The 72,089-nt window shown below is 40.2% G+C and overlaps 1 protein-coding gene across 1 annotated transcript; it reads left to right on the plus strand.

The window, feature by feature from the left end:
• Nucleotides 1–3,430: 3,430 nt before the first annotated feature.
• Spmap2l (sperm microtubule associated protein 2 like) lies at nt 3,431–59,488 on the plus strand. The gene is made up of 11 exons (XM_078020717.1): nt 3,431–4,231; nt 14,937–15,056; nt 15,490–15,527; nt 19,609–19,824; nt 31,366–31,431; nt 34,534–34,662; nt 40,428–40,565; nt 45,575–45,689; nt 55,646–55,777; nt 58,051–58,226; nt 59,143–59,488. The coding sequence occupies exons 1-11, from the start codon at nt 3,482–3,484 to the stop codon at nt 59,255–59,257; spliced, it is 1,995 nt and encodes a 664-aa protein (XP_077876843.1). The 5' UTR covers nt 3,431–3,481; the 3' UTR covers nt 59,258–59,488.
• Nucleotides 59,489–72,089: the final 12,601 nt, after the last annotated feature.

Consider the following 72,089-nt stretch of genomic DNA (forward strand, 5'->3'; position numbering starts at 1 on the left):
AACAGCCACTACAATGTTTATAATAGCACAATTCACACATAGCCAAATTATGGAATCAACCCAGATGCTTGTCAATAGATGAATGGTTCAAGAAAATTTGGCATATATTCACAATGGAGTTTTACTCAGCCATAAAGAACAACAAAATAATAGCATTTGCAGGTAAATGGATAGAAATGAAGAAAATCATGCTAAGTGAAATAAATCAGACTCAGAAAATTAAGGGTGGAATGTTTTTCGTGTGTAGGCTAGAACAAAATAAGGGGAGAAAGGCAGTGGGGGGAGGGGATTGGATATCAAGATAAAGGGAAAATCAATGGAGGAGAAAGAGGAGAATGAGAGGGACAGAGGGAGGACAGAAACAGAAATATGGGATGAATTTATTTAATTGTATTAAATTATGCTATATACACATATAAATTTACCAGAGGGAATTTCATCCTTATGTATATATAGAAAACCTCAATCAAAAATAAAGGAGTTGGGCTGGGGAGGTAGCTCAAGCGGTAGCGCGCTCGCCTGGCATGCGTGCGGTCTGGGTTCGATCCTCTGCACCACATACACGAAAAGATGTTGTGTCCGCCAAAAATTAAATAATAAACATTAAAAATTCTCTCTCTCTTAAAAAAAATAAAAAATAAATAAAAATAAAATTGTTAAAAAAAATAAATAAAGGAGTTAGGGGCTGGAGTTGTGGTTCAGCGGTAGAGCGCTAGCCTACCATGTGCGAGGTACTGGGTTCCATCCTCAGCACCACATAAAAATAAATAAATAAAATAAAGGTCTTGTGTCCAACTGCAATAAAAAAAAAATGAAATCGAAGATCAGTAGAGGAGGGAGAAAAGGGGGAGGAATGAAGGGAGAAGAAAGGGGGATGGGGATTGAAATAAAATTTCTGCTATGTATAATTTTGTCAGAGTGAACCCAAATACTACATATAATTATAATACTCCAATAAAAATCGATAATAATTAAATTTTACTCTTTAAAATCCAAGCAGCTGAATTCTGTGCTATTGAAAATATTTTATTATGTTCACTAATAAAATTGTACATATATACAAAAAATTAATAAGAGCTGGAAAGACTCTTTGAGTGGGTAGTATTTAAGCTGAGAGTTACAGCATAGAAAACAGCCAGTATGGGAAGAGTGGTGAGAAGTGAACTCCAGACAGCAGAACAGGTGTAGGAAAAGGCAGAAATGGAAAAAAGTTTGACAAACTAGAGAAGAACAGGGAGACTAGAATGTACAGAGCAAGGGTGTAATGACCCGAAGTGGACTAGAGAGAAAAAGGACTAGATTGTGGGACCACTTATAGTACAAGTGTGTCCTCTCTAATGTTTGGAATGTTATGATTGGAGCTGGGCAATGGTAGAAATCAGAAGGCGAACTGGGTGGGGTGGACTAGGTCAGTGACTGGACGTGGAGAGAAAGGGATGCGTGGAAGACATGTATTTTCAGAGTTAACTGGAGTTGCTTATGTATTGGATATGGGGAGAAGGTGATAGAAAAGGAGAATAAAGATTGATTCCTAAATCAATCTCAGGAAAGACATTAGTCAGATTCATGTGGTTGGTGTATAAAACCAGAGCGTCAATATATATCTGTGAAGTGGACCAGATTTCTTTCTGTGTGATCATTTCTAATCTCTCCCAGTAAACAGACTCCCTGGGAAGCTGGGTCATGCCAGAAAGTTGTCTTGGGAGCATGGATCTTTTGAAGTAAAGTGGTGCCAGATCACACATCCATCTCAAGAGGACCTAAAGAACAGGATGTAACAGTTGCTTTCTGTTGGCTTAGGTCCTTTCCCCTCTGCATTTTTCCTGGGGAGGGAGTTGTTGGAGGAGGTGCTGGGGATCCAACCTAGGTCCTCCACATAAACAAGCCCTCTGCTACTAAGCTACACCCCAGGCCCCAACCTCTGCAGTTTTTGATAGGTGCAGTCTCTTTGACTCCCATACATCCATTTTTAGTTGAAACCCCCTTTTCAAAATATTTCTGATATGCTCTTTGGCTATTTAAAGACATTTCTTTTAGTGGTGGGCAGCTTTTTCTGATTTAGGGGCCATCCTGCTTTTTAAGGTGAGTTTATGTAATTCTTTCCTGATTGTTTATAGGTTGAGTTATAAAACTCCCTGAAGATAGCTATTGAATCTCAGTACAATATTGCACTATATCAAAATGTGTCTGAAGGTGTAGATTTTCTGATTTACATATGCATATGTCAGACTAGAAAGAATCTCCTAGTTTCATTCTAGATAACATTCATAATCCAAAATGTGAATATAGTTGTTTCACATCTATAAGACAAAGTATATCTAAGGATTATCTAGTAATATGCAAAAGGGGTCCTTAGTTTACTATATATTTTGACAGATGATTTGTTCCTTAACACCTCTAGTCCCCTCCCTTGAAAATAAACACATTATTGAAACACCACCATTTCTTTCCCACACCATCATGGTCTTAAAGGCTAAATGCAGTTCTCAAAAATTATGAAAAGCCCAGGCCACTTTCATTTTTAAAATATCTTGGCATATTCGTTTAAAAAAGAAGGGTGAGGGCAGTGCCAAAACCAAGATTACAAAAATTGTGGTATGCTGGGTTTAAAAGACATCACACTTGCTGGGCACGGTGGCACACACCTGTAATCTCAACAGCTTCAAAGGCTGAGGCAGGAGGATAGCAAGTTCAAAGCCAGCCTCAGCAATTTAGTGAGGCCCTAAGCAGCATATGGAGACCCTCTCAAAGATTTTAAAAAAGGTTAGAGGTGTGGCTCAGTGGTTAAGTGCCCCTGGGTTCAATCCCTGGTGTGTGTGTGTGTGTGTGTTGTGTGTGTGTGTGTGACAACAAATTAATGTGCACACAGAGGATACAATTGTGTTCTTCACAAGATAAAGTAATGATTTGTAGCAAACTTCAATGGATCATATATCCTGAGATGGGACACAAGTTGTAGGATTTTAAAACCTATCAGTGTTTCCTTGTGACAGCTTGTAGAAATCCAGGTGGAGATAAAATGGAAAAATCTTTCTGAAATGTTAAACAAACATCACACTGCTGCCGCCCTCTCCCCACAGTCCTTATTCGGTTGATGTGCATTTACTAGAAACTGTCTTAGTGATTGAGGATCTAAATTTTCTGCATCTGCTCCCAGCCTTTATATGGAGGAAACTCTGAAATCTAACCGATCTGCCTCTGCTGAGTTGTAAAGCAACTAGATGGAAGCTGACAGGTTCTGCCCCAGGGCTGTGCAGAGAGCTGCAGTTCGGGGATCTTGCCTGGTCCCTGCAGACAATTGCTCTGGATGCTCTGGCTGCCGGCCCAAGGTCCCCATGACAACGGGACAACGCGAAGGGAGGGGGGAGGGGCGGGGCCAAGTCGGCCTCGGGGCGGGGCGTGGGCTGCCCCCACGCAGTTCAGTCTCCTGAAGACCTTGAACTTGGCTTGGGCCACCCTCCCCGAGAGGGTTTCTGACACAATGGCGGGCCAAGGGTTTTCAGGTTCATCCGAGTTGTCCGAGGTGACGCAGACAGAAACGTCCTCTAACTCCGAAGCCTTCCAGAAACCCTTAGTGCTCAGGATTCTCGATTTGCAGGACGCTCTGAAGCAGGAGGCTAAGCGGCGAGACCAGCAAGATGGGGATGAGGGGGACGACGAGGATGACGGGGACGACGGGGACGACGAGGACGACAAGGACGACGAGGACGACGAGGACGACGAAGAGGACGACGAGGACGATGAAGACGACGAGGATGACGAGGACGACGAGGACGACGAGGATGAGGATGAGGAGGATGAGGAGGTCGACAGGTATAAGGAGTCCGAAGAAACCTCTGAGCCCATGGAATCCACCAAATCCTCTGAGTCCGGCCAAACTTCTGGACCCCACAAACTCTATAAGGAGCGCACAACACCCAGGGCCCAGGTACACTACGCATCCTCTGAGACCCTTGAGTCAGGTGCACCTCACAAGCTCCTTAGGCCATGTGAACAGCGCAAGCTCCGCAAGGCCCGTGAACCCCTCCATCCCTGTGAACCCCTGCACCCCCAGGAGCGCAGCCAGCCCTGCAAGCCACACGAGGCCAAGGAGTTAAGGCTGTTTAACAACACTGCGGTGATGTTCTCCCCATCTCTGATCACCAGATGCCCGACACGGTATCGGGGGTCATCCCAGAATGGTAGGTGTTGCTCCCCACACCCCTGCGATCTTGCACATCTAGAACTGGAAGTCTAGGGTCAAGTTGTGCATGCAAGAATTTGCAGTGTTTTGTGTCATCTACCCACTGCTCTGCAGTCACTCTCTGCACTTCAAGGGACTCTGATGGGATATTGACACCTTGGCGATGACAAACTCTCTTCTTCCTCCACTATCACCTGATGACCCCTTAGCTCTCCTTGAAGACCTGCTGTTACCTTATTGAAGCCCTTCTTAATTCTCCTCTGCAGCTAGTCACTGCATCCCTGTGGTTTGTCCTTCCATCATTCCCCTTTATTGCACTTAAGACTTAAGATTACATCATTTCTGTTACTGTCCAACTAATGGTAGGGACCTTGGAAGACAGGATATTTTTGTCAGTGTTTGGCACATGCTGCCAGTGAGGAGGCATTCTTGGAGCAAATATTCCCAGAGTGCACCTAAGTGCCCACTATCTTTTCATTCTTCCCCAAGTTCAAATGGTATTGGAGCTGATGGGACTTGGGATAAACATCCTTGATCAGGAGCTGGCTTTGGTTGTGCATGCTTATAATCCCAGCATCTCAGAGGGCTGAGGCAGGATGATGGCATATTGGAAGCCAGCCTCAGCAACAGTGAGATTCTGTTTAAAATAAAATAAAAAGGGCTGGGGATGTGATTCTATGATAGAGGGCCTCTGGATTCAATCCCCAGTACTGATCCCCCACCCCATCCTTGCTCTGACTACATCAGTTCACTCATGACCTTTCACTAATGATCCAACCCCAAATAATTTTCTTATCCATATGGGACCTCCAGTCCCTTGACTGACCAATTTTTTTTTGTTGTTATTGTTTGTTTGTTTGTTTGCTGGGGTTGGTCAGGGAGACACTGGGGATTTAACCCAGGGACAATTTACCACTGAGCTATATCCCCAGCCCTTTTTATTTGCATGCAAGAGGTGCAAATAAATATTTTTAGACAGAGTCTCATGAAGTTGCTTAGAATCTTCCTAAATTGCTAAGGCTTCCTTGAACTTGTGATCCTTCTGGTTCAGCCTGTCAAGCCATTGGGATTGCGGGTGTGAACCCTCATGCCCAGCTGACTAACCAGTTTTTATCCCCTGTTCTCACTGATTCCTCCTTACCCAGCCTCAATTCCATGGTCCATCATTGCGGTTGCTCTTGCAACTCTTCCGCCACTCCATTGGCTCTCCTGCTAACTGCCATTTTTCTGCCCCAAATCTCAACCCTGGTTAAACCTAGCCATCCATCTACTTTCTTCCTACACCTAGCAGTTACTCTTGCTATACAAATTGTACAATTAGGCTGATGGTTTTATTTTAATTGCATCACCACAAATCACAACTGGTAATGTGGTACTTCCTAGCAAACTCAATTTGCCTAGTAGGTTAGTTTTCCCAGTCTCTGAGATGATGACTAAATACCTTCTTTATCTCCTCTGACCTTCACACCTTTGACCCTCATCCAGCTACAGACTTTGCCTCAAATTTTATCAAGAAAATAGAAGCAATCAATCATGACCTTATTTTCTTATCATTAATCTATTGCCTTAACCCACATCTGATTCGTGGATTCTGTTTTTTCTTTTCTTTCTTTTTTTTTTTTTTGCTGGGAAGATGTATACCTTTTGTTTGTTGTTTGTTTTGGTGCTAGGGATTGAACCCAAGTGTGCTTTACCACTGAGCAACATCTCAGTCCTTTTTCTTGTATTTATTTATTTATTTATTTTGAGACAGTGTCTCCCTAAATTGCTGAGGCTGACCTCAAACTAGTGATCCTCCTGTCTTGGCCTCCTGAGCTGCTGAGATTACAGGCATGTGCCACCACATCAGCTTTGTGCCTTGTTTTATGAAAAACAAAATCCTTTATTTGTGCTTTAGATTCCACTATTGTCTCCTGAAGAACTTTGTTCCTACTGTTATCCCCTCTCCCTGCAGAACTACTTTGTCCCTTTCTAATGAATCTGTCCTATGAACATACACAAGTACTGTAGAATCTCTTATCTTGAAATAACTCTTGATCCTATGACTTCCTCAGACCTTTTCTCCCCCACCGTCACCACCATTTTTCTGTTCTTCACTGCAGAACTTGTCAAAAAGAGTTGTCTGTGCTCAATGACTCCATTTCCTCACCTCTCATTCTCTCCTCAGCTGTCACCTGGTTGGGCCTCTTTCTCCTCTACTTCACTGAAACTGCTCTGGTTTACTGCCACCCCTGCCATTGCACCTGGAGATTCAGTAACCCCATGGATGATCCACTTGGCTCCTCCCAAAATCTCAACATCCCTTGACATCCTCACGTGGAATGATCTGGTTTCTCTCCCCATCTCAGACACCCCCCACTCTATCCCTTGTCAATTGCTGTTCCATTTCCTGAATCTCTATCATGAGCACTCTGATCTCTAACCATGTCCTATCTTTCCTGCTCAGTGGTTGGAGGTCTGACCCATTGATGGTTGGAGGTATGACCCATTGATTCTAATAATCCATTTTTTTTTAGTACTGGGGATTGAACTCAGGGGCACTCGACCACTGAGGCATATCCCCAGCCCTATTTTTTCTTTTATTTAGAGATGGTGCTTCACTGTGTTGCTTAGTGTCTTGCGGTTGCTGAGGCTGGCTTTGAACTTGCGATCCTCCTGCCTCAGCCTCCGGAGCCTCTGGGATTACAGGCATGTGCGGTGCCCAGCTGATTCTACTAATCTTTATCACTACCTTGCATTCTTTTGTCTCTCCTTACTCATCTTCTGTGGTTTGGCAACTCAGTCACCCACTTGTAGGTGTCCTTAACTCCCTCAACTGTCTCTCATCTGTCATTTGTGCCTGGTTAAATTTAACTCTTGCCTATACTTATAAAGCAGACCAAGACAAGAGAAAGGCAAATAGTATGTGGACTGATCTTTAAATTCATGACCTTGAACTTCAAATGGGCTTTCAGTTGTTGTTGTTTTACCCATTGAGAACAGGAGAAATCACCATATCTTTTCACCTTGCAATCTACTAAACTACCAGCACCTATACACATAATCTACCTTTTCTCCTGTTAATCATGGATGAATTGTCCTCTCATCTATTAAAGGCCATTCCCTCATTCCATATGTTGGATCTTGTCCTATTTAACTTCTTTAGGTTCTTTGCTTCTAAAATTAGCCCCTTTCTATCCTGCATCACTATATTCTCTTTTTTTCCATCAGCACAATAACTATTAAAAGAAAGAAAAGAAACAGGAACTGGCGATATAGCTTAGTGGTTAAGCACTTGCCTAGCAGATACCTAGTGCTGGGTTTGATCCCCAACATGGAAGAAAACCAAATAAAAGGTAAACACACACACACACACACACACACACACACACAAAGACACACACCCCTTCCACGTACCCACTCCAGGTACCACTCTATTTCTTTACAGGAAAAAAAATTACTCAAAATAATTGCCTGTAGTTATTATCTCCACATCCTCTTTTTCCATTTCCTTGAGGGCCACTTAAATTAAACTTTCTAAATTCTATTATTTTTCCCCAGTCCTGGGGGTTGAATTCAAGGGCACTTTACCAGTGAGCTATATCCCTGCCCTTTTTATTTTTTCTTTTGAGGCAAGGTCTCCCTAAGTTGCTGAGGCTGGCTTTGAACCTGCCTTAGCCTCCCAAGTCAGTGGGACTACAGTTGTGTGCCTCTGTGCCCAGCTTAAATTAAGCTTTCATCCCCTCTGCTTCCTAAAGTTACTTTTAATGAAGTCACAATGACCTCTGCCTGGCCAGAGCCAAAGACTTCTTCTTCATCCTCACCAGCCTCGTTTGGCACTTGCCTTGCCTTAGAACTCTTTCTGATTCTCTCCTGGGATACCAGCACCACCATTCTCCTACCTCATGGATTGTTCCTGACTCAGTTTTTTTTACTGAATTCCCAGTCTTTGGGCTGATGACTGATGACTAACTCCACTCAGATTCTTCTAGAACTTTCCTTATTCTCTGGGTGATGTCATTAGTTCCATAACCTTAATTATGTTCTGGTAACTTCACAGATTATCTCTAGCCTCAGTTTCTCCTCTGAAATCCAGAGTTTTCTAACCAATTATCTATTCAGTATTCCTGCTTTTGAATATCTATTAGGCACACAAAATTTAATGTTTCTAAAACTTTGACCCACTTTTTTTCTTATCCCCTGCCTCCAAACCGTTAGCAAATCCTAACTTTGAGTTATATTCTGATTCTATTTCTTTTTCTTTTTTTGTCCTGGGGATTGAATCCAAGGTGCTTAACCATCAAGCCAAGTCCCAAGTCCTTTTTATTTTTATTTTTTTATTTAGAGACAGGGTCTCTCTAGGTTGTTTAGGGCCTTGACAAATTGCTGAGGCTGGCTTTGAACTTTTGATCCTCCTGCCTCAGCCTCCTGAGCCGCTGGGGCTCTGTTTCTTAACATCTAAAATGTCATCATCGCTTGCCAAACCCACTGTAGCTGGACTCTTGCTTCCACTCCTGCTCACCCTCCAATTCACTGTACTTACATTGGTCTCAGGAGTTCCTTAGAAAGGTGGATTACATGCAGCTGTGTTGCTCTCAACCCTCCAGAGGGGGTTCCTATATCATAAAGTATGTAATCAGAAGTCTTTAGCAAGGCCCCACGTGATCTGGCCCCTGCCATTCACTTGACCTTGCACTTGATCAGACATGCCCGACTTCATGTCTGACCACTCTGTATATATAGTGCTTTCCAGCCACATTTCTTTTCTCTTACCTCGGGATCCTTTCACTTTCTTTGTCTTCTACCAGGACACTTTTCCCCTCTGAAAGGAAAGTGACCACAACATTCGGAGTGACCAAGAGATCTTTATTGCAGCAGTGCAAAAGAGGAGAAAAATAGAGTGGGGGAGGGGGAGAGAGAGAGAGAGAGAAGCCAGAGAAGAAAGAGAGAGCAACAGCAAGAGCAAGAGAGGGAGACAGAGAGAGCAAGAGCAAGAGAGAGGGGCCTGGCAGGAGGGAGTTTTTATAGCTCAAATCTAATGGGGTCTCTGGGTCTGCAAGCTGCCTTGTTGGCGTACAGTGATTGGATCATACATTGGTGTCATCTTCTGCCTTCAGGCAGATGAGGCAGGGGCTAGATGTGGGTTTCCGTTGCACCAGATAGGTGGGGGTCGAGTGTTCAGACTTGACGCAAACAGGTGATAAAGGACAGTCAGAGGAGGGTTTGAGTGCATGGGTTATCCTGCAGCTAACATGTGTTCAGCCTGCCCTGCAGACAACTTGGTTCAGCCTGTCCTGCACCTAACACCCTCAAGTATTTGTCACTTCCTTATGCCAAAAAAGAACACTGTGGCCTGCTGATTTTCTTATCTGATTGTATTATGTATCTCCTTGTTTAGGAGTTTATATTAAGCTCTCAATTACTGTTGAATGAAAAGTCTTTTTCATTTGAACTCTGTGTCACCAAGTCCAGTGGTTCTTTCTCTATCCTGAGGGTTGTTAAGAAGATTCAAAGAGTTCATTCATGTAAGGCATTTAGAACAGCTTTTGGTACATGGAGAGAACTCAGAAGGTGTCAGCTGATGCTAGCAGGTGTTTTCCTATTTGACTCTTGGCAGCACAATCAGCTTGTCGCAAAATTGCCCACTTCTTGAAATATATATCTTCTTCTCACAGCGTCTATGACACCACAGTCTTCAGTTTATCACATGCCTGACTGATGGCTCTTTCTCCGGCTTGCTTACTGAGCCCTCCTGTACTCCTGAATTCTAATGGGCTCTGTTTCTACCCTTTTTTCTTTTTATTTACATTGTTTTATTTATATTCTTTTATTACATCCTTAGGTGGTCATATTCACATCATGACTTTAAATAGCATTTTTATGCTGCTAAAATAATTATTTTCCCTGATAATGGGGATTGAACCTAGAAGTGCTCTACCACTGAGGTATATCCCCAGACCTTTTTAGTTTTTATTTTGAGATAGGGCCTTGCTAAATTGCTAAGACTCGTCCCAAATTTGCAATCTTCGTGCCTCAGCTTCCCAAGTTGCTGGGCTTACAGGTGTGCACCACTGCATGCGGTTTGCCTCCTAAAGATTTTTACCTACAAGACTGAGATGGAGACTGTTTAATCTCAAGTATACCTAACCTAGAGTGTTTAATCTGGATTCATAAGCAATTGGGGAAATGAGTTGAAAGAAAAAAATCTTAGGTAAGAAAAGAAATCAAACTGAGTTTTTTTTTTAATTTAAAACTTTTTAAAATTTGTAAGACATTCACAGTGTTCAAATGCTAAAACAACATAAAAAGACATGCAATGAAATGTCTCACCCCTGCCCTGTGCCCTCTGAAGTCCTTTCTTGCCTTTTACAGTGTTTATTTTTTCAGCCATTTATTTATTTTTTATTTATAGTTTGTGTTCAATGCAAATCAATTCCATAATAAGAGTTATTATGAATCAAAGCATAAATACACAAACACAATATAAAATCCAAATAGATGCATGGCATTCAGGTATGAAGCAAAGGGGTGTGTTCATTCACACACACAGTAGCTTTAGATCTATTTGATTTGGTTGTTCCTGAGTAGGTTTCTAAAGATGAGAAAAAATGAGTTGGGTTATCAAGATTACTGTGGCCCTATTAGATACCAGACCATGTAAGCATCAGTATGTGACCATGTGAACAAAAGATTTCAGGGAGTATCTATTTTTTAAAAAATGTTTCTGTGTATCAAGGCAGTTGTAAAAGATTTATAGGATCAAGACCACTTTTAGGCTTAGGATCAGGTTCTAACTACCTAAAAATATTGACTGATAACAGAAAGTGTCCCAACTGTGGCTACTCTGATCCATAGTTTTAAAAAGAAGTATTTACAGAAAAAGTATAAAGGTTTTTGTGAATTTAATATGCAAGCTAGCTTCCAGTCTTCACTTCCCAAATGCTTGATTTATAAATTTGTCTTCTTCACATAGTTGCCATTCTAATTTCCAGATTACCTTCAAAACTGATCATTTTAAATTGTTAAAAGTATTCAACAAATGCAGAAATAAAAGGCATTTTGAAATTAGTTGAGGCCAATGTAATTCTACTCTTTGGAATCAGTTTTGCTAAAGGAATCTGGCACTCTTGTTGAATGAAAACAGGACATGGGAGATGCCTACCATTTGACTTTGAGAGGATAAGCAAGATTGACTCAAGATGCCTGGATTTGGGATGGATTCCAATCTATCATTGCCCTGGCACATGTCAGTTAGCATATGAAAGTTCAAACATATTGTCAAATCCAAAACTACAGAGGAAAGAGTTCATTTCCCAAGGGAACAGAAATAGCTTAACAATGTGAAACTTTATCTAGAATATATCAGCACTGAATTAATACTGCTGATAAAATACATTGAGGATTTACAGTAACAACTGGAAGTTCCTTCTAATGTACATATAAATTGCATCATGGAAGCTTCTTATATTACCTGTTTTATGGCCTTATAGATTTCATGAACCAAATGAAAACTGAAATCTCCATTCCACCTTCCATCCTTTACCTCTAGATAAAATCTATTCTGGTTTTCAAGGTAGAGTTTGAAGTGTCCATATTTCTTATGCCTCATTCAAGGAGATCGTGTCTCAATTTTAGAGGTTTTCTTTTTATCTTGTATGTGAAACTCCAGCAGATTTAATATTGGCATTCATCACCTGCAAAACCCTTCATGTGTCCTTCAAACCAATCAATTTGGAATTCTCCACTTTTTCTGTATCAATAAAATCAGGTGTGGAATTGGTAGATTTCATGCAGACCTGCTTCTTCCTTGACACAATGGACTTCGAGTCGCCCTTTGGGTTGGGTTTAGAAGGTGGGGAGCAGAGACGTTTCTTGGCCTGAGTCTCTAACAGTAGAGATGTAGAATAGAGAGTGGGATCACAAGAAGACTGGCTGGCTGTTGACTGCAGGGCACTGCCACCTGCCTTGGGTGTAGCACTAGTTGGACTGGGGGCAGCAGAGGTACTCTGTGAGGAGTTATTTGAAAGTGTCACAACAGCTGTTTAGTTTGGATCAATCTGCATGGGTAGGCAGCAGCCCCAGCCTCCGCCCGCCTGGCCACTGTCGCTCTGCCTATGTCCACTCTGTCGCTCTGTCGCTCTGTGGGTGGATTCTAGATGCGAGGAGACAGGATGGCTGCGGCAGCCAATAGGCAAGGTCTGTGTGTTTCTTTATATAAATGCAAGAAAATAACTGTACGAGCGCGGGTGCTTTGCCCTTTTCTCACCGTGGGAGCGTTGCTGTTCTTCACTCTTCCTCTGGACAACATGTCTTTACACTCGAGCACATACATGGTTTCCTCCTTTGTTCAAAACCACAGCTGCATCATGTTCCATTATTAACCTCCTCTTGGTTGCTTCTAGGACCTTATTATTATAAACAATGTCAATAGAGAAACCTGTGCATGTCACTTAGTGCACACGCAGGTGTATCTGTAGAATTCCCAGAAGTGGGCGCTGGAGGGTAAATTTTGCAATTTTGGTTTAGGGAAATTGCCCTCCGTGGGAATTGATTCTCGTTGTATGCTGAACAGCAAATGGAAGTGTCTTTATCCCTGTAGTCTCACCATTGTAGAATGTGGTTAAACTTTTGACTTTTTGAAGGTTTAATAGATAAAAATCTATTTTGTCAATTAAGTTGTAATTTGCATTTATCTTATAGGAGTAATATTGGACATTTTTTTTTTAGTTGAACATGGACACAGTCCTTTTTTTTTACTTATTTATTTATTTATTTAATGTGGTGCTGATGATCAAACCCAGTGTCTCACATGTGCAAGGCAAACTCTCTACCACTGAGCCACAACCTTATCCCCTGGGTATCTTTTTTTGATATATATTTTCATGTCCTTTGCCTATTTTTCTTTTGGCTTAATAGTTTTTTTAAAAAATATTATTTTTAGGGAGATTAGCTCTTTGGGAAATGTGTGACAAAGTTTTTCACTTTGTTGATATTCTTTTTGTCTTTGGTTATGTTTATTTTGTTTCACTATAAAAATATTTTGTTGTAAATTTTTTCAATCATATCTTTTATGTTTTCTGCACTGAATCATAATTAGGCTTTTTTCCTACTTCTAGATTATAAAGGACTTGATCCATGTGTTTTCTTTTCAAATATTTTTTAAATTGTAGATGGGCACAATACCTTTAATTTATTTATTTTTATGTGGTGCTGAGAATAGAACCCAGTGCTTCACACGTGCTAGGGAAGTACTCTACCACTGAGCCACAACCCCAGCCCCAATTCATGTGTTTTATTTTGTAATATTAAAAAATATTATTTAAATCTTTGGTCCATTTGGAGTGTATGCAGTGTATGGTGTAAATTATAAATTCAGGGTTCTCAGAGCTGTCCAGTGGCCTGCACCATCTTCCTATGGATGAACCAAATGAAAATGAACATGAAAAATAGATTTGAAGTTAAAGGGACAAAAAGTGACATCTTTGGAAAGTTAGGGATGTGAGAGGAGGCATAATTTATCCTTTTTTTCAATAGGTAGTGTGGCAATATGGTGTTTCTGAGCACTAGTTGGAACAGAAGCCTCAGCCTTTTGGCTTAACTATATGAAAGGACTCATCCTCTTTCTCCCTCTGCAGTCTTACCCTTCTCCCATGCTCTCTCTTGTCTCTCTCCCAAATGACCCTGAGCTAAGGTTCTAAGGCAGCAGTACCAGGTAGGGAGGTGTGCCTAGGAGAGGAGCAAGAAAGAGTGGACTGTAGTAACAGACCCTGCCCTAGTATTTCAAAGAGAGTCCCAATGTTGTTTGTATGGTGATACCCATTATATAACAGGACTGCATAACAGTGCACCTAGAACAAGCAGGAATCTTACTTTAAAGAGCTTTTAAGGGGGGGCTGGGGATATGGCTCAAGCGGTAGCGTGCTGGACTGGCATGCGTGGGGCCCGGGTTCGATCCTCAAGGGCTGTGGCTCAGTAGGTAGTGCACTTGTCTGGTATGTGAGATGCACTGGGTTCAATCCTCAGCACCACATAAAAGTAAATAAATAAAATCAAGGTATTGTGTTCAATTACAATTTTTTTAAAAAAAGACTTGAGAGAGAGAGAGAGAGAGAGAGAGAGAGAGAGAGAGAGAGAGAGAGAGAGAGAGAGAGAGCCTTTAAAAACCAGGCCCTGCGCCTGCTGGTAATCCCCAGTATCTCAGAAGACTTAAGCAGGAGGGTCATAAGTTCAAAGCCCAGCCTCAGCAATTTAGTGAGGTCCTAAGCAACTTAATGAGATCCAACTTAATGAGATCCGGCTCAAAAAATAAATAAATAAAAAGGGTTGGGGATGTAGCTCACTGGTTAAGCACACCTGGATTCAATCCTGAGTACCAAAAAAAAAAAAAAAAAAAAAAAAAAAAAAAGAAAAGAAAAGCAATGTAGGTCTTATTGACGTATCTTCAAGGGAACTAATTCCAACACAGAACAGAACCTGCTAAAATCTTGAGACATTTCACTTCCCAAGTGTCTCATCATCATGACAGCTAATCCCCTCAAATACCTGCAGCCTGCCTCTTCCCAGGCTCTTCTGCCTCCTGGCCCAGATCTGTTGTCGTCTTTTAGAGGCCCTCCTGCCTTTTCTCTGTGGGCCAGCCGTGTCCCATTAGGTACTCAAACACAGCCTTCTTAGGGGCAGGGAGGGTTAAAGGGTTTGCTCTGCATGTAGCAGGGCCCGGTGCGAGCGCCCGGTCCCTTTCCGGGAACGACGGCTTTTGAATCCTGCTTTCGCCCAGCAGATGGCAGCCTTCTCCACAGGTGACGCGGAGCCCGGGGTGCGGAGCCTGCTGGGAGCCGCAGCAGGGGCTTGCGTGGTGCAGAATAAAATTGAAACACCGAAAAGGAATAAGACAGCCGTAATGTCGTGGTGGTCTCCTGTAGGGCGATGCTCTTAATCATCTTGCTCCACATCCTTCAGCGACTTCTGTCTCTTGTCCCCTAAAATAAACAGGGAACTCTTCCAGGTTTCCGGGTGATCTAACCACAAATCCTGCCGCCCTTACCCTCCTGCCACCCCTTTGCGGCCTGTGCCTCCCACTTGGTTCCCTGTTGGGGCTGCTTCCGCCCTCTGAATGTTCTTCCTTTTGCAGTGTTTCTTCTTCTCTCAGATCATCAAATATCTGACACCTCCATTTCTTTCCATAATTCAAGTGTTATTTGTTTCAAGAAGCCTTTCTCCATACAGTAAGGCATCCCTGCTTTCTACCTCACACTAATTAATTTCCTTCCTATCACTCATCACTGCCTGAATCGGTTTACTTTCTTCCTGTCTCTCCTTCTTCCTAAAAGTTAAAACTGTGTGAGGGCAGGACAGAGCCTCCGGCCAGGTACTGGGGATTTCAGAAGCTGGATGCTGTTGGAAAGAGCACTGAGCTAGGAGGAGGAAACTTGGAATTTACTTTTGGTTTTGTAAAGACAGGTGAGCCTTGGCAATTTGGTGAGAACTTGTCTCAAAATAAAGAAGGGCTGGGGATGTAGCTCAGTGGTAGAGTACCTGAGTTCAAGCCCTAGTATATATTTAAAAAAAAAGACAGCCCACTGAGGTAAGTACTATATGTGTCCTCATTTTACAGATGAAGAACCTGAGGCACAGAGGAGTTAAATGACTTGCCAAAGCTCATACACACAGAAACAGAGCAGAGATGGAACCCAGGCAGACAGACCCCATACCCTTGCCTTCTTCACTAGCACACTGTTCTCCCCCTTTTGCACAGAGAAGCCTGTTCTAGGTGATAGAGAAGTAAAGGCAATGAAGATAAATAGCTCAGCACAGTGCTTGGCCCACTCTAAGTGCTCAACAAACATTACAGTAAGTGTTGGTATAGGAATTAGTATTCCTAAACAATGAGAGAAATAAGACATCTATGCATCTATGTACATCACATGGTTCAAGGAACGCAAAATCAAGCAGAGCACATTGACAATCTAAGAGAAATCATGCAGACATAAATATATCAAAATTTAACAGGGTCCAGTTGAGTGATGTGAACATTCAGCTGAACCGTAACAATTATCTCTCAGTCTTGTCCCACCTTGGAAAGTATTTTGGTCCCTGATTTACCAACGAGGAACCTGAGACTCAGTACTTTATCTAAAGGTAGAGAGTGGGGGGGCCAGCAACCAAAGCTGTATCAGTTGATGCACAGCCTATGAAATACTGCAGTGACTTAATGGGCAGAGGCCAGACTGGTCTTTAGTGGGAGAAAGAAGAACAGCAGTTATTGTCCTTTTTTTTTTTTTTTTTTGGTTACTAGGGATTGAGATCAGGGGCACTCCGCCACTTAGCCCCAACCCCAGTCCTATTTTGTATTTTATTTAAAGGCAGGGCCTCACTTTTGCTGAGGCTGGCTTTGAACTTGTGATCTTCCTGTCTCAGCCTCCAGAGTTTCTGGGATTACAGGCATATACCATCGCACCTGGCAGTTATTGTCTACAGAAGAAGGATCTGGGGAATATTTCAGGGCCAGGAGGTGACAATGGAGTTGTGCTATAGGAAAATCAGCCAGGGAGAACCAGTTAGATGTGTGAATTCCTCCTTGCTGCCCCCAGAGAAATCTGAATGCTTGTACACTGCTGTGCCTGAGTCATGATTCCGGCCAGGTACTGGGGATTTCAGAAGCTGGATGCTGTTGGAAAGAGCACTGAGCTAGGAGGCAGAAACTTGGAATTTACTTTTGGTTTTGTCATAAATGAGTGTTTCCTTTCTAGCCGATCCCTCTGGATACCTTTAGTTCTAACAGTCTGTATGAAGATACGACTACTTACTTTGACATTACAAGATGTTGCTGAAGTGTGATTACTGTATATTTTTGAGTATAAGATTTTTTTTTTGCCAATTTATATATAACTTATAGTTTGGACATGAGGTGTTTCCCATAGATTCCTTTGTTCATGCAGGAATATTCAGAGATGAAATGATTAGATTATGAGAACTGTCACCTAATTAGTCCATCCTAGTTTGAATGAACTGAGTGGTCACTGTAGGCAGGTGGGCATGGCTGGAGGAGGTGGTCCCTGTATGCTTGGAAGGATTGTCCTGCCTCACAGGCCCTTCCCCCCACCCCTTTTCTGGCCATCAGGAGGTAAGCAGAGCTCCTCATGACTGGCCCTTTCACCATGATGTTCTGAAATCATAAGCCAAAATTAACTTTTCCTCCTCTAAATTGTTCTTATAGGGTATTTCAGTCACAGCTAAGAAAAGCTGTCTAACACAAATATATAAACGCTTAGGAATAAAGGCCAAATAAGCAAATGTATATTTATAGTTGCATTAATCTAGTTATACATATAAAATTAAGATGGTATGTTAAAAGGTTAAATATGGAAGTATTTTTTTATTTCTAATGTCATTTCATGAAAAAGTTTTTTACCTCATGTTTGATATCATTAATGCCACTATTTTATTTAACATATTTTTCAGGGCATATAATTTTTATTTCTAAGTGATTTTAGATAGAAAACTTGAAAGTCTTTTTTATTATGGAAAATGTCAAACATGCAAAGTTGAGACTGTCATAACAAACATCTGTGTACTCATCACCTAGTTTCATTAAGTATTAACATTTCTTGAATTTTGTTTCATCTTTAGTGGGAGAAAAAACAGCAGAGTTATTTTCTTTTTTTTTTTTTTTTTGGTTACTGGGGATTGAGCTCAGGGGCACTCGATTCTTCCAGACTTTGAGGACAATCCTATAGTATAAATTTATTTAAAGAAAATAATAACCACTGGGCACAGTAGCACACACCTGTAATCCCAGCAGCTTGGGAGTCTGAGGCAGGAGGATCACAAGTTCAAAGTCAGCCTCAGCAAAAGTTAGGTGCTAAGTAACTCAGTGAGACCCTGTCTCTAAATAAAATACAAAATAGGGCTCAGTGGTTGAGTGCCTCTGAGTTCAATCCCCAGTACTCCCCCAAAAAAGATAATAATAGACACTATGTCATTTCACCGACAAATGCCTCAGTGTGCATCTCTGATTGCTAAATATTTAAGAAAAATAATTACTATGACATTATTACACTGAAAAAAATTTACAAATTTTCTCTAAAACCAGGTAATATTTACTAAATACTTAAGCTTCCCTAATAATCTCAAAATGTATTACAGCTGATTTGTTTGAGGAGCACTCAAACAAGGGCCACACAGTGTACTTGAGAGTTACAGTGTCTTCAGTCTGTTATTCTTTATCACTCTCCCTTACATTTTCTTTTTGAAGTGCTATCTGTCAGAAAAATTGGATAAATTATCCTATATTCTGAATTTGTTTTATTATTTGTGATGTCTTAAATTCCCCAATTTCTTGCCATGGTTATAGATTAAGAGTCTCGCTGAGATTCAGAGTAAATTATTTTTGGCAAGAATTATTGGTGGTTGGTGCTGTGAGCTTCTTCCAGCCTTACCCTTAGAGCCAGGTATGTGAAGTCTGGCTCTCCCTCTCCTGATGAATTCAAGACGAAGAGTGGATTCAGGTGAGGTCAGTTGATCCCACCATCTACCTTTCCCTGATAGTTGTAGCAGTGGATATTGCCAAGATACTGCTATTTTCTTAGGGGTAATCCGGGGCACTTTTGAACCTGTGCTTGATGTTCTCGCTGGAAATCGTGCCATAAGTCATCAGAACCCATTCATGCAATGCCACAGCCGGAGCTTAAAGAAATTGCCCTGGAGGTGCCCTGGAGTAAAGGTTTACCATGTACAATCATCTGATCTTGATCGTCGTGTTTTGTGTTCACATTTTGCTTTTTAAAATAATGTTTAAAGCTTATTTAGAGCAGCACCCAACACCATTGTAAGACAAGATCTCCAAGAATAATTGCAAAATCTATTTTAAAACTTTCACCTCTTCCCCTCCACTTTAATTTTTTTTTACTTTTTAATCGTGTTTTATTTTTCCCCTGCTGGTTTTGACAGGGGGAACTCTGTAATGATCCCATTCTTGCATTTATTGAGGTTGCTTCAGGCTAATATATTTCCCTTGACCAGTTTTTACTGGAAAAATAAAAAATTGAGAAAGTGCCTCATAGATGGGTTCTTATTAGAACTTGCATTTAAGGTAACCTCCATTTTTCTGAAGAATAATTGTTTGGAGGGAAATCTTGCCTTATTTTCAGTCATTTTCAATAAGTTAGTGGGAATGTTCTTGTTTTAACTTGGGTTTCATGGAACACACATACCAAGAGCAAACTTTGAAATAGGAAACAAAGAAACCTCTGTTTTCCTTTCCTTGATCGAGTCTTATAATTTATTTTATGCCTTGTGTAACATCTGTAAGACCTCACAGAAGAAATTTCTATAAGATTTCAATATCTGATGCAGTGCACGGCTCTGGCCTTGGGCAGGGTGCAGCCACCCACGCAGCCCTCCTGGCCTTCCGGGGGGGCCCCCTCACCTATCTGAACCTGCTCTCGCAGAGCCGCCCCAGGCGCCAGGGGTTGGGGACCTCCACCACCGCCAGATGCTGGTGGAGATTGTGATGCATCTGCACACCCCCCGACTCCCCCGCACCTGCACAGCCACATCTCCACCTGCAACAGGGCTCAGATGTTCAGCTCACAAGCAGCACCTGTGTGTCTCCTAGATGATGTCCTCAAGTTGGTGGCCAACACAACTGAGGTCCAAGGCCTTTCGTGAGCGCACTTCAGAAAAAGGTGGAGGACTGTGGAGGTGTCCATATAGACCAACCCCCCCGCCGTAGGCAAATCGTACAGTCTGCGAGTCTTCTGGGCTCACATTTGCAAAAGGTCGGATAATCCACGAGAGACAAAAACCAAGAAATAAACGGTGATAAAGCCCCCGCTCCCTCTTCTCGCTCCAAACCTCCACGTTTCTATACAGTGGTTCCCTTTTATCCAGGGGGATACTTTCCAAGATGGTCCCCAGATGCCTGAAACCATTCATTGTACTGAACCCTATGTACACTGTTTTTTTTCCCTATGTGTTAATATCTATTATAAAGTTTTTTAAATATACTAGGCACAGTAAAAGATTATGAAAAACAGTTGAATAACAATAAAATAGTCTTAATTGTCATATTGATCAATTATAACAATATACTAATAAAAATTATTTCAAACTTATAATTTGTTATTTCCAGATTTTCCATTTAATAGTTTTTGGGCTTTTATTGACCAGACCCCCTGAAAAACAGAACCAGAGGTGGGGGCTACTGAAGTAAGAGAAGTTTCAATGGTTGAATGTGTTCAGATCAACAGTGCTGGATTTTTTTTTCTTTCTTTCTTTTTTTATTTTTTTTAGAGAGAGACAGAGAGAGAAGTTCTTTTGTGTAGATGGACACAACACAATGCCTTTATTTTTATGTGGTGCTGAGAATTGAACCCAGGTCCCACCCGTGCTAGGTGAGCGCTCTCTGCTGAGCCACAATCCCAGCCCCAGTGCTGGATTTTATTACAGATTTCTCATTTTATTTTATTTTCCATTCCCTTTTGCTTTTCTGCCTCTGTCCTGGAATTTTTCATCTTAAAGTAGATATACCCTACTGTAGTATAATTGTGTGTGTTTATGTAAGCAATCTCAAATAAGGGCCGGTATAGACAAAGAACCCAGTGAAGACACATAAGTGCTGTAGAGAGCAGGCTGGGATGTGTAGACAGTAGGCCTCAGGCTCTGCCTAGCCCTGAGCTACTCCATTTTATAAAGCAGAAGTTTCCCATGAGTTTCTCCATTTTGAGAACAAGTACGGAGTTCAAATGACTCTACCCCTGGTTTGTACCAGCAAATGATCACCGTCTGAATAGCACAGCCATAAAGCACAAACTGATAAATTAAGAATGCTAACGAAAAGGGCCCCCTGTGAACTTACTGTGAACTAATCAGAAGCACATGGATGCATGGATGTATCAATCTCATATCTGAAATAACCAGACCTATCTGCTTATCAAACACACTGGACCTCCAAAAAAGGTAACCGTCTCATCCAAGGCCCTTAAAAGGAGAAGTACCCTGAGACCCGGGCATGGTGGCACTCTGACCCTGTCACCTGGTCACTCACTCTCCCAGGAAAATCACCTCAATGACAACCTTCCGAATCTCTGTCCTCTTGCTTCAGCAGAGCATGGTTTCTCCTGCCTGTAATGACCACGCAAGGCGCAAGGCCCACGCCAAGCTGACATCTCAGGTTGATACTCTGAAACTGCCTTCCAGAGCTGGGCCTAGAATAAATTCCTGTTTTTTGGTTCCTGATCTTATCTGACCACCTACAGTGACTCCTCACATGGTATCTGTTCTTTGACTTTGAACCCCTGGGGCTACCTTAAACCTCTTAGCCTTTCTGTAACCTGTGTATGTAATTGTGTGTGTAATTGATGTGCAGCTAGAGTGTTATAGACATTAGTAGTTACTCTTGGAATAAGAGAAACTTGTGTTTGCCTGGCTTATGACGACAGGGTGACCTACGAATATTCAGTGAACTGCTGCCACTGAAAGTGATGCAACCTGTGGATTCATTTTTATTCAATAAAGTCTGTCATCGCAAACATGCTTGGTGTATGTTAGTGGCATAGCTCTCTCAGACAAGTACATGTTCATAAATGGTTTTATACTTCAATAATATTTATTTTTGGAACCCTTAGGGAAAATGCTTCCTAAACAACTACTTTACAATCAATTTAAATGTGTTTTTCTTTAAATTTATTTTTTAGTTGTAGTTGGACACAATACCTTTATTTTATTTATTTTTATGTGTTGCTGAGGATGGAACCCAGGGCCTTGTATGGGCTAGGTGAGTGCTCTACCGCTGAGCCACAGCCCCAGCCCTAAATGTGTGGTGTGTGTGTGTGCGTGTGTGTGTGTGTGTGTGTGTGTGTGTGTGTGTGTTTAATGTGAAGAAGTTTAGAAAGAATCTCCTAATTTTTAGAATTAATAATAGCTACCCTTTATTGTGTATTTATCATGATTGGGGCAGTATGAAGAGTGCTTTACATTTATTATCTAACTTATTATTTTCACATAACAACCTTGTGAAAGCAAGAACTACTTTGTATGTGAATTACAGAGAGTAGAAGCAAATTTGCTCAGGATGAGAGGTTAGAGCTAGGATTTGGTTCTAGGCAGTTGGATCTCACAGACAGTGATCTAGCCATTAAGTAATGGTTGGTCCCCAGACCTGTCTGCTTCAAAAAATGCAGGTGCCTGTGTCCCACCTCCAGTCATTGCAATTTAACTGGTCTTGGGTGTGGCCTGGGACCTTTGTAATATTTATTTTTTAGTTTATTTTAATCCTCAGGTGATTTTAATTCACAGATAAGTTTGGAGATGAATATAACATGGCTTTGCTTAGGACATTTAGCTAACATTGGCCATCTGAGAGCTATTCAATCCTACCAGTTAATGAGACAACACCAGAAAAATCTTTTTGAAAGAGTGAAAGCTATGGAGGAGACATTCTGGCAAGAGAGGTCAATAGGAAGAAGTGTTATTCATTCATATTTTCAGGGTTTTTTTTTTTTAAATAATAGGGGTTGAACCCAGGGATGCTTTACCTCTGAGCTAGATCCCTACCCTTTTAATTTATGTTGAGACAGGGTCTTGCTAAATTGCTGAGGCTGGCCTCTAATTTACAATCCTCCTGCCTCAGCCTCCTGAGTCGCTGGGATTACAGGCATATGCCACCACGTCCAGCTGTTACTGTCAGTATTTAGAGATGGTCATTATTATACTGTGTATATAATGCTGAAAACCAAAGTTAATATATCCATGAAAAATCCATGGAACAAATGTAACTGTCATGGATGTCAGCATAAGAACATAAACTATTCCCTTCTTTTCCATAGCTTTCAGTCAGTGTAGACTTAAAAAGTAGAGGGATAGAAAATACTTGAGTTTAAAAGTTCTGTTTAGTGGGCTAAGGAACTGAACAGACAGAAGAAATAAAATTGATCAACAAACATATGAAAAAATGTTCAACATCTCTAGCAATTAGAGAAATGCAAATCAAAACTAAAATTTCATCTCACTCGAGTCAGAATGGCAATTATCAAGAATACAAGCAATAAGTGTAGGTAAGGATGTCGGGAAAAAGGTACTCATACATTGCTGGTGGGACTGCAATTTGGTGCAACTACTCTGGAAAACAGTATGGAGATTCCTCAGAACATTTGGAATGGAACCATCATACCCAGGATCCCATTCCTCAGTTTATACCCAAAGGACTTAAAATCAGCATACCACAGTGATGCCCCACATCAATATTTATAGGAGCTCATTTCACAATAGCTAAACTATGGAACCAACCTAGATGCCCTTTAACAGATGAATGGATAAGGAAACTGTGGTACATATATGCAATGGAATATTACTTAGCCTGAAAGAGAATGAAATTATGGCACTTGCAGGTGAATGGATGAAGTTAGAGAATATCATGCTTATCATGAAATAAGCCAGTCCCAAAAAGCCAGAGGCTAAATGTTTTCTCTGACAAGCTGATGCTGATCCATAGTGGGAGAGGGAGTAGGGAAGAATGAAGGAACTTTGGATTGGGCAGAGGGAAGTGGGGTGGGGTGGGGTTATGGGGATGGGAAGGATGGTCGAGTGAGACAGACATTTATTACCATATATACATGTATGATAATACTACAGGTGTGACTCTGTACCATGTACCACCATAGGACTGAGAAGGTATGCTTCATTTGTGTACAGTGTGTCAAAATGCATTCTACCGTCATGTATAACTAATTAGAACAAATTTTTAAAAAAATTTTAAAAGTTCCATTTACTTTTTTTCCCAAGTTTTTCACCTGTCTCCTGTAGATTGCAAACTCCTTGAGAAGACAGGCATGTTTTATTCATTCATCTCCTCTCCACACTCACTCCAAGCTTGCACATAGAGGCCCAATCCACAGTTGTGTGAACAGTAGTTTTTCTACAGCACTCGATGAAAGCCATTGATGCACTAAGGTTGAAACTAATAATTACAATTACCATTCACCTACTGTATGCAAAGTGTTACATGTGTGTATGTATATGTGTGTGTGCATTTATACATATGTATATGTAATTTATATATGTGTGTCTGTAATTTTTACAGACCTATTATCCTCCAATCTGAGAGGAGGAAACATCTCAGAGAAATCAATCTACCCACACTGTACAGTTGAGAAACTAACAAACTGGGGTTTGATCCATTCTGATGCCAGAGGGCACCTGCTTAGCTGTGCATGGTGGCACATGCCTGTAACCCCAGCTGCTAGGGAGGCTGAGGCAGCAGGATCAGAAGTTCCAGGCTATCCTGCAGCTTTGTGAGACCCTGTCTCAAAATAAAAAATAAGGAACTGGGGTTGTAGCTCGGTGGTACATCACTTGCTTTGCATGCGTGAGGCACTGGATTTGAATCTCAGCCCCACATAAAAATAAAGATATTATGTCCATCTATAACTAAAACATATTTTTAAAAAATTAAAATTAAAAAAGGGGTCTGTGGATATAGCTCAGTGGTAGAGCACTTCTGGATTCACTCCCCAGTACAATAAAAAAAAAAAAAATAGAACTCCCACTTGTCATGGTACTTGCCTATAATCCCAGCTACTTGGGAGGCTAAGGCAGGAGGATTGTGAATCCACAGCCAGCCTCAGAAACTCAGTGAGGACCTGGAGAGAGAGAGAGAGAGAGAGAGGGGGGGGGGGAGGAGAAAGAAAAGAAACAGAAAGCACCTGCTTTATTTTATGAAAAACACTCCAACAGGTACAAAATGTTGTTTTCAGTTAGAATTCTCAGATGTGATGAAAAACTCAGAAAATCTGTGTGGGTATTTCGGCTTTATGATAGTTCACATTAAAAAAAAACCTTCTAAAAATAAACTTCCACTTGCTTGAGTATTTCATTTGCTTTGGTCATCTCAGGCTTGTCCATTTTCCATTGTCAAAGACACCACACGGAATATTTTTGAGCATGAATCTTTGCCCCCATGGAATTATTTCCTTAGGGTACATTTCTAGAAATAGAATTAGATTAAAAAATACTGCTGATTCATACTACTACATTATTTTTCATAAAGTGTACTAATGTAAACTTTTACCAGCAGTTATAAGAGTGCTCATCTCATCTTACCCTTCCAGAATCATTATCCTTTGCAATGAAATTTTGCTAATGTAAAATATTTTTCATTTTGATTTTGATTGTTTTGATTATAAGAAAGTTTTATCTTATGTTTATATATATATATATATATATATATATATATATATATACATATAAATATTTTTTAGTTATTTTATTTATTTTTATGTGGTGCTGAGGATAGAACCTCACACATGCTAGGCATGCCCTCTACTGCTGAGCCCCAGCCCCAGCCCCCACTTGACAGATCTTTATATATGGATTCAGGTTCTATCTTTAGCCTATTCAGTTTTGGTACCTCTTACTTTTTTTCTCATTAGTTGATGCTTTTATACTCTTAGAATACTAGTACTACTCAGCTTTTACCTTATTTGCTGCCTGATATTTCTCCAAAATTTTTGTTTCCTCTCTCTGTTTTAATTTTTGACACTCAGAAATTTCAAGTTTTAAATATTTTAACCTGTTTTTCTATCTTTTATTGATTTTAACTCTAGATGGTAAAAACCCATGATTATGAAATCCAGTGATTATTTTTTCTCAAATTTGGATTTAAAAAAAATTTTTTTAGTTGTACATGGACATAATACCTTTGTTTTTATTTATTTATTGTTATGTGGTGCTGAGGATCGAACCCCGTGCCTCACATATGCTAGGCAAGCGCTCTACCACTGAGCCACAGCCTCAGCCCAACTAATTTGGATTTTTTAAAAAGCATTCTTTGTTTTTAAACCTTCCTTTTGTTTATTTATTTTTATGTGGTGCTAAGGATCAAACCTAGTACTTCCCATGTGCTGGGCAAGTGCTCTGCCACTAAGCTACAGCCCCAGCCTCCTTCTTCCTCTTTTGATTTGTGATGCTATGTTTATCATACCTTTGATTCCTGTTGAACCTAATTTTTGCTTTTATTTCTTTTACCAGACCCTGCCGTCAGTGAATTTATAAAGAAATGGTAAGAGTGTAGCTCTAGTACTATTCTCATACACCTCGACAGGGGGGCTGGCCAAGCAGGGCCAACTCCTAGCGGCATGCCAAGTGGAAGTCTGCCTGGAGGTTTAGGAAATGAGATTCCTATGCTGTCCCTTTGTCACAGCCCCTTTCCAACCTCAGTTCCTATGGGAAAAGGAAAGAAGGAATATGAAATAAGAAGTGAAGTGCGACTGGGTACATTGTCACACACCTGTAATCTCAGTTACTCTGGAGACTGAGGCAGGAGGATCAGAAGTTCTGGGCAGGCTAGCCTGAAGTTTTGTAAGACTCTGTCTCAAGTAAAAATTTAAAAAAGGGGGCTGGGGATATAGCTCAGTGGTAGAGCACTCCTGGGTTCACTCCCCAGTACCATAAAAAAAAAACAAAACAAAACTGCCAGGTGTGGTGGTGTGTGCCTATAATCCCAGTGGCTTGGGAGGCTGAGGCAGGAGGATCTCAAGTTCAAAGCCAGCCTCAGCAATTTAGCAAGGCCCTAAGCAACTTAGCAAGACCCTGCCTCTAAATAAAATATACAAAAGGGCTGAGGATGTGGCTCAGTGTTTAAGTACCCCTGAGTTCAATTCCTTCAAGTAATGTCTCCTGAGTTAACAAGATTTCCTGTGGCTACATAGGTAGTAAAGATCATTTATACATACTAAGTTTTTGTACTTAAAAAAAAAGATTGTGAAGACACTGGTGATGATTTTTTGTCGTTACTATTTCTAACTGCTTCTTGCGTTTGCTTGATTCATTAATTTGGGGTGGATTATCTGAGGAAATTGTTTTATCTCCATTATCTACCTCTAAGCAGTTCTTCTCCCATATAAAAATGTCTAGGCCCAATTAGTTATGAAATAAAATTTCTGAATATAAGCAAGAAAGGATAAGAGCATTCTGACAGAGAGAGAGAGAGAGAGAGAGAGAGAGAGAGAGAGAGAGAGAGAGAGAGAGAGAGCTATTAGACTGCCCCACTAGTAGAGACCTGAAATCATTTCCATAATGGTTGTTCTACAAACATGTATTTTTTCTAGGCACCCAAAGTAAAGGTTACAAAAATCAACTTCCTTAGCTATTGACAAGCCATAGGAGACTAATTATCAATGCAGAAAGGGGACAGCAATGTAATAATCCTCATTAAAAAGACACTATGAGGTAATGCAGTTCCCAAGAGAGAAGGGAAACCCATGTTAGATCATTTTCCATTGAAATAACAACCCAATTTAACTGTCTACAGGAACAACTAGGAAACTGTCAATAGACTTGCATAAAAGGCTGCATCAAAAAAAAAAAAAAAAAAAAAAAAACCAAACAAACTCAAAACCTCTTATTTTGCTGGTGAAAAGAAGGTAACGGGAAATCTTGGACCAGGGAGGATGTCTGAAGTCAGAAGCTAAATTGCTTTAAAAGCTGAACATATAATAAGATGTTTTGTCTGCAACTCTGGCTTTTGGCTGCCCTGAGCCTCCCTGGAAAGTTGCCCCAGGCTTTCCCATTGGGGATTACCTGGTACCTGCGTGGCAAAACCGCTCCTCTGTTGAATGAGGACAGGAGTGTTCTTTCTGGCAATGAACAGTGTCTTCATTGTTTCTAGATGAACATGACTAGGCGTGGCTAGGAGGTTGCATTCTATCAGTTACATAAGGGATGCTAAACTTTTCACAGTCAAAGAATCTTTGGGTTAATTGTCCACAACTACGATCACATGTTTTGAAATATATATATAATTTTTAAATGGTCATTGTTCACAGAACAATTACAAAAAAAAAACAAGGACACATAAATGTTAGAGGTTACTGTCAGTATGAAATAACATGGAGAGGATATAATTCAGAAACAAATTTGGTATTTTGGGTAGCCTCTGCAGTCTCTTTGTGGATAATATAGGATTCTACTTGACTTTTTGAGATGATCTAAAGATTCTAGACTCCCAATATTACCCTTAGGGGGATTATATCCCATAAGGATTTGGGAACTTCTAGCTAGGAAACCTGAAATTGAGTCCTAAGAGACTAATGTGCAGACAGGTTAGTTGGAATCGAAAAGGGGGAAGTTAGGAAAGTTCAGAGAGTGATATTGGTAAGAAAGGGCTTGAGCAGCTGGGGTGGAAGTGGCTCACCATTTTTACTACTCTCTAGTTTGTATTTTATCTAGCAATGTCTTGGATCAATAGAACAATTTAAACTGTCTTAATTATATCACTATATAGGGTTGAGAGCTCCATGATTTTTCCTTATAGAACCCTTAACAAAGTTATATTTCAAACAATTAAAAACCAGTTCACTTTAATCCAATCAGCACTTACTAAATACAAGATATTGTGGTATGGGATGCAGGCGAGAAAGGAGAAAGAAACTGATTTTTGTCTGTTTTATTCACCAGTGTACAACTAGCCTTAGAACACTACTGGGTTCTTGGCAAATACTGGAACATGTATTGAATGAATAAAGCTCAAAGAATGAAGTATTCACCTAAAGAGCAGAAAATGACAATAAGGGGCACCAAAACACAGAGGAGGGGAATTCCTTCTGGAATTGGATGACACAGTCTAAGTAATTATTAGTTAAAACGATTGATGATGTATTTCCAAATGATCAGAAGATATGAAATTTCCAACACATAAAATGATTAACATTTGGAAAGTGAGAAATGTTTAGTAGCCTGATTTGATGATTTACACATTTTACGAATATACCAAAGTACCATAATGTACCCCATAAAGAAGTACAGCTATTATGTCTCAATAAAAAATAATTTAAAGATGGAACTTCCTATTAAAATTAAACCCAGAATCTCCAAGGTTTGGGAGAATTGTTGGACTAATCCCATGTCCCTGAGATTTGTCATTGCTACCACCTTGCTGGCTTCTAGGGGATGTTCCACTCTTAATATTATGAACTGGTTTACACATAGATTCTTTTTTTAAAAAAAATATTTCTTTTAGTTGTAGATGGACATAATAACTTCATTTTATTTATTTATATTTTATGTGGTATTGAGGATCGAACCCAGTGCCTCACACATGCTAGGCAAGCGCTCTACCACTGAGCCACAAACCCAGCCTGGAGTTCTTGCTTATACAATTCCCATAGCATAACTAAATCAAGGCTATAGATGAAATAAGTCTACTATGGACCAAGGGGCAGTATATGAGAGCTCCATGTAATATAGTACATAATAAATAATAAATTGATACAGCACAAAATAAATTAAAGACAATAAATATGCAACATAACAAAGAGCCCGTTGGCTCCAGAAGACCCTAGCTAAAATACATACTTGTTAGTTGGAAAAAAACCCTGCAACTAGCCTATTAAGTTAATTTATAGATGGATTGTTAGCCTTGGATTGTGAAGAGATTATACTGGTAAATTTTGGACAGGATATAATTTGAAAATAAGACAATTTGGAAATAGATAATTGGATTAATGGATTTTAGCTTGTTCTGCAGACTGGATGGCTCAGTTTCGTGAATGTGCAATCTTGGGAGTTGCTGACTATTACTCCCCCTTTGACTCTTCCCATTTTCTGAAAGGAGGTCCGTGGTATATCAAATGACTTTTAATAAGGAGGTATTTCTTCACATAAGGGTTTGTAGGAGCTATGTCATCAACCAAATCCCACCTGACCAGGACCAGGATTTATTTTAACATGGAGAGTTTGTAGCCTATGACAGAGCTCAGGCAAGTATTGGAGAGCTTTTCCCATCAACTGTCCATCAAAGCTCTTCCTTGGGCTAATTCACTTGGCCTATTTCCTCACCTATGAATTAAACTTCTCAGGTGTGGGAGTGACATCAATTTAATGGATTTGGAGAAGAGAACTGGACTCTTCTGAGACCTCTCTCTGGGACCTATCGACAGTGGTAATGTTTGTGATCTGCTTTCTATCACATAGCAAGCTTTGCCCCTGCAGTGAATAGCCTGAAGCTCTGGGACCTACATTCAATTCAGTATGTCAGGGATCCAAACTATTCTCTTCCACCCAATTTTATTGATAATAGTGATAGTATTTTTATTCTATTTGTCCAAATCCTGTACCTATTTTTCTTTTGGCTCCTAATTGTGGTGGACAAAAAGGATTTTGTTATTGGGCCCTTCAAACTCCAACCAAGTACATAAATAATTATAATATGAACTTCAGTAACATGGGAGGTATATAGTCTGCATTAGTTAGGCAATGCTGCAGTAACAAACAAGATGCAAAACTCTCCATGACTTAACATTAACACAACAGAAATTTATTTTTCAGGCTGGGGTTACAGCTCAGTGGTAGAGTGTTTGCCTAGCACATGTGAGGCACTGAGTTCAATTCTCAGCACCACATAAAAAATAAAGATATCATGTTCACATACAACTAAAAATATTTTTTTAAAAAAAGAAATTTATTTCTCCCTTATGCTATAGTGTGAATTAGTTGGTCCTCCTCTACCTTGTAGCTCTGTTGCTAACCAGAATACATGACTTCCAGGGTCATGGCAACAAGGAGAGAGAGAGTGGGGGAGTACACTGGAAGTGATACCCAACACTTCTATTGAAGTTAGACATGACCAGTTACGTGACTCCAAACAACTGCAAAGAAGGGTTGGGAATGTATGGAAACCTATAGATACTTAGAGAACCCCAACTTACTCTGCCACAGCTGGAAAAAGAATGATCAGGAAGGTTAAGAGAACAGAGTGGGACATGAAGAGGGTTGAGTGGTACCAAAAGTGTATTTTGTCCATTTCATAGATTTGCCAGAGGTGGACAGACATCCTGTCTGAAATTTACCTGTACAATCTCTTCACCATCCTGTGCTTCCAGTCCATCTACAAATTAACTTAATATGCTAGATGCAGTTTTTTTTTCTACTAACAAGTATGGATTTTTACCTAGGATCTTCTGGAGCCTATAGGCTCTTTGTTATGTTGTATATTTATTGTCTTTAATTTATTATGTGTGCTATATTAATGACTCTACAAGTGAGAATCTTGAGCCCATAGTAGTTTGGGATCCTTCTACACTCTTCAAACCATCTCAAGTGTAGCATTATTTCCCCTCCTCCCCAACAGACAGATTTCCTTGAGTAGGAGTCATGTAATGTAACTGTATTTTTTGGCATTCTTTTTAAATTAATCCGCTGGTATTTGTTAGTATTCTTTCTAGAAGGAGAATCCAAGATCTTTCTGAGCCCAAAAAACAATGGGGAACTCCAGATAGGTAAGACATTATTCTATGGTCTTGTTTGATATGATTGTGTTTGCTACATCAAGTAGATAAGTCTTATCCTACTCTGCCACTAATCCTGTGTCCCAGGTGGATCCACTCACCTCTACCTAACTGGATCCACTGAGCCAATACCGTCACCGTGGTTGATTCAGCATGTGACATCTCGGGCTAATCTGTGGCCAGCAATTCCCAAATTTGAACATTGGGGTCACCTGAGGAGCTTTAATACTGATGGTTGCCTCCATGGCATCCCCAGAAATGCTGACTGAATTGGTCTAGGGTACAGCTGTGGGAGTGTTAAAAGCTCCCCAGATGACTCTAAAAAGCAGAATGTTTTGAGATTCACTGCCCAGAGTGTGACTCCATGCTCCTTTGACACTTTTGTGTCCATCCTGCAGATCCATAGTTGTAGCCTGTACCACCCAGTCCTGGGGTCTCCAAGCCTCTGCCTGGAACACACCTGTTCTCTGGGTCTCCGGCAGGCTGGACCTTCCACCCTTCCATGCTTGGCTTTAGGAATCCCCTTTTTCTTCTCTGGCTCCTGAATAAAGCCTGGCATTTTAAGAGAAGGTAGATTTACAGAAAAAATCAAGCAGGAAGTATAGGGAGTTCCCAGGTTTACCTTGGTTTCCCTTATTATTCATATCTCACATTTACAGTTGTTACAATTCATGAGCCAGTATTGATACATTATCGTTAACTAAAGTCCATAGTTTATATTGGGTTCACTTTTGGTGTTGAATTCTTTTATGGGTTTTGACAAACACATAATGTCATGGATCACCTTTACAGTATCATACAGAATGGTTCCACTTCCCTCAACTCCTCTGTGCTCTCTTCAGTTATTCTTTTTCCTTCCTCCCCACTCTCTGAAACCCTGGCAACCACGGATCTATTCACTGTCTCTGTAGTTTTCCCATCCTTTCCACTGCAGCTCCCCTTTTTCTGGCCCTGGTTCTCTTCCCCAGTACTTGCTGCATGACACCATCAGTTGAATCTCCAGTTTTCACCATGCATTCATTCAAACTTTTTTTTTTTTTTTTTTTTGGCACTAAGGATTGAACTCAGGGGCCCTTGCCTACTGAGCTGCATCCCGAGGTGTGTGCAACCTCGCCATGCCAAATTCACAGACTTTTTTGTTTGTGGTGCTGGGAATTGAACCCAGGGCTTTGTGCATGCAAGTCAAGCACTCTACCAACTGAGCTATATCTCCAGCCCCAAACTTTTATTGAGAAACGGACACAGGGTCATGCCTGTAATCTCAGCGGCTCAGGAGACTGAGATAGAAGGATCATGAGTTCAAAGCCAGCCTCAGCAAAAGCGAGGATCTAAGCAACTCAGTGAGACCCTGTCTCTAGATAAAATACAACAAAGGATGAGAATGTAGCTCAGTGGTCAAGTGCCCCTGAGTTCAGTCCCCATTAACCCTTCCCGCCCCCCCAAAAAACCCAAAACCTTTGTTGAGAAACTCTAGTGAGTAGCAATCAACTACTCAAGAGAAAATCTCCAAGAGTTGAAGACAGGAGCTGGAAGAACAGGTGGGCTGGAGGGGCGGACGCTGTTGATCACAACTGAGGAGGGCATTGGAAGCCATAGCAAGGCAAGGTGGTTGGGGCTTCAGTCTAGTCACTGGAAACCTTTGCACTGTCTTGAACAAGGCAGTATCTCGATCAGGTTTGTGTTTACAAAGATCACTCTGGCATTAGTGTGGAGAAAGAAGTGGGCATGATGGATATATGAACAAGAGAAGCAGCGCTGGAGATGAGGAGAAACCAACAGATCTGAAATGGAATCTGCGGAATGTAGGGAGTGGGGGCATTGATGTTTCTAAAATGACTCTGGATAATGTTTGCAGATCAGAGGAGAAAAAAAAGATCATATCCAAAATCAGAGACAAAGTTGAGGCGAGTAGGGGAAAAAAACCCTGGATACTTTGAAAGACATGGACTCAGTTGACAAATCCAATTTTTTTTTTTTTTTGTTCTTTTTGGTGCTGGCAATTGAAGCCAGGACCTCACACATGCCAGGCAAGTACTGAGCCACAAGCCAATGCCAATTCAGTTATGGGCAAAGCCGGGTTACTAAGGGACCGTCTAGGCTGCCTTCTGCCATCTTACCCAACCTCTCAGTGCTCCTTCCTTGTTTCCCAGCAGGACTCTCCACTTGCACCCGAACACTCCTAGTTCAGGACTCAATCATTCCCATTCCTGCCACAGAACATGCTTCATTTCTGGCAGTCTGTGCCCTTCAACTTTCTTCTGTGAAGCCTTTTCAGGTTAATCCTATACATTTCTGTCTGGCTGGCTCTCTCCCCGCCCCCCTTCATGCTAGCGCACAGGATTGTTGAGACTAAATGAACTGATATCTGTAAAGCACTTAATACAGTTCCAGGCACACAGTAAATATCACACAAATCATAGTCATTAACATTATTCTGTGACTATTATCTGACTACCTGGTGTAAGATTTCGCCCAACAGGGAGCACAGTGGAGATGGTGGGCATGTCCAATTGATGCCCACCTGACTGTAACTTAGACTGTTGATTCCCCAAGGGCGGGAGCAGAACTATCTTATCTCTAATAGGTTATTTTGGGTGACCACTTTTAAGATAGTGGACAAGTAGGGAGGGAGAACATGGGAGGAATAGACGAAATCTAGATAGGGCAGAAGCGGGGAGGGGAAGGGAGGGGACAAGGGATTAGAAATGATGGTGGAATGTGATGGACATCATTATCCAAAGTACATGTATAAATACACAAATTGGTGTGAATATACTTTGTGTATAACCAGAGATATGAAAAATTGTGCTCTATATGTGTAATAAGAATTGTAATATATTCTGCTGTCATCTATAAATAAAAAATTAATTTAAAAAAAGATAGTGGACAAAATTGTCTTATTTTATTCTTATTTTGATATCCATAATTTCTCTCTTTCTGATGACTGGGAATTTTAAAGTTCTTTGATGGGGCTAGTTCTTGAAATGAAGTAAAACTCACATAGACTTGTCAAGAGCTACGACGTATAAAATGTTCATTCTCAGTGAATTTTTTTTTTTTTTTTTACCATTTTATCTTTGTGTATTTTAACAGAAAACTATTTTGGGGAAATCAAGATCCCATTTACCCCATTCGTGAGACTGCTTTGAAGACTCAGCCATCCAAAAGACTCAAGGACCTTGCTCATCCCAAGCCAGTCTCCAAGCATTATGTGCCTAACAGGTTGGTGTTTATGTCATGAGGTTACTTTGCCATGACTCCTTCAAGAAAATGAACATAAAACCCAGGCCTTTCTCCCAAGAGTCCGGCAATGTTCAATCTACCATCAAAATGTATTGAGGATTAGTGAAACTGTGTCTGTTTCCAATCTCATGTGACAGTCAAACTTTTCCAGAGCAAGATCCAGACTCGGATCACATTTCATAATGCTTTGGTTTATGAGAACTAAAAAAAAAATAAAATAACAGTGTTATAAAATAGTTTCTTTTAGTGGTGGGGATCAAATCCTAGGCCTTGCACATGCTGGGCAAGGGCTCTACCACTGAGCTATATATTGAGCCCCGAGATCTTCAAGATGTCTTTGATGAATCTATAGAAGCCATTAGTTTTTCAAGTTAGGATCCCTAATTTTAGTATTAAAGACATATTAGAAGTCGAAGGTATGTCCAAAGTCACCTGTTGGGACTACTTCAGAGGACAGGCCACTCCTTTCTCTAAGTTCTTGCCTTGCTTGGGAGATGCTGTCTGTCCACGATGCACTCCCATCTTCCTCGCCTGCCCTCTCAACGTCCTTGGTGGGTTCCTCTTTCTTTTCTGCCATTTCCCAATTGACTTCTTTCTCTTTCTGCTCTAAACAATTGCCAAGACCAAGGCTGTCCTTTCATATGGACTTTGTTTCTAATTGTGTGGCGATGGCCTCCAAATCTTCAACTCCTCTCTCTTATCTCAGATGTACTGGGCATCCTCCGGGGGATGGAGCCAGGGAAACCTCCCACTCAGCATGTTTAAAACAGGACAGGACTCCTTTTTAATCAAATGTTGGTCGAATGAGATACTTGTTTCAGAATGACATTTATAATGTGCAATCATTGGTGTAACTGTTTGCTTTCAAAAGTTTATTCAAGAATATGAACTCAAAATGGGTGTGGTGGCACATACCTGTAATCCCAGCGACTCAGGACGCTAAAGCAGGAGGATGGCAAGTTTGAGGTCAGCCTGGGCAATTTAGCGAGACCTTGACTCAAAATAACATGAAAGAGGGTTCAGGATGTAGTTTAGTGGTGGAATACTCACCTAACCTGTGCGAGAGCCTGGGTTCAATTCTAAGCTTTGCAAAGAAATTTCTTTTTTTCAACAAGGTTTTTGAAAAAAAAAAACAGGTTCAAGGGGAATTACTTTGTCTGAACAAGAGAATTCCAGTTGTACATTGTTAACTGCATCTTCCTTCTTGAATAATGAATAATCCTTGCCTGTTTGATGATGTCTTACCATTTTTTTTGTTTTATTTATTTAAAAAATTTTTTTTTTACCATTATTTTTGGTGACATGTTACAATTGAATTTAACTCAGTACACGTTAGTTGTGTATCATATTTTGCTTCATGTTTTTTATTCTTATTATACTTAATTTCCTATTATATAAAAAAGATATGTTTTAAAGGGAAATAGGGCTGAGGCTGTGGCTCAGTGGCAGAGTGCTTGCCTAGCATGTGTGAGGCACTGGGTTCTATCCTTAGCACCATATACAAATAAAAAAAGGCATTCTGTCCATCTACAAAAAAATTTTAAAAAATAAAGTTGACAAAAATCTCCTATAGATCTATAATTCAGATAATTTTTTAATATTTCCTTCTGGTCTTTTTTTTTTGCTATGTATATGTGTGCATTTTATATATAGTCTACTTAATTTTTTTGTGATAATCAATATATACTTTATATAATACTTTTTTTATACTTGATTTTTTTTGGCTGATCATTTAGGTTACAGGTTGATCTATTTTTTTCATTGATTTCTCTATTATTTTACTGTTTTCTATTCCATTTATTTCTTCTCTGCTCTAAATTATTTTCTTTCTTTTGATTACTTTGGATTTTATTTGCTTTTCTTTTTCCAGTTTCTTAAAGTGGAAACTGAAATCATTAACTTGAGACCTTTCCTTCTTTCTAATAGTTATTTAGTCTGTGTATTTTCCTCTAAGTCCTGTTTTAGCTGGATTTCACAAATGTTGCTATGTTGTGTCTTCATTTTCATTAAGTTCAAAATACTTTCTTTGGTACTGGGGATTGAACTCAGGGGCATTTAACCACTGAGTCACACCGTGAGCCCTTTTTTATATTTTACTTAGAGACAGGATCTCACTGAGTTGCTTAAGGCCATGCTAAATTGCTGAGGCTGGCTTTGAACTTGCAATCCTCCTGCCTCAGCCTCCTGAGTTGCTGGGATTACAGGCATGTACCACTATGCCTGGCTTCAAAATACTTTTATTACCTCTTTTGATGTCATATTTGAACCACAAATATTTTTGAGATAGGTTCTTGCTCTGTTGCCTAGGCTTCTCTTGAACTCCTGGCCTGCCTCGGTCTTCTTGGTAGCTGGGACTACAGGTGTGTGACAGGGTGCCCAGCTTACAGCTTTTAATTTTTGTTTTATAGTGATGACTTCAGGATCCATAGTACACATCTTGAACTTTGCATGGGCTCTGTAGTACGCACCTTCACGTTGTACTGCTTTGTGTGGTGTGGTATGTCTCCTGTTCCTCCTGCCTGGCCCCGGGGCTGTTGTCATCATGTATTTTACTCTGCATTATCTTATAAATCCCACAATGCATTTTTATTTTTCCTTTAAACATTAAATTCTCTTTTAAAGATATTTTGAAAAACAAGAAAAGGCATTTTATGTTTACCCACATTCTTACCATTTCCCATACTCTATATTCTTTGGGGTGAATCTAGATTTTATTGGGTATCATTTATGCTCTTTGGAAAACTTTCCTTAATGTTTCTGAAAGTGCAGATCTGCTACTGATGAATTCTTTCAGCTTTTGAGTGTCTGAAAAATTCCTTATTTCACTTTCATTTTTAACTGTATTTCTGCTGGTCATAAAATTCTATATTAACAGATGTTACCTCACCGTCTCCATTGATTTTGTTGAGACATTGCTATTCTTTTTGGTCTGTTTCTTTGCACCTGTGGGAGCCTTAACCTAACAGTGGTTTGATCCACTGATATGGATTCACTGAGTGGTAGCTGTAGGCAGGTGGGGAGTGGCAGGGGAAGGTAGGTCACTGGGAGTGTGCCTTTGGGGTATATATTTTGTCCTCGGGTTGTCATTTCCTGGGCTGCTTTCCCTTGCCACACTCCTCCACCACTGTGTTCTGCCTCCTCTTGGGCCCAGAGTTATGGAATTGGCTAACCATGGACAGAACCTCTGAGACAATGAGCCAAAATGCAATTTTCCTTCTCTAAATTGTTCTTGTTGGGTATTTTGGTCCCAGTGATGCAGAGCTGACTAATACACTAAGTTTCCTTCCTCACAAGCCTGCCTGGGACGCCTCCATTCCTGCTGCATGACTGACTCCTTAATAATGTCTCTCATCACTCCAGCCTCAAGCTCCAAGAGAACAGAGGTTTCCATGTTCTTCACTCTTTCTTCCCTTAGCATCTCACACTGTGGCTGTTGATCAATAAGAACTTTTTTTTTTGAGTATATGAATAAGGGGAAAAAGGATAAAAATTATTCCAAAATATTACCCATTGTTATTTTGAATGTGTGCTAGTATGCACTCTTTCTCTCAAGAAATAAAAAAAAATTATTTTAAAATTTTTTATTTAAAAAATTTTAATTTGTTGTTTTAGATATACATGACATTTGGAATGTATTTTTTAATTTTTTTTTAGTTGTAGATGAACAACAATATCATTATTTTTATTTAAATATTTTTATGTGGTGTTGAGGATCGAACCCAGGGCCTCACGCATGCGAGGCAAGAACTCTACCACCGAGCTTCAACCCCAGTCCCAGTAGAATGTATCTTGACATATTATATATACATGGAGTATAAATTCCCATTCTTGTGGGTTGTACATGATGTGGAGGTCATGTTGTACTGGTGTGTATTCGTATATGAACCTAGGAAAGTGATGTCTGATTCATTCTATTGTCTTTCCTTTCCCATTTCTGTCCCTTACCTTCATTCCCCTTTGTCTAATCCTTTATTCTTTCTTCTCCACACTTATTGTGTGTTAGCATCTGCATATCAGAGAAAACAATCAGCTTTTTGTTTTTTGGGATTGGTTTATTTTACTTAACATTCCAGTTTCATCCATTTACTGGCAAATTCCATAATTTCATTCTTTTTTAATGACTGAGTAATATTCCATTGTGTATATATACCATATTAACAATTTCTATTATAAACCAAGCATGGTGGCACGTGCTTGTAATACCAACAACTTCAGAGGTGGAGGCAGGAGGAGTCCAAGTTCTAGCTCAGCCTGGGAAACAGTGAGGCTCTGTCTCAAAATAAAAAATAAAAAGAATTGGGATATTGGGCTGGGGTTGTAGCCCAGTGGTAAAGCACTTGCCTAGCATGTGTGAAGCACAGGGTTCAATTCTCAGCACCACATATAAACAAACAAACAAACAACTAAATGTCTATCAATAGCTAAAAAATAATTTAAAAAAAAAGAAGAAGAATTGGGGTGTAACTCAGTGCTAGAGTGCCCTTGAGTTCAATCTCCAGTATCCTCATATATAATATATATATGTAATTATATGTGTAGATATTTGTATAATATAATTATATATAAGTGTTTATTTCTTTTACAATGAGAAAAATACAGCATGCTCTATGTTAAAATAATATTTGAGTACCTGATAATTGATGGCATTATAAGACTAGGTCTTGTGGAAAATTACAGGAGGAGGAAAAACACATGAATGTTAGTAGCACTGCATTTCATTAATATGCAATAATATGATAATTGGAGAAAATATATAATAGAAGGAGAAAATTAATATATAGGGAGAAATTAATACACAATTTGATGAGTAAAGTCATATTTGAATAGTACTTTATAAATTATAAAATGACTTTACTTATTTAATCTTCAGAGCTACATAAAATGTATTATTTTCTCCATTTCCTAAGGCACCCATGTACTTCTAGTTGTTGATCACATGGTCAGTCCACATTTTTATGGCATTTGGTGTTCTCCATTCCTCACTGATGGAATGTGGAGTGATTGAGTTTGTCTCCATTTTATTTTTTTTCATCTCTGACCCACTGTCCGGGCCTCTGTGCTGTTCATTGGCTGCCTAGTGACCTCTTTTTTCTAATCTCTGTGGTCCCCTTACCTGAATCTAATCTGTCTGAGGCGACCCATTGTTCAAAACCACCTCTTCCTTCTGTTTCTCTGATTCCCAAACTGAACTGCTATTTCCTGCCCCAAGATAACCCAGGTAAGTGCTAGAAGCTCCTTGCCTGTTTGAACTCAGCTGTGTGGGGGTGGGGGTGGGGGTGGGGCTGGGTAGTTCAGCAATCATGGACTCAGGTCTGGCAGTTGTCAGGCCCCTGAAAACAGATGCAGGTATGGACCAGCCTTAAGCCAGAAGGGTCACAAGGAAGGAGATGCAGGCTAACACAGAGGCTGAGGCCCACAGCAGCAGCAAGTAGACGGAGGCGTGGGCAGAGGGACAAGGATCCCTTTCTTAAAAAAACAGAGGTGCTCTGAGAAAGAATAGAATCAGAAGAGACGCTGCAGTCTGAGTTAACCCATGGCCGGAAAGAGTCAGGATCACTTCCTTTTCCACTGATGATATATTTTGATTAAGAAAAGACGAAGAGGCAGGGGTAATAAGAACAATATTATTATTTATCCTAAATACTGTCATACCTGCTCTTCTAGGTCTGGGGATCAAAGCTGAAAAATAATGTGATGATCTGAATTCATGCCTATTTCACTCATTTCTCTTATACAACTTGCAGGCCCCAATATTACTACAGTTGTGGAAGAGAGTCTGTAATTTGGAAGATACCTCCATCTGCCTTGTTTACCCAGCCCTCCAAAAGGACCCAGAAGCTGGCACAGCCCAACAGATTCAAAAGACAGTCTCTACTAAGTCGGTAGGGTATCTTGAGAATCTCCCTAAATCCTGTCAATCTAGTTAAATGTCACAATACTGTTGTTCTAATTTCAATATGTGTAGTTTTTTGAGTGTGTGCAATTTCATGAGCTAAAAGTCCATTTGTTTTCCAAAGCATCAGATAAAAAAAAAAGCCAAATATTTGCAGAAACTGTAGCTAATCTGAAGATTATCATCAATAATTACACTTGACTCAAATTGTGGTGAAGCTAAAATTTATATTAGACTTTATCATTGTTAGGTCAATTAAAAGGAAATTTTTCAGGAGTAGAGTGTTTGCCTAGCATTTATGAGGCCCTGGGTTTGGTCATCCAGTGCCACAAAATCAGAATAAAACCAAAAGGGAAATCAGCAAATGAACATCACAGGCTTCTGCATTTTGCAGAACTTGATATTCTTTTACATCTTGCTGACTTGGCACATGCTTTTACTTTTGCTTTGAATGATGAATTTCGCCTTCTCCTTAAAAGACATCTTAGGAGCTGCCTTCCCCAGCTGATTGTGATATGGTTGTTGGAAAAGGTACTTCAACATCAGATTGCACTAGTGGAATATGTTCGGTGTGCAGACGTGGGGAGGCAACAATGCATTCGTGTGCTTCAGTGGTTAGGACACACTGGGTCTCTGTAACCAGTGTCAATGTTATGCCTTAAGAAGATGCAACACATTGAGACTGTTCAGAAGGAGGTAAATGAGATGTCGAGGCTTCTAGAAACTGTTATATGAAAAATAGTTAAGAGAAATGACATTTTTAGCTAAGAGAAGAGACCAAGGAAACAGGGATAGCTCTGTTGAAGTGTATAAAAAGGATGGCATATGAAAGAAGGAGAATGGGAAGAAGAGGAAGAAGGAAAGTTAATTTATATCCATCTCAGTACAAGAAGGAATTTACAGCAGATGTCAGCTAATTTTAGAAAAGTCTTTCTGAATAGCTTTCCAGGAATGGAAATTGGAGTGGGAGGGGGGCATTGTTCTCTAACCAATCTCTTATTTGACCTTCAAGTTTGTTGTATGAAAGCAAACAAAGCAGAAACTGTAGCTAATCCAAAGACTAGTGGAGATACAGGGATATCCAAAAAAAAAAAAAAAAAATGTACTGCTACACAAGCTTGGGCTCTGAGGCACTAGAGGGGCTGATGGACTAGAAGGCTCACCAGCAGATTTGAGCAGGCAGAAGAAAGAATCAGCAAACATGAAGATAGGTCATTTGAGATGATCAGTTCTGAGCAACAGAAAAGAATGAAGTAAAATGAACAGAGGCTCAGAGACTGCTCATCCCTACCTGCACGGGAAGGGAATAAGTAAACTGGGCAGAGGTGTGGGCTGGCTGGAAATAAAAGGCTGAAAAAATAGTATTAAGAAATAAAGATGTGGCTGGGGTTGTGGCTCAGTGGGAGCGCGCTCGCCTAGCATGTGTGAGTCCCTGGGTTCCATCCTCAGCACTACATATAAATAAATAAAATCAAGGTATTGTGTCTACTTACAACTAAAAAAGAAAGAAAGAGGAAACTTATTGTTAAAGAAAAAAAAAGAAAGACAAAGGACATAAGAAATATAGTTAAAGGAGGGGATTGATGGGTAGAAAAGACCTGATGGGTCCATCCTAACAAAGGGAAAAGAGCCTGAGTGTTTATTTGTAGTGAAACACATCAAAGGCAGATTTATTGTGAGAAAAACTTTTTCAAGATAAATAAGAAGCAAGAGGCTGTAGGAAATTGGCCTGATTGGAGACCCATCACTTGCACACTAATTCTTCCTCCTGGCTGCTGGTGCCTCCAGGCTGTTTGGGTTCTCTGATATCTCTCTGTACCTCTGGGAGTTGAGTGAACCTAGGGCTGTCTGAGCCAATAAATTCTGGGGTATCACAGAATTCTCTTTGAGCAGGACGTTGCCAAGGCAACGCAGCATTGGTGGGATGACACCGAGAATTCTCTGAGGGGCACACCTCTGCTTAAAGATGGCTCAGACAAGCCCACAATTCATTCCTGGCTCCCCACAGAGACGTGTGGGACACCATCAATCAAGTGAATCAACAGAGCCACAAGGAGAATCTCACAAAGAGAGGAGAGAAATAAAGAGTCCGAATGAATATATGAAGAAAGCAATGGTCCCAAACGTACGAAGTCTGATGAAAAACATGGCCATCCAAGCAATTCAACAAAAGCTCCAAAGAGGAAAAACTCTGAGAGTCACAGCTTGCCACATCATCAGCAAACTCAACAGCCAAGGAAAAAAAGAGTCTTGAAAGCAGCCAGAGAGAAGCCAATCATCACATACAAAGGATCTACAATAAGGTTCATGAATGAGTTCTCATCAGAAGTCATGGTGATTAGAAGGCAGTGGGAGACATAGAGTGGTGAAAGAAAAAGACCACAAGCCAAGACAGTCTATCTAGCAAAACTGTCCTTCAAAAGTGAAGGACAGGGCTGGGGTTTTAGCTCAGTGGTAGAGCATTTGCCTACATGTGTGAGGCACCAGGTTCTATCCTCAGCACCGCATAAAAATGAATAAAGCAAAGGTATTGTGTCTAAAAGAGGAAGAATAGGAAGAAGGTAAAGTTATGATTTGAGATCTATCTACAACTAAAAAATATATTTAAAAGAAAATGAAGGTCAGGAGGCTGAAGCAGGGGGATCCCAAGTTCAAAGTCAGCCTCAGCAACTTAGCGTGGTTCTAAGTAACTCAGTTAAGACCCTGTCTCTAAATAAAATACAAAAGGACTTGGCTTAGTGGTTGAGTGCCCTTAGTTCAATCCCCAGTATCCCGACACACACACACACACACAAAAAAAAAAAAAAAAAGAGAGAAAGAGAGAGAGAGAGAGAGAGAGAGAGAGAGAGAGAGAGAGAGAAATGAAGCTATTTCAAGATAAAAACTTAATTGAGATTTAATTACCAGCAGACTTGCTATATAAGAAATATTAGAGTCCCTCAAGTGTCTTTTCAGACACTAGATAATAACTTGAATTTACATAAGAAGTGTCAATAAATAAAATTAATTAAATATAAAAGGCATTATAATGTACTTTTTGTTTATAATTCTTTATTCTCTTGCATGATTGAAGGGCAGCTGCATAAAACAAAAAGTATAGTCCTGTGTTGATAGACATACAGTGTATTTTAGAAGAGCACAAAGAGGGGGTGGAGCATAAACAGACTTGGTCAGGAAGCACATTTTTTTTATATTTTAATGGATTTGGTTGGTTAGTATTTTGATGTCAATCCTGCATGTACATTTGAATTTAGTTTGCTGATGTTTTGGTATGGATCTCTGTATGTATGTATATTCATAAGAGGTATAAAAAGATCTCAAATCATAACTTCACCTCAAGAAATTAGAAAGAAAAGCAAACTTACTCTAAACATAAAGAAGTAAGGAAATAATAAAGATCGAGTGGAAATCAATGAAATAGTGATTAGAAAAAGAGAAAAATGACAACTCCCCCCCTCCCAAAAGTTGATTCTTTGGGAATTGACAAAATTGACAAGTGTTTGGCTAGTTTAATCAAGACAAAAAGAAGACTGAAGTTAGTAAAATCAGGGGGAAAATAAGAACCTTTCTAAGGGGTTATTACAAGGAGTTACGACTTCTGATGTTATAGAAATTGAAAGATTATAAGGGATTACTAGGAACAATTACGAGGCTAACAAATTAGATAGTCTAGATGAAATGGACGTATTCCTAGAAAAACAAACTACTGAAACGACTCAAGAAAAAATAGGAAATCTCAGCAGACTCATCAACAGTAAAGGAAATCAAATGAATAGTTTTCAAAATCCTCCCTGCAAAGAACCACCCAGGACTAGTAATTCCATTACATGCAAATGAATCATTGGTGAATTCTATTACATGTTTGAGAAGAATTAACATCATACTCTTCAGTTCATTCCCCAAAGTAAGACACTTCCTAATTCATTCTATTATATTTGTATCATCCTCATACAAAACCAGAATAGTCTTATATATTTTTAAGTATATATATTTTTTAATTGTAGATGAACATTATACCTTTATTTTATTAATTTTTATGTGGTGCTGAGGATTGAACCCAGTGTCTAACATGTTAGGCAAGCATTCTACTGCTGAGTCCCAGCCCCAGCCCCTACTATATATTTTAAACCTAATATCTCTTGTGAATATATATGCAGAGATCCACACCAAAACCACAAAACCAAAACCGCAAATCAAATCCAAATGTTCATGCAACAATTCACATTAAAATACTAACAAATCAAATCCAATAATATATAAAAATATTGTACTTCTTGGGCTGGGTTGTGCTCAGTGGTAGAGTGCTCACCTAGCACATGCAAGGCCCTGGGTTTGATCCTCAACACCACATAAAAATAAATAAGTAAGTAAATAAATAAAATAAAGGAATAAAAAATTGTGCTTCTTAAGATTGTTTTATCCCAGAAAGTAAGAATAATACGTTGGGTTCAAAATGATAAAATCAATAAAATAAATGTAATACACTGAATTGGTAGAAGAAAAAAAATCTACATGATCATCTCAGTACACCAAGAAGAAGTATTTGACAACATTTAACACACTTTCATAATAAAAATGCTCAATAAACTAGGAATAGAATGGAATATACTTAATTTGATAAAGGACATAAGTAAAAATGCCTCCACAAATACAATTGATGGTGAAATACTTTATCCCTAAGATCAGAACAATACAAGATTGTGAGTTTTCACCATTTCTATTTAATATCATACCAGAAATTCAGATTTTGTTTTATATACACAAACCCACATGTACATACTGTGTATCACAAGATAAAATATACTTCTTACTGTGGATTATAGTAAAGAAATTTTGAGAAACACCAATCTGAAAGAGCACTCTGATTACAGGAAAAGAAACATCTTAGGTGTTCCTAAGATGGAAACGTTGAATGGAAGTTGATTATAGCAATGACAAATTCAATTATTGTCCCCATATTCAATAGATATGACATTTTACATTTCCATTTGCATATAGGTCCACCCACGATAATGTAGTAAGAAGTTCTTTTCAAATACCTGATCCTTCTCCCCGGATTTTACGACTGTCAATTGCCAAAGGCATAGATCCTAACTATGTTCCTCCAAAAGACGTAAGTGACCCATGTGAAAGAACCAGTTCTTAATTGACTTTACAACATGGTACTCTTTTATGTCTAGGTGCCTATTTTTTTTTCTTCCTTTGTACTTCTCCTCTCATTAAATGAACTTTTCTGACTAACTCTCCTATGCTTAACGAATTGGTCAGGAGTGGATTAGAGAAGCAGAACCATGAGTGATACATAGAATAAATGGTTTCTTATACAGATTAAGCATTAAGCAATGTGGCAGAAAAAGTCTAAGGAAGGCCTCGATGGCATCTGGGATTTGGTCCTGGTAATTGGCGTAGAAGCAAAGAGAGGTAGTAGAGACAGGTCTGTGACTCTCTGGGAGATATCTGAGCCAGGGGAGTCTAACCTCTTCAGGGGTGGAAGGGCTGATTCTAGTAAGGAAGCTTTAGCGCATTTAGGGGCTTAAAGTCTCCAGCTTTCTTGGGAACCACCCATATGTCCCCATTTCAATTTTCAAGGTCCTAGTCCCTCCCAGTCATTGCCCCAACTTTAACATAAAGGTCTGTGCAATATTTTCATTTTAACTCACCCATGCACAGAATTAGATTTTGCTTTTCAGAATTTTCAGCCTTCTGACAATAGAATAAAAGGATTTTTATTTTTTTTATGGAAGACAGAGGCTTTCTGTTCCCTTATCAGAACTTTCAGTTAGGAATTCAAAGACTTGCGTGGGGATGGTTTCTTTTCTCCAGTTCTCAAGTGCACTTACAAACAATCGGCCAACCCCATTGTACTTCTTTATATCACTACAGAGTCCTTTGATAGCAACTATTGATCACCCAAAGCCTGTCTTTCTATTTTGCTACTGCATGCCATGAGCTGCCAGTGGATTTTTTTTTTAAGACTGCTGGTAGTAGAGGGCTGTTATTATTATTAATATTATAGTTATTATTTATAATAAATAATGGGCTCATTAATGCCTTTAAATCTAATCAGCTCAGAAAACAATTTCTAGATAATCTTTCCTTTGGTAACAACCTGACTTGGTGGTTGCTTCATACCAGAACACCTTAAACTTAGTGGCGTAAAACATCAATAATTTTATTATGCTCAAGGATTTTATGAGTCAGAAATTCTGACGGGAAAATAAGTAATGTTTGTCCCAGCTCCAAGATGTGTGAGGTCTCAGCTGGAAAGCTTAGAAAATTACTTAGGTGTCTGAACTAGTAAGGGGCTGGAATCATCTGGAGGCTCCTTTGTGTTTTCGTCATTTTAAGGTGCTATAACCTAATACCCCAGCTTGGGTACTTAAACAGAAAATATTTATTTCTCACAGTTCTGGGGGTTGGGAAGCCCAAAATGCCAGCAGATTCTGTTCTAGCTGGCAGATGGCTGTCTTCTTGCTGGGTGTTCACATGACGCCTTTGAAAATTGGGGTGTGTGGCTGGGGGAGAAGGGGTATGGAGGTAGAGGGATACAGAGCACTCTGGTCTCTCTCTCTGTCTCTCTCTTTTTACACTAATCCCATTATGGGGAGTTCCCTGCTCATGACCTCATCTTACCCTAATTACTTTCCAAAGGCCCCCCTGCTAAATTTCAGCACACTAGGGCTTCAACATATGAATTTAGGAGAGACACAAACCTTCAACATTCAAAAAAAAAAAAATCTATAACAACACCTATGTGTGATGTCTAGCTGGAAATGACTTGAGGCTAGACTCAGTTGGTAATGTGTACACCTTCCCAAGCCCTCTCCAAGTGGGCAAAGACCTCTCTCAGCTTGGCAGCCATGCTCTGGGGGAGTATCCTAAAATGGAGTGCCCTGAGGATGAGCATTCCAAGAGAATAGGAGGCAGCTACATAGTTTCTGGTGACTTGCCTTTGGAAGTCACAAGTCACCACTCTGTTGATTGATGCAGGTATGTGTGGTCTGGTTGGATTCAAGGGGGTGGGGATGCAAACCCTACCTCCCAATGAGAGAAGTATGAAAGAATCTATAGGCGCTTAAAAAACCCTGCCACACCCAATGATGCGAGTATTTTGGTATCCTTGAGCAGATTAATAGTCTTATGTTTAAAATTTCAAATTTAAAAATCAAAATTTCGGGGCTGGGGTTGTGGCTCAGTGGTAGAGCACTTGCTTAGCACCTATGTGTGAGGCCCTGGGTTCGATCCCCAGCACTACATAAAAATAAGTAAATAAAATAAAGATATTATGCCCAACTACAACTAAAAAATAAATATTAAAAAAATCAAAATTTCTTAGACTTTCAAGTTTTGCTTACAGGTTTTATTATATTTATAATTCAAGCAGCTTTAATAATTAATTTTAAGAGTCCCAAACCATGTTTGGTTATATTAACAAACCTATTTAATAAAATACCTTCAAACAATTTAAACTACATTTATCAATATATTACATTTGATTTCTGTTCAGGTACTTTATTTCACCCATCTACATTAGCAAACAAAATCTTCTGAAATACTAGAGCATTACTTTAAAATTTAACATGTTAAGTTTATGAACATGGGAGAACTAATTTTTTAAATATTGTAAGAATGTAAAATTTTCTGTCCAGAAAGCTAAGATTTTAATTTAATGTCATAATTCTAATTTGATTAATCAGTTATACATTTCTAATGGCAGTTGTAAATTTTTCACTCTCTTTAACATGAATATACTTTTTATTCTAATGTACATATAGTTTCACTATAATAATTTTAAACTTATTGAAAATTTGTAAAAATTCACATTTTGTTCCCTTTCCTTTATCATTCTCCCTCCTCCATGTGTATTGTATGCAAGTGTGTGTGTGAATAATTTTCCCCTGAATTATTTTTGAGATAAGCTACAGCTTGCCTTTATAAATGCTATATCCAAGTTTCCCTAAGTATTTCAATGTTAATTTCCTAAAAACAAGGACATTGTATTATCTAACCACGGAATAATAGTATTGTCAAAATCAGGAAATTTAACATAGGGTGTACCTATCTATGATCTAAGTTCAAGTTTCATCATCTCTTGTACATATTTATTCTTAACAAAATGTTAAGTTCATGATTTCATCCTCTTAAGGTTTTTTTTTTTTTTTTTAATAGTTAATCATTACTCTTCCTCAAGTTTAAAGGAAGTCAAGGTACTCTCACAGGTGCCTGAGGTTACTTGCCACCAGAGACCTTGGAAGGATGAACTAGAGGAAGTCTTTCTATGTCAATGGCTGGTCCTATTGAATTCCCTTTTTATAGTACAGTTTTTTGGAGCCCGAACAACTTAAAAATGGGCTGTAGCTCAATGGTGGAGACTCACCTTGTGTTCAATCCTAGTATTGCAAAACCAACAAAAACCAACCCAGCCAAATCAAATCGAACTTAAAAATGGATCACTCTCATGGCTCACTTAGCCCGTATCAGTGATTCTCTATTTAACCAATGTCTGCAGCTCCTACCCAGACACATCAACCTGTTTTTTGGTTTTTAAAAGTCTTTAACTTTTGAGAGACTATGGACTCTTCAGACTCTTATTTTTGATCTGGCAGATACCTAGATACCTTTGAGTACAATGCACTTGAACTCTGGCTATCCCTCTTGGCTCTGTCTTACTTGCTGTCCTAATTCATAAGGTCATTGTACTCATCCCTCCTCCTTCATCCATCTTCCTCAGTCTCTGTTTTCCTAGAATAAAAATTCTAGAACTAAAATCGCTAGGTTGAGAAAGTGCATGAACATGTTGAAGTCACATATGTAAGATTCCAAAACATGGTCCCAAAAGTGACTTTGATTTGCATATTTGCTTGCATTCTTTGGCTGCTTTTCTACTGTACCAACCAACATGAAATACTACTTCTTTTGCAAAATGTTAATTGTGTAGTAAAACAGTATATCTTTAAATTTCTCTGATAATAACAAAGTCAAATAGTTAATGAACTATTTACCATGCATTTTTTTTTTCCTGAAAAACTCATCACTTCATGATTTTAATTAGTTTTCTACTGGCCTGTATTTTTTCATTGATTTATAAAGTTCTTTACATATTAGGGCTATTAATTATCTTCATCTATTATATATAGTGCAAATACTTTCTCCTCACTTATAATTTAAAATTCTTGAATTTTAATTTATATAAAACACACATCTTAATTGTGTAGTTTAATAAGCTTTTAACAAATGCATATGTCCATTCAATAACTACTCCAATCAAGATACAAAACATATCCACAGTTCCAGAATATTTCCTTCTGACTATTTCCAGTCAATTCCTAATCTAACCCTTGCCCTAAAGGCAACTACCATCCAGATTCCTATCAGCACAGATTACTTTGGGCTGCTCTTGAACTTGATTTAAATGAAATCATACAATATAACTCTTTAGTATCTGGCTTTTTTTGCTCAGTTAACACAGTGTTTTTGAGATTCATGCATACTATTGAGTGTATCAATACATTGTGTTCCTTTTTATTAAGGATTATTCCATTGTAAAACTACATCATAATTTTTTTTCATTCCTTTGATGAACATTTGGGATATTTCCAAATGGGCTATTAAAAATACAGTTGTGCTGGGCACGGTGGCGCATACCTGTAATCCCAGCAGCCTGGGAGGCTGAGTCAGGAGGATCGAGAGTTCAAAGCCAGCTTCAGCAATGGCGAGGTGCTAAGCCACTCAGTGAAACCCTGACTCTAAATGAAATACAAAATAGGACTGGGGGTGTGGCTCAGTGGTCGAGTGCCCCTGAGTTCAATCCCTGATCCAAAAAGAAAAGAAAAAAAGAATACAGTTGTGAACATAGTTTTATTTCTTTAGGGTAAATACATAGCAGTAGAATTGTTGAGTCATAGGGTAAGTGTAGATTTAGCTTTATAAGAAACTCTTACTTTGCAGGTGAATGTATCATTTTTGTTCTTTTTCTCAGGGCCTAAGGCATGCTAGGCAAGCACTCCACAGCTGAGCCACAGCCCTTCATTTGCATCTATGTATGAGGGGTCCAGATGCTTCAGATTTGCCAGCATTTGTCACTGTCCCTTCTTAGAAGTCTTAGACATTTTAAAGCGAGATAGTCGTGTCTCACAGTGAGTTTAAATTGCATTTCCAGGTCAAATATGCATGTTCAGCATTTGCCATGTGCTTCTTGGCATTTGTAGCTTCTTCTGTCCTTGAGTGTAGTTGTATTTTGTTTGGTTTGGTTTGGGGTTTTTACATTCTTCAGGATTTTTCCACCTCGCAATAATTTGTGTTTGAACGGAGTGGTCTGTCTTAGTAAACTTAAAAAATTAGGTTGTCGTGTTTCCTCTTTAATTGATGTTTTCAAATTTTATTTATTTTTGAATATGTGTCTTTTCTTCAGGGTTATGATTTTGTAAATATTTTCTCTCTGTCTACAGCTAAACCTAGTAATTTTATTAAAGGTATCATTTGATTAGAAAAAATGTTTGCAAATTTGATAAAGTTAAATTTGTCAATCTTTTCTTTTACAGTTAATGGTGTCCTGGCTAAGAAGTATTTGTTTACTGTAAGCTCATGAAGGTGCTCTATGTTTTCCTATAGAAGCCTTATTTTTTTACTTTTGTGTTTTTATGTATATGATCCACTTGGAATTACTTTTTTCTGGCATATGTGAAGTTCAGGTTAAGGCGCCTCCCATATGGATATTCAGTTTTTCAACTACAATTAAAATTTTCAACTACAATTCAATTTTTCTAATTGTAAAATTACTTTGAATCTATTCCTCGGCTCCCGATTCTGTCCTAATTGCTTATTGTTTTCCTTACACCAATGCCTTGCTCTCTTGATTATTGTAGTTTTAAAATGGTTTTGAAATAAGGTACTGTTAAGTCCTCCACTTTGTTCTCTTTTATCAATGTATTTTTGGCTTCTAGGTCTTATTCATTTTCACATAAACTTTGCAATCACTTTGTTAGTTTCTATAAAAGTGCTTTGCAGCTCTGCACAGTGTCTCACACCTATAATTTCAACAACTCAGGAGCCTGAGGCAGGAGGATCCCAATTTTGAGACCATTCTTAGCAGCTTAGTGAGGCCCTCAGCAGCTTAGTGAGACCCTTTCTCAAAATAAAAAAAAACAAAAAGGGCTGGGGATGTAGCTCGGTGGTAAAGTACCCCTGGGTTAAATCTCTAGTACCAAAAATAAATAAATAATAAAATAACAATAGATACAAAGAAGCGTTTTGTGGGAATTTTGAGTAAGATTGCATTGAATATGTAAAATAATTTAATAAAAATTTACATCTTAGTAATAGTAAGTATTCTAATCCATAAACATTTTATATCTCCCCTATTTATTTAGAGCATCTTTAATTCTTTCAATGATGTTTTATAGTTCTCAGTGTAGAGTTCTTACACACCTTTTGTTATTTTTTCCCTCCTATTCTATGTTTTTTTGTTTGTTTTGTTTTATTTGAGATTGGGGTATCACCGTGTTGCCCTGGTTGGGATCCAGTTTGTGTACCCAAGTCTTCCTCCTACCTCAGCAGCCTAAGTAGCTCGGACTATAGGTACACACCGCCCTATCTGTCGTAGTATTTTATGTTTTTGATGATATCTGTAAGTGATATCTTTGATTTGATTTTCTAATTGTTTATTGATAGTATGTTGACTTTATGACCTTGTTAAATTCTCATAATCTATTAGTTTTTTCAGATTCCTTTGGATTTTCTCTCTATATATGTATAAAATCATGTCATCTGTGAATAATTTTTTTTCTAATCCAAGGGACTTTTAATAATTTTTCTTGCCCTTTGTATTGGCTAGGAGTTTAGTTCATGGGACACAGACTGGTGAGTGTGAGAATTCTTGCCTTGTTCCTCATCTTAGTGAAGAAGTGTTCAAAATTTACCATAAAACATGAGGTTAGCTTCAGGTTTTGATGATTTTCTTTATTAAGTTGGACAAATTCTCTTCTACTCTGAGTTTTCCCAAAGAGTTTTTTTTTCCTTCTTTAAATTCTAATGTTAAAAACATTAAAATTGAATTTCCCCAAATGTTTTTCCAGATCTACTGAGGGGACAATTATGATTTTGTCCGCCTTTTACTTTGTTAATGTGGGGACTTCTATACATCGTTTCTTTTAGTGTTTTTTCAAATCAGAAATTTTACCAAATAATAAAAAAAATCTGGCTATTAAAAGGGGTGTATGGCTGGGTATGGTGGCATGCACTTGTGTTCCCAGCAAGTTCAAGGCCAACCTGGGCAACTTAGCAAGACCCTGTTTTAAAAGGGCAGGGGATGTAGCTAGTGGTAGAGTGCTTGCCCAACCAGCATGAAGACCTGGGTTCAATACCCAGTACTGAAAAACAAACAAAATAAAACAGTATCTTCTTCAGGCAGATATTAAAGGTATTTGCAAAAATGCAAAACATTACTCTGCTCACTATTTTTTATTTTGAAAAACAGAGTTGTGTCATAAGTGTCTGTTTATCAACGTATAATGTGTTTATTCTTGTTATTCATTTATTGTCAGTGCTGGGAATTGAACCCAGGGCCTCCTGCTAGGGAAGGGATTTTCAACCAAGCAAAACCCACACCCCTCTTGTTCGTTTTAGATGGAATAATTTTTAAAAACTGTTTTCATATTTGGAAGCTCTCATTTACTTTTTAAGAGTTTTATTTTATTGGTTCTTCTTAGTTATACATGACAGTGGAATTTCATTTTGACAAAATTATACAAGCATAGGATGTTACTAGGTTAAAAGAACAGTTGAAAGCCACTGTATTCGCTTATATTTCTGGTTACATTGATCTATTATTATGTAGGTATCGTTTTGTTTAAATTATTGTAACTTCAAAAACTATTTTAAGAGCTGGTTGTGGCTGAGGCTGGGTTCAAACTTGCAATCCTCCTACCTCAGCCTCCTGAGTCACCAGGATCACAAGTGTGCATGCCCCCGTAGCTGGGGCAATGTTCTATTTCTTAACCTACATGGTGTTCCCTGGGAATTTTTGTGTTGTGTTTTATGCTTAAGCACTTTTGTTGGGCATACTATCATCCCAGTGACTTGGGAGACTGAGGCAGGAGGATTGAAAGCAGGAGGCCAGCCTAAGCAAATTAGCAAAACCCTGTCTTAAGACAAAAGGGGGTCGGGGCTGAGCTCAATAGTACAGCTCCCCTGGACTAAACCCCCAGTACCCGCCCTAACACCATTTCAGAATGGGAAAAGGTGTTTGGTTCTCTTCTTTGGACCCGTAGGTTCCTTGCCTCCCTGCTTCCTGTGGCCCTGCGTGTCTTTCTCATTCATTGCTGCAGGGTAGTCTCCAGCTTTGATCCTGTTTCCTGTCTCGTGAAGGCTCCTTGGTTCTTCCCTGGTTGTGAAGATGCCCTCCCACCCTCCTTACCTGGTTTCAGGTGTATCCACAAGCCTGATCTTTCCTGCATAACCTGCCCCACTCTCAACCACCAATGTTCTCAGACCCCCTTCCTTCATTTCCCTCATGTTTCCTCCTCCATTTGTCAAAATCTGATCCTTCCTTCAATCCAATGACTTCAGTCCAATCCAATGACTCTTTATCCCTGAAAAGAGCGTCCTTGCTGGGTATGGCACATGCCTGTAATCCCAGAGGCTGAGGCAGGAGGATGGCAAGTTCAAAGCCAACCTCAGCAAAAGTGAGGCGCTAAGCAACTCAGTGAGACCCTGTCTCTAAATAACATACAAATTAGGGCTGGGGATGTGGCTTAGTGGTCGAGTGTCCCTGAGTTCAATCCCTGGTACCTACCTCTGCCAAAAAAAAGAGCATCCTTCCTGATTTTTTCCCACCTTTCATCTGATATATATATATTTTTTTCCTTCTCTTTTGAGCACCAAATAATCTTAATTATTTGTCTAAAAGTCTATGGTTCTTTATAAGGTGAAAATTACATTAAGGAAAAAAACTGTATTTTATTATTATTTATTATGCATTACATAATATACTTGATTAAGACATATTTGTTTAATGAATTGAATTAATGATTGATTGTTTTATTTCCTTTTTGATTGGAAGGCTTAATTGAAGGCAATGGTTGCCACATACTTCTTCAATTTGCCAGAGCCTGATAGGAGACAAAAGCTTTATTCATAGGAAATGCTTAAATGTTTAATCAGTCCTTCATGGTGTTGTACCAACATGCAAGACCTTTGGTTAGAATTCCAGACCTGCCGCTTACTAACGATGTAAACTTCAACTACTGAATCTCAAGCACCTTGGTTACACCATTAGTGAAATAGAAATAAAATTGATACTCCAGGAGAGAAATAAACTAATTACATGTGAAACTGTCAGTGTTAGTGTCATCATCATCATCATTTAACTAACACAAGAAAGAATTCAGAAAATACTTTATGTATACCATATTTTTCTACCCATGGTTGAAGAGTTATTTTATTTCCAGTTGTTGATTATATTTCCTTTCAAATCTTATATAAGAAGTTACTTAAATATAAGTAATTTAAATAGAGGGCCATGTAATTTGATCTAATTTTCATAATCAAGAAAATGAGGAATGACTTGGGGGTCCAGTGCAGGTATATAGTTCTCCATTATTCTTATTGGCTTCATTATTTTCCTATTGGCTATTTTTTTTTCTTATTTATCCCAATTAGAAGACAGCCACTTAAATTCCCTTTGGCACAGTGATAATATGAGTCCCAGTTTCCAAAGGGCAAAAATAATCAAGAACAAAGAAGAATTCTGTGATAAGGTTGAATCTTCCCAGAGTTTATCAGTCTACAAATCAATGCTATCATTTATTTCTGAGTCGATATGTAACATTGTTTGCTATGTCCTCTATCTCTGTAGTCTAACAGGTAAGTTCCTAAAAAGTTGGTTTGGAATCTATATAGTTTGAGACATTGAACCTTCCAGATGTGACCAGGGGTTATTGTAAGATTCTCATCATTTTTGCTGGTTACTGGGAAGCCTGGACCAGAGATCAGATAATACTCTTTCATCTTGGAACTAGATGGTGTTTATTATTTAATACTTATAGGTACTGTTTTATTTTTCTTCTCTAGGTTAAAACTAAGATTTCAGTTTCTACCCTGGGTGCTATTGCAACTCCAAGAATTATAGACCTTGCCCACCCAAAGATCAAGTTAGATGGTCTGTGCTATGAGAGACAAAGAAGCGAAATGCCCATCCGACCTGTAAGCCACTACTGCCTGTCTTGCCATCCTTCTGCTCTTTCTGGTTGCTCCTAAGGTGTTCCCCTCTCCCCCTACAGGACCTAGCCCAAAATCATTGAAAGAAAGAATCTTGGAAGAGTGTTCCGTGGCAGGAAGGAAAACCTAGCTACATGACGACTGAGGGAGGCAGAGGAGTTGGGGGTAAAGAGCATGGTTTTGGAGTCAGCAGGAGCTGGGTTCAAATTCCCACCTCACCCATGCCAGCTTTATGATGTCAAGGCAGCCTTCCTGAGCCTTGGTCATTCAGCATTCGAAGGTGTACTGTGTGCCAAGTACTCTTCCCAGGGAACAAATGCAGCTCATGGGGGGGGGGCAATAAATAAGTAAAAAGATAAGACAATGCCAGGTAGTGATAAATGCTATGGAGAAAATGAAATAGGAAGTGAGTGACTGTGGTGGTGGTGGTGGTGGGGAATAATTTACTTGGCATGTGGTAGTTGGTGATGCCACTCTAAGGAATAAAAGTTCGGGCCAACCCTGAAGAGGGAGTAGGGGTCAGATGAGTGAAGATCTGGGAGAAGAATGTTCCAATGTAGGGAAGAGCACATACCCAAGCCCTCAATCTGGGGTGAGCTTGGGTGGAGCAGGTGAGCAAGGGAATGGCAGGTGTTTGACCTCCTACTTAGAGGTCAGCTGTGACATAGTAGCAGCGAAAGCAAGTGCTCAGCCTGGAGCCTGGTGCACCCACTGGCTTCCCTCCTCTTCCTCCTTGACATTTCCCTTCTTTAATTGCAGTGCCAACTTGGTGCCCTGTCTCAGTTGGGTTTTCATTAAATATCATGTTGCCGAAAGAGGGAGGACCAGGTCCATCCTCTCTCTGGGAACCTTAGGATTTAAAAAGGAAAACCATTCTGGGAACCAAAAACTCTTGGGAGAGTGTCTTGAATTTGCAGGAAAATGACTTAATGCTATTTTTTTTTGTATGGAAATGGGCATGATAGATATTTTTCCTTTATTGCTAGAATTGTTTGAGTTTTTTGTTTTACTACAAGTTTTTTAAAAAGGGGAGATACTGCTGTGAAAAATCATACTGTTAGAATCCAGAACTCACTGGCCTCATGCAACTCAGAATACTTTCAGGGTGGCTGAGAAGTTTAGGATGAACACTTAACAGAGAGAACAGTAGCTACATGTCATTCTTATTTTACCAATAAAGCCACATACTAGAAAGGCAATCTGGCAGAAGATCAAGGGGGGACTGTCAGTTGACATATTATCAGCACCAATTACAAGCCAGAGCCTGTTCTAGTTACTGCCCAACAAGCACATCCCCTCCAGTGGCTTCTATTCTGTTGGGGAGAAGCAGGCAATAAACAGTACTTCACAAGCTGGTTCAGGTCTGGATAACTGCTAGCCAGGAGAGTAGATGGGAACCACAGAGGCGCTTCATTGGAGAGGCTGGTTTATTTTGGCTGGTCAGCAAGCCCCCTGTGAGGACTTGATGTTTGAGTCCAGACACTTGGAAGAGGAAGAGGCAGTCGAGCCAAGATGGCAGAAAGAGGTTTTCAAGCAGAATTAGCAGCTATAAAGGTCATGAGCAGAAGAAGCTGGACCAGAGGGGCCTCCTGTGACCAGGGTCATAGTGACCCAGTGGGGAAGGTCAGAGAAGTGGCAGGTAGCCAAATCCTACAGGGACTCTTAGGCATAGGAAGAAGCTATGTTAGCAAAATGGGCAGCTACAGGAAGGGCTTCAAGCCTGGAGTGCCATGTTCTGATTGGGCTTTAGAAAGGGCTTACCTCACCGAGTGCGGTGGCGCATGCCCGTATTCCCAGGGGCTTGGGAGGCTGAGACAGGAGGATCATGAGTTCAAAGCCAGCCTCAGCAAAAGCGAGGCACTAAGCAACTCAGTGAGACCCTGTCTCTAAATAAAATACAAAACAGGGTGGGGGATGTGGCTCAGTGGTCAAGTGCCCCTGAGTTCAATCCCCCCGTACAAATAAATAAATAAATAAAAATAAAAAGTGCTTACCTCATGGGGTTGTCATAGTGATGAAGTGAGAGTGACACGGGCAAATCACTTAGAACTCTGTCTGTCTCAGGGAACACGCTATCTACTTGTTCATTCCCTGGTAACTCTCATGGGGAGGCTGGATTGCACAGACCAGGATGGAAGTAGGATGCCTGTCAGGAGTCTGTTGCAGCAATCCAGGAGAGGAACGGGAGCCAGCTGTCGAGATAGGGAGATGTGGTGAAAGCTGGGATGTATTTTTGTGTCTCTTTGTTTCCCCTACAGGTATCCCCGGCAGCCATGTTCGCCATACCTAGCTCCCGAACGATAGATCTAGCTAAGTTCAAGCCTGTCCATCAAGATTACCTACCTGCCCGTGATGCCCAGTGGCCAGTCTCTCATGCTGCTACCCATTCTCAGATATCTGCTAGAATTCAGGAACTAGCTAATCCAAGTTCAAGGTATGCCAATTTAAGGCTAATGTGGACTAGGACAGGTTGGGTGTCTGGGGACAGGGAAAAGGTTGATCTAATAAGGTTAATGAAAAGAGTTGTCAAAATTTTAAAAAATTGCAATAACATGTCACTAGTTACTTTTTTTGTTTGTTCGTTTTAGTACCAGGGATTGAACCCAGGGTCGCTTAACAACTGAGCTACATCCCCATCCCTTTTTTATATTTTTTTATGTACTGACAGGGTCTTGCTGAGTTATTTAGGGCCTCACTAACTTGCTGAGGCTGGCTTTGAACCTGAGATCCTCCTGCCTTAGCCTCCTGAGTGCCTGGGATTACACATATAGCTTACTAGTTACATTTATTGTGACAAATATATGGTCTTATTCTAATAAATATAAAGATACCAGTAGGGTAGTGGACTAGGCACCGAAACTTAGACTTAGAAGATAGCTCTGTAAGTATGGAGATGAAATATTTATCCAATGCATATTGTTCATTGAAATGAGTTGTGAAACAGAGCACTGTTGTAATTTGTGTAAGAAAAAATGCATTTGCTTAGAGATGCTCAAGGTAGAAAGAACACTTGTGGTTTGATCCCCAGCATACCCACAAAAGAATTACATATTTTTCTAGACTGCTAGATGACTATCGGGGACTGTCTGGCTTATTTTAACATTGCTAATTATTGAAAATTTTTCCAGAATTCACTTTCTGTGGAAAGAGTAAAGGCTTTGGAATCTGACAGATGTGCAAATCTGGATTTGGCCATTGATCATTCTTACAACCTCTTTGAGCCTTCCTTTTCTTGTCTGCAAGTGGAGGTCATGAAAATCTCAATGAGATGATGTCCTAGTGATTAACACGTAGTGGGTGCTTGGGGAAACTCTAGTTCTTCAGGCTGATTTCTTTTCCTCCCATTTCAGGGCTCCTATGCATATTCTCTTCTACGATCCTAATGCCTTTAAAGTCAAGCCGGCTGCTTTGAAAGCACAATGTTCTTCAAGGATCCAGGAGTTGGCAGAACCTGTTGTTCGCTAAACATAGCGAGTCACCGCTGTAGACACTAGTTACGTATCTGTCACATGTATTAGAGGACTTGGTTCTCTACTCTGGTACTGTCCACTTACGACTTGTCCAACAACTGCCCCCCAAATACGAGACCTCCAGGAAACAGCACTGTAAGCATGAAATAGCAATTGCTGCTAATGCCTATAATCTCTTCTTTAGAAGGTTTTTGGGACTTCAGTACGTAATAAAAAGAGACTGAGAGCCTGCCTTGCTATCCTTACTACTTCGTCATGAGCATTTTGACTGTTCACTGCTGTGGCCGATCCCAGACACTTCCTTAGAGGGCTTTGTTTTCTTCCTGGCAAGTTCCATGTTCCTGGTAGCCCATCCTGCCTCAGCCCCTTCTCTGGTAAGTCCTGGGAATTGATATTGTTTTTTTTTTTTAAGATGTCGATGGATGTTTATTTTATTCATTTATTTATAGGCAGTGTTGAGAATCAAACCCAGTGCCTCACACATGCTAGGCAAGCACTCTGCCACTGAGCCACAATCCCAGCCCCAACTGACATCATTCTTTAGGTTACTTTGCCAACCTTCCCTCATTACCTAAAAAAAACACTAATACATGAGGCCCTTTCAGATAACTTGAAATGCTTCACTACAGCAACGCAGCCATATCAATGTTCATAGCCACCGAATTCACAATAGCTAAGCCAGGGAGCCAACCTAGGTGCCCTTCAACAAATGAATGGATAAAGAAAATGTGGTAAATAAACACAATGGAATAATAGCCCATAAAGAAGAAGGACTTTATGACATTTGCTGGTAAATGGATAGAGCTAGAGACTATCACACTAAGTCGAAAGACTCAAGGTCAAATATTTTCTCAGATATGTGAAAGCTAACCCACAATAAGGGGTGGTGGTGTAGAAGTTCAGTGGACTAGACAAAGGGAAATGAAGAGAAGGGAGTGGGATGGGAAAAGGAAAAACAGGGGAAGGAATCTCTCACACCTTTCCTATTTATGAATATACCACAGTGAAATCTCAACATCATGTACAGCCACAAGAAATGAATTTTAAAAAAGGTAACTATGGCAGGAAGATCAATAGAGGGAAGGGAGCACAGGGAGGTGAAAAAGAAGGGGAAGAAGAGAATTAGAATTAGAATAAGATATAACCCATGTTTTTATAATTATGTCAAAATGGATTCTGCTGTTACATATACCTAAAAAGAAACAATAAAAATATTTTAAAAATTGAAATGCTTCTCATAATCTGTAGCTTGATACTTAGGAAATGGGTTACCTTAAATGACCCCATCTCCACCACCAATCTCTTCCTTCACTCTTTTTTTAAAAATATTTTTTAGTTGTTGATGGACCTTTATTTATTTATTTGTATGTGGTGCTACGAATCGAACCCAGTGCCCCATGCATGCTAGGCAAGCACGCCACCCCTGAGCCACAACCCCAGCCCTATTCCTTCATTCTTGATCAGAGTAGATTACCACAAATAGCAGAGAAAGCAAGATGCGGCTTTTAGTGGCAGACCTGAAAAAGTCTCTAATTGTATCTGTTCATAGTTTTTATTTTATTTACTTTATTCTCTTCACATGTCATATTTTATAAATTAAACTAGCTTTTATGGGATGAACCTAGAATTGTGTCAAAAGGAATTATTATTAATTGGATGTGAGGTGTCCCCCAAAACCTCCTGTATTAATGCAGGAGGTGAAATATTAGATTATGAGACTTGTAACCTAATTAATGGATTAATCCATATGATGGATTAATAATTTGAATGGATTAACTGGGAGGTAAATTTAGGCAGGTGTGGGCCATGGCTGGAGGAGGTGGGTCACTGGGGGAATGCCTTGGGAATTATGTATCTTTTTCCTGGCTCCTGCTGAGGGCCATTACCAAGTAGGAATGACGCATCGAAATTTCCTTGCCAAGCGTACCCCATGCTGCTTAGAGGACATTCGATGGGACATTGCATGCATGCTTTAATAAGGTGACCTTGCTCAAGGACCAAGGCGGATCCGGGTTTAGAGCTGATCAGGTTTGAGGAAGTAACCGGCTCCTTGAGTTTAAGGCGTTGCCAGTTTAAGATAATGGGTTTTAGGGAAGTTGGAAGTTGAAGATTATTGCTGGGATTAGGGTGTTCCTGCTGCTTGTTCCCGTTGAGTTCTCGTGAGATTAAAATGAGATTTGGAGAGAGCCTCGTGGAGTAGGTGAATTGTGCGGGAGACGGCAGAACGGGTTTGCCCCTGGACCTGTGTGGAGGCGGTGTGAGAGCGGGAATAAAGAATTGCTGTTTGAACCTACAAAGCTGTGAGTGCCTCGTGATTCTGGTGCCAAGCCAAGACATTGGCTTTGGCAGGCTCCTGCCACTTACTCTGTATTTCCTGACTTATATGAAGCGAGTGACTTTCCTCCACTATGGCCTTCCGCCTTGATCTGCCTGCCTTAGGCCATGGTGGGAGTCAGTCCCACCATGGAGTAAACTTCTGAAACCATTAGCCCCAAATAAACTTCTCCTCCTCAAAGTTGTTCTTGTCTGATATTTTGGTCACAGGGACAAAAAGCTAACATAGAAACTTTACTTGAAAACCTATTTTACTACTAGATGAGTTCTATCTTTATGCTCTTTGCAGTTTTGAACTTTTGGGGGGATCAGAACAATCTGGGTTTGTATCTCCCACAGGTTATTTACCAGGTGTGTGATCTTCAACAAGTTTCCTATTCTCTGTGCCTCAGTTTATGTATAAAGTGAGTTCCTACCACATTATCCTAAGGATTCTATGAGGAGATGTATATAATAAAGCATGAATTAAATAAAAATTGTTCCCTTTTTGTCAAAACCATGTCCTCGTTATTGGGTTTGCATTGGGGACAAGGACTGAGTTTTCAGCAACAGTGGTGCTAGCTATAGTACAAACAAACCACAGTCTTCTTATCAAGAGGAGGAGGAGGCTAGCAGCCCAGTGGCCCACACCTGTAATCCCAGCCACTGGAGAACCTGAGATAGGAGGATTGCAACTTTTAAGTCCAGCCCCAACAACTTAAGGGGAGACCTGTCTCTAAAGAAAAACTAAAAATGGCTGGGGATGTAGATCAGTGGTAGAACATCCCTGAATTCAATCCCCAGTTTGAGATTGGGTTGGGGTCTACTTGCCCCTTCTCGCTGGCCTGGACTTGCACAGTGGAAGACTGAAATGTCACCACCATATTTAATAAGGCTTATTCTGAGCTGGTTATTTTGAGAATACAGATAGAGGAGAAACTCTGAAAACCATGGAAGTTATCTTTTTGAAATGGAAATTCACATCTATAAAGGGATTCTCTATTTGTAGTATGTCTCCCTTTCACCATAACTGAGAAGAGTTCAGTTCTCTCCTGCCACTCAAAAGTGTCGACAATTCATGAGACAAGTGGAAGGAGAAGAAAAATTCTTATCAGGGACAAGCCAACAAGCTGGATGATGAATGCTTAGTGCAATGTCACTGCTTTTTTTTTTCTGTCAGAGTTAAACCTGTAATGTAATACATAAACATGTTTACTATAACCTAGATTCCATGATGTATTATGGAGACATTTAAAGTTACCAAGTCATATGGTTAAAATGTAGCCATTTTTTTAAGCTCCCTAACATGTATTCAACGTAACTATAATCTTTCCCTTTTCCCTTCCCTATTTTTTTATAATTTTAAAATTTGTTTTAATTAGTTATACATGACAGTAGAATGCATTTATGCACTTTAATAATATCATACATAGATGGGGTATAATTTCTCATTTTTCTGATTGTACATGTTGTAGAATCACATTGGCCATGCAGTCATACATGTACAAAAGGTAATAATGTCTGTTTCATTCTATTATCCTTCCTATCTTCCATATCCCCTCCCCTCCCCTCCCCTCCTTTCACTCCCCTCTACCTAATCTAAGGTAATTCTATTCTTCCCTAGTGCCCCGCCCCCCTCAGTGTGAATTGGAATCACCATTTGACCCAGCTATCCCACTCCTTGGTTTATACCCAAAGGACTTAAAATCAGCATACTACAGTGACTGCAGCCACAAAAAAATGTTTATAGTGGCTCACTTCACAATAGCTAAACTGTACAACTCCAACCTAGGTGTCCTTAAATAGATGAATGGATAAAGAAAATATGATACATATATTCAATGGAATATTACTAAGCTTTAAAGAAGAATGAAATTATGGCATTTGCCAGTAGATGGATGGAGTTGGAGGACACCATGCTAAGTGAAATAAGCCAATCTTATTTTAAATTAACCAGTCACATGGATTGTAATCCCAATTCTCCTGTCAGAACAAGAGGCAGTTCTGCATTAGGGATAAAAACTAGGCAGACTGGCCAACCACGTGTGCTTGTTTGCCAGACTGAGTTCAGTACACAACCTTCTGCAAAAGTAAAGCTTGCCTTGCAGAGCTACTTCTGAGCATGTAGTTTTGTTTGTTTTTAGGTGGGGGACACTGGAGATTGAACCTAGCTAGGAGTGCTCTATCATTGAGTATACTCCCAGGACTGCCCCAATTTTTATCTAGTTTTGAGGTAGGATCTTGCTAAATTGCTGATGCTGGCCTCAAATTTGCGGGCCTCCTCCCTCAGCCTCTGAGTTGCTGGAATTACAGGCATATATATCATCTTTTTGTGAGATTGTTTGATCTCAGAGATTGGGCACCAAGGAGGTTCATCAGTGTTGATAAATGGTCAGTTCTAGAACAGGCATTTTAACTCAGTCCTGAGGCCACCTTGTTAACCTGTTACCAAAAGCTTGGTCCTTGTCCCCAATGCCAATCCAATAACAAGGACATGGTTTTGAGAAAAACGGAAAAAGAAGGTTTATTGCTTTGTTAGCAAAGGATAAACACAGGGAACTCCTGTCCTAAAGGCTGTGATTTTGTCCATCTGCAGGAATGGGGCTTTTATTGAGGTGATTCAGAGAAAATGAGATTAGGGAGGAGAAGTTTAGGGAAAAGATTAGAAAAGATCAGGGGAAAAGGGTAGAGAAAAGAAGATCAGAGGGGCTGGAGATGTGGCTCAAGCAGTAGCGCGCTCGCCTGGCATGCGTGCGGCCCGGGTTCAATCCTCAGCACCACCTACCAACAAAGATGTTGTGTCCGCCGAGAACTAAAAAATAAATATTAAAAAATTCTCTCTCTAAAAAAAAAAAAAAAAAAGAAGATCAGGGAAAAAGGGAAAAGATGATCAGGGAGGAGAAGATCAGGAAGGAGAAGGTTGGGAAAAAGGAAAAAAAACCATTTAAGTTTCAAACCCTAAGGGATATAGTCAAAGCAGCAAGTGAACCCCTGTAACAAACTTAGGCCTGTGAACCTAAGCAAATTCAATGATTTCGAGGTTGGCCATTTGAAGTTCTGTGTGTGTGATTCCTCACAGTTTGTTTTACATTTTTTACAACTCTGTTTTAATTGGGGCCTTGCCTGTGACCTGGGAGGAGAGAGTGTGCGGGGAGGGTTAGTGCTTTAACTCTGTGGCAGCTGGCCAGAAGATATAGAGCAGATCATAGAAAGAAAACAAAAGCCATGGCTTACAAATTGAAAAACCCTTACGATGCTTTTCCTGGGCATCTCCTCATCATTGGAGTCCCTCATACCCATCTTTCTTTTTTTCAGTGGGATGATGGTAATCAAGTATGATTTTTTTTTTTTTAACCAGGGATTGAACTCAGGGGTGCTTAACCACGTGCCACATCACCAACCCTTTTAAATGTTTCATTTAGAGACAGGGTCTCCCTGAGTTGTTTAGCATCTTAGTGTTGCTGAGTCTAGCTTTGAATTTGCGATCCTCCTGACTCAACCTCCTGAGCCACTGGCGGATTATAGGCATGTGCCACTGTGCCAGCTCAAGTCTGAATTTAAGGAAACTTTGTGTGTGTGTGTGTGTGTGGGGGGTGCTGGGGATTGAACCCATGGCTTTGTGCATGCAAGGCAAGCACTCCACCAACTGAGCTATATCCCCAGCCCACCTAAGGACACTTTTTTAAAAAATTTTTTAGTTGTTAATGGGCCTTTATTTTACTTAGTTATACGTGGTGCTGAGACTCAAACCCAGGGCCTCACCCATGCTAGCCAAGCACTCTACCAGTGAACTACAGCCTCAGCCCAAGGACACTTTTTTGAGATAACTCATAAGAAACTTGTGTTTGTGTTCTCTTTAATCTGTGCGTTGTTACAGGAGTCCAAACTAACCAACAACTACAACTGTTAGACAATTTTTGTCCTTCCACCAAATTAGAGTAAGAGAATATGGCAGAATCAAGATTGTGTGGCTTCTAAGCCCAGGCCACAATAAGCCTGGCAACTTCTCTTCTTTCCCTCTGAGAAGAAACCCAGACTCCTCAAAAGACCTGCTGGAGTGAGGACCTGCCCTCCACATGCCCCAGCTAACCCTCTGCAGATGCATGTGCCTGAGAGCCAGTGAGGACCTGTAGCACCGCCCAGCTAACCCGCAGAATCACCCAGAAAAAAAGGATCGTTGCTTTCCGGTTTGGGGTTAGTTTTATAAAGGAAAGAAAAATACTTTTTTCTTTTACTCTCATAGGTTCTCACTTGTGTCGGGGGTAGGGAACTTCTGCCCTTTGAAGTTTGGTAGGAGAGACTTCAGAAAGAAGCTGACCACAGATTAATAGAAGAGGCGCACAAGTGTGTTCCATGTAGGGGGACGTCACAAGACACAGTGTCAATAAGCCACTGAGGCATAGAAGCTTATATGATCTTTGCAGGAGAGAAGCAAGGGGTGTGTGTGTGACTGATTCTTAGGGGAGAGGAATAGGCCTGAAAAATATTGAGCTGGTTGGGTTGGCTGGGGCTTTAAGGGCGGCACTCGCTCTAGTCTCTCTTTCCAGTTAATCTTTCCTGTTGGTGGAGGTTACAAGGAGAAGGGTTTTGACAGACAAAGGGTTTATGTTTCTTCTGAAGGAATTTCCCTTAGATAAGGGAACTTCTGAGAAAGCCCCTCCCTGCTTTGGGAGAGGGAGGAGGAAGGTGAGAGACCTTGAGGCTGTTGCTTTAGCTCAACAGGCAGCTGGTCAAGGACCCTGTAACAAAAGACATTAACAAGAAGAAAATAAAGAGAGGCTTATTAACATGACCTTGTGCCTCAGGGAAACTTGCATGCAATTTTGTTATTAAGTTGAAAACTTTTACTCTTTTGCTTTAAGGAAGAACTTTAGAGCTTCTCTTGGGCATGTCCAAATTGCCAGCATCACCTCTCTTGTGCCTTAGAACCATTATGAAGAGAAAAATAAAGGTGACTTGAAACAGAGACGCTGTGACAGTGCAGATAACAGGTAGCATATAGGGCCCAGATACCCTGAACAAAGGGATTGCTACCAAAAGAAAGCTCCGTCCTTGTCCCCAATGCCAATCCATTATCCAAGACTCAGTTCTGAGAAAAAGGAAAAAGGAAGGATTATTGCTTAGCTAGTAGGATAAGCACAGGGTACTCCTGTCCCAAAGGCTGTGATTCTGCCCATTCATAGGAACAGGAGGCTTTCCTAGAGGTGATTCAGAGGGAATGAGATTAGGGAGGGGAGATCAGGAAGATCGGGGAGGAGAAGTTTAGGGAAAAGATTGGGGGAGGGGGAAACATGTAAGGTTCAAAGCCACAAGGGGTAAGTCAAAGCATCAAGGGGGAACCCCTGTTACAGGATGATGCATGCTCCAGGCAGGAGAAACAGGCAGTGTGAGACCTTGCTGTGGTACCCAGAACAACACACAATTTGAAACTTTCTGGAATTTTCTATTCAATATCGTCAGGCCGCTGTTGACCGCAGATAACTGAAACTGTGGGGAGTGAAACCACAAGTATCGGGGGACTACAATAGGTACCTGAAACAGGTCCTATATCGGTGGAAGAACAACTGAAGGCCAGCCTTGGGCAGAGGAGAACAAGGGGAGCAGATCTTCAACAGCTGGCTGATTTTTCAGAGGCTTCTGAGCATGCCCTCGACTGTGGTCTGCTAAAAGGTAGACACTTCTCCTTCATTTAGGAGATCCCCATCAGCTTGTATGAACCAGCTCACAGCAGCAGACGAACTAACAAGAGCCCACGGAGATTGAGAACAGCGTGTTGTCCGCCAGGCCTCCCTCCTTCTCTGACTCCCCTCTTCCCCCTGAGGCTTTGCTTCCTAAGGGCCCGTGTGAGGAGGTCCTGGCCTGTGGCCACCCTTGCCAGCAGGCACATAGCACAGGCAGCAGGGAGAGGGAGCCTGAAGACACATGTTCTTTCATAGTTTGTGATGATCTTCCTTTTCCATATAGGAGGGCTTCCCAGGTGAGAGAATATTGCTAAGCCCCAGCAGCATGCATCTGCCGGCCCACTCTCCATTGCCAAGGCAGAACCTTCTAGAACTTTCAGGCTGCTGGGCCTCCTGGGCAGGACTGCAAGGCAAGGCAGGCATCAGGCCAGGATTTAGGCAATGGAGAGTAGAAAGAAGCAGTTGGCCTTCTGTGTGAGGTGGGGTGAGTCACCCTGGATGCCACAGACACCGTGGCTGTGGGTGGGCAGCACTGTAGAAAGGCCCCGGGGGGGGGGGGCTGGGACTCAGGCAGGTGGACATCAGAGGCAAGCAGTCACAGACCCCACGTGACACAGTGCTTTCTGTGTCATGATCGAAGCCATCAGGAGTGCCTTGTGGCTTGGATAGCTTGAAAGTACTACCTTCCTGGTTTCTGCAAACTCAACACGTGGCCTAGGTGGGACACCCATCCAAGTGAGAGGCTGAGGCTGGAGGATTGCAAGTTCCAGACCAACCCCAGCAACTCAATGAAAACCTATTTCAAAAAAAATAGAAAAGGCTAGGGATGTACCAAACTCAGTGCCTGCCTATCGAGTGCTAGGCCTGGGTTCAATCCCCAGAACAACAACAACAACAACAACATAACGTGACCTGAGTTAGGGAACCTAGGTTCCAGCTTCTCTGGGATTATTCCCACACTGGTGACCATTTGTAGAGAAACAACAAGTGACTGTATCATATGACTTTGAAATATCACAGGGAGGTCTTGTAGGTGTTCTGTAGCTGTGTCTTCAAGCTCTCGTGGCCTCAATTTCCTTACCTGTAAAATGGAGGCAAGAATAGCACATGTCAATCCTGGCTCCACAAAGCACCATCAGATAGCAAGGTTCAGAGCAAAGCTGATTATAGGTGACTAAGCTAAGCAGCATCTGGTAGAAGGAGGCAGTGTGGGTTATTTATTAGGTGTTGGGGTCTGGCCTCAGGCAGGTCTTTCAGTGGGAAAGCTTGATTCAGATTGGGCAGGGAACTGATAAACCTTGCAAGGGAAAGTTTTCCAAAGAAGCCTTGGAGAATTGATGAAGCTTGGAAAATACTTTCAGCATAATAACCATAAAGTTATTTGCAACTTCATCTTCTTGGGCTAGAGTTTCCTAGAGCCATATTACTGAAGGCTGTGGAAAAAGTCATGTTCATGTAGACAGAGAACTATGGGGGTGTTGATGGTTTAGATTCGAGTCCTCTGAACTTATCTCCAACATTGTGAAAATAAAATGAAACAAGGGATGAAATGCTCAGGGAACTACATGGTACACAGTAAATACTCAATGACTATAACCACTAGTAGTATTTTTCCTGTCCAAACCCCACCTCTTTTGTCACTTTGCTAATGCATAAAATTCCACCTCCAGAATTATTTTCCCATCACCTAAGACTTATCTCACTTGAAAATGCAAACACAGGCAGAAAAGGCAGCAAATCTTTACAACATGTCCCCCCCCAGCATGCAGTTGTTTATAAAAACCCTAAGTAGATGCTTAGAATTTTACGTCTTGGGAGACACAGTACCACACACCATACATCATCGTGAGGGGGCCCTGCACATGCTCCATTCCATGCAAGACAGGGACAGAAGCACCAGATCCAGAACTTCTGCCTTTTTCTCCCTGGGGAGTCAGGCTGCTCTGATTTATTAAGGTGCTTCCCCAGCCACAGGAGGGAGCTGTTGATCTGCAGGCAGAGGAAAGGATGCTTCATTATCTCTAGAGAAGAAGTCTACTCCTTGAGATCACACACCTTCTCAGAAGATCCTTAAGGCCAGGGAAATAGTACATTGCCTTGGTTTCCCCCAAAGTGTCTGCAGTCAGTTGTCACTGCTGAGACTTCTACACCATGCCAGCAGGCTCTAGACCAGGGGATCTCAACCTGCCTGCATCTTAGAATTAATAGGGGACTTTAGAAAACAAAAATATCACAGCTGGGTTCATTCTGGCAACCATAACCATGCAACCCTTGACCAATTGAATCAAAATTTAAAGATGAGGCTCAGGTGCTGCTTGGTTCCCAAAGCCAAGTCTGATGTGCACATGAACGAGAGCTCCTGTTCTAGATCAGCGCTGTTCAAACATCAGCCATGCAAAAATCACTGAGAGACTCTGGGGACTTGTCTCAGAGGTTCTGATCCAGGAGGTCCAGGTTGGGGCTTGAGAATGAGCATCCCTAAGGACCTCTCAGGTGAGGCTGGGGCTGTGGTTTAGTTTCCTGGGGCGTCAAAGTACCACGACTGGGGGGCTTAAAAAACAGGCATTTATTACCTCTAGGATCTGGGGGCTTCAAATCTGAGGTCAAGGTTGTTTTCTTCTGAAGTCTGTTCTTGGCAAGTTGTGTTCTTACCTGGTCCTCCCTCAGGACAGGAGTCTGTGTCCTAATCTCTTCTTATATGAACATAGGTCAGGTTGGGTTAGGGTCCATCCTACTGACCTTATTTTACCTTAATTTCCTTTCAAAAGGCTCCCTCTCTAAATACAGTCTCATTCTGAAGTACGGAGGTTAGGACTTGGGCATATGGACTTTATAGAGACACATTTCAGCCCCTCATGCATTGTTCTCTGAGTGTGGACCCTGCCACTTTGGGTAACAAAAGATCTGAGAACCAGTGCAGGTTTGCCAGTTATTATAAGAAGTAGGATGTTTTCTGGCTTTTAAAATCTGTTCCTTTAATATGAATAAAATACCTGTGTTCTCTTCCTCCTTTCCTCTGGACCAAAGAGAGAGGGAGAGAGAAAGAGACCTCAAAGTCAGAGAAATAGTCAGGAACCAGGGCTTTGTAGATGGATGTGAGGCCTTTTCATAAAAGAAGCACATGAAATCCATCTTCAGACTCTGCTGAATGCTTCGAGATGTGGGAGTGCTTTCTTTGTCAAGATCTGTCTTCATCAGTCAACTTAGATGCTCAGTGGAAGGTAGCTATTTTTTTCTTTGCTCATCTCTCTATGCTGATCTACAGAATCCTTTTTAAAAATTTAATTTTAATTACAGAAAGACCTACCCTCTTAACAAATTTGTGAATGCATTAAACATAGTGGCTAACTGCACTGTGTACAGTGTGGTTCAGCAGATCTCCAGAGTGCCTCAATCTTGATTGACTGAAGCTTTAGTGCACCCCATTTTCTCCTAGCAACCACGATTCCATTCTTTGGTTCTATGAATTTGATTATGTGAAGGTACTTCATATAAGTGGGATCATGCAGTATTTATCACTTTGTGCCTGGTTTATTTCCCTTACCATAAGGTTCCCAATGTTTATCTATGTTGTTATAGATGGCAGGATTTCCTTCTTTTTTGAGTAATGTTACATTGTATGTATATACACAGATGCTAAGATCCCTTATGTAAAATGGTGTAATATTTCCATATAACCTGTGCATATATTTCCATATACTTTAAATAATGTTTAGATTACTTATAATACCTAAAACAATGTAAATAATGTGAAGATAGTTGTTATACTATATTACTTAGAGAATAATGATGATAAGAAAATCTATACATGTTTGCTATAGACTCAAGTTTTTCCCCAAATATTTTTCTGTCTGTATTTGTTTGAATCTGTGGATGCAGAACCCAGAGACACTGGGGAATGACTGATTTTGCAAACCATATACATGATAAGGGAATAATTTTCAAAATATATAAGGAAATCCTACAATTCAATAAAAAAAAATTGAGGCAGTAAAACAAAACACAGCTTGGTTATCCATGGAATGGCTGTTGTAGAATTGCCTGACCTGAGGAAATCACAGGCAGCACTAATAGGCACTGCAGAATCACAGTTAAAGCCAGCTGGCTGGGATTCTTCAGCACCTACATTTACCTGAGTGAATGTAAGAAATTGGCGGAAAGTGGCTGTTCCAAAGCTTCTCACTGGACTGCCCTTCAACAGTGACGTTTTAAGGAAGTCCTGCATGGGAAATGGCAGACCAGGGCCCTAGCCCTGCCAGCAAGTTATTCAAAGCAACTTCCTAAGACAAGGAAAGTCAGGACCCAAGAATCACACTAATTCTTTCATAGATAGGAAGAAACCTCTTTAAATTAGCTGCTGTTGACCAATTCCTTGGGAGTTTTCCTTATTGAAAAAAAAAAGAAAACCTTTAGTTTTCATTTTAAATTTCTGCTTATGAGAACAAAATAAACTTTTAAGTGTTTTTAAAGTACATGCAATTCAGAGGGGCCAGCTGGAGACTGCGATCTGCTATGGAAATATGTTCTAAGCCATTTGATTTTTGTGACTTTGAAGTGATGCGATACAAAAATATTGTCTTCCTGTATAAGGAAGTAACTTGCAAACCTATGACTGCCTAGCGCCCGAGAGAGCCTATTTAGCTGGCAAACTGTAATCCTCTTCATTTTCGTTGTCAGGAGAACCAGGAACATTTGAAGACATCTGAAATTTTGTGATTAATTTAAATGTTTGTGACATGGCTATTCTAATGTTTACTATTTGCAAATGGAAAGATTTTACAGATCTTGTATCATTCAAGTTATGATGTTGGTGAAGGCGCTCCCCCTCCCACT

The sequence above is a fragment of the Ictidomys tridecemlineatus genome, chromosome 9, assembly GCF_052094955.1.
Source record: "Ictidomys tridecemlineatus isolate mIctTri1 chromosome 9, mIctTri1.hap1, whole genome shotgun sequence".
NCBI classification, from domain to species: domain Eukaryota; kingdom Metazoa; phylum Chordata; class Mammalia; order Rodentia; family Sciuridae; genus Ictidomys; species Ictidomys tridecemlineatus.

Coding starts and splice junctions, on each gene's coding strand:
- Spmap2l (XM_078020717.1), top strand. CDS start 3,482: ATGGCGGGCCAAGGGTTTTCAGGTTCATCCGAGTTGTCCGAGGTGACG. Junction 15,528..19,608: donor AGGACAGAGCCTCCGGCCAG/GTACTGGGGATT, acceptor CTGCTCTCGCAG/AGCCGCCCCAGGCGCCAGGG. Junction 45,690..55,645: donor ACTATGTTCCTCCAAAAGAC/GTAAGTGACCCA, acceptor TTTCTTCTCTAG/GTTAAAACTAAGATTTCAGT.